The sequence below is a fragment of the Wyeomyia smithii genome, chromosome 2 (assembly GCF_029784165.1).
Source record: "Wyeomyia smithii strain HCP4-BCI-WySm-NY-G18 chromosome 2, ASM2978416v1, whole genome shotgun sequence".
In the NCBI taxonomy this organism is placed as follows: Eukaryota; Metazoa; Arthropoda; class Insecta; order Diptera; family Culicidae; genus Wyeomyia; species Wyeomyia smithii.
Genome location: NC_073695.1, coordinates 73,472,902 through 73,544,990, shown reverse-complemented (window position 1 = coordinate 73,544,990; position 72,089 = coordinate 73,472,902). Strand labels below are relative to the sequence as shown.

General features: G+C 39.6%; 3 protein-coding genes across 3 annotated transcripts in view; all 3 read left to right on the top strand.

Annotated features, from left to right (window-relative positions):
* The window catches only part of LOC129724642 (uncharacterized), an 18,670-nt gene extending 10,946 nt beyond the window's left edge, over positions 1-7,724 (top strand). The window contains exons 2-3 of the mRNA XM_055679711.1: positions 6,331-6,582; positions 6,637-7,724. Of these exons, the coding sequence (XP_055535686.1) occupies positions 6,331-6,582; positions 6,637-7,509 (1,125 nt within the window). The 3' untranslated portion in view covers positions 7,510-7,724. The remainder of the gene's footprint in view (positions 1-6,330; positions 6,583-6,636) is intronic.
* Positions 7,725-35,522: 27,798 nt separating this feature from the next.
* On the top strand, positions 35,523-36,218 carry LOC129719684 (clavesin-2-like). The gene has a single exon (XM_055671075.1). The coding sequence runs from the start codon at positions 35,685-35,687 to the stop codon at positions 36,216-36,218; it is 534 nt and encodes a 177-aa protein (XP_055527050.1). The 5' UTR covers positions 35,523-35,684.
* Positions 36,219-49,264: 13,046 nt separating this feature from the next.
* Positions 49,265-50,077, top strand: LOC129719683 (clavesin-1-like). Its single transcript, XM_055671074.1, has one exon. The coding sequence runs from the start codon at positions 49,334-49,336 to the stop codon at positions 50,075-50,077; it is 744 nt and encodes a 247-aa protein (XP_055527049.1). The 5' UTR covers positions 49,265-49,333.
* The last annotated feature ends 22,012 nt before the right edge of the window (positions 50,078-72,089 follow it).

Sequence of the window (72,089 nt, the reverse complement as noted above, 5' to 3'; positions counted from 1 at the left end):
TTATATTAGTAAATTTAGTTTTTTGAACTTAATTTTTACTAGTTGAATTTTTCAAAAAGAAAAAAAACCGTCATTGTAAATAAGCATTAAGGTATACGAAGCACACGTTCGGATTTTTGAATTATGATTTTACGCAAATTTTGGAATTACGCGGGTCGGGAAGCAAAAGCATCTTAGTGTTCATTGGGTAGAAGACTTAGTCAAAAAAAATCATACGCCCTCCGAAGGATCCGGTATGAACGTTGAAAAAAAAACAATTTTAAATACTGGTCGTAGAGCATCTCGGGTTATTTCTAAATCCTACCTTGGTGGTTTATTTTACGCGGGTATTTGAATTGCCGCGGTTTATTAGTCGTGATACAAAATAAAAAAAATTACGAATATGTAGCACAAAAAGACATCTTTAGCCCATAAGATCATATCTATGCAAAACTTTGGCCAAATGAAAAATAACATTAAAAAAAAAATTAAATATTAGACATTTTTTATGGAAGTGCACTTTCGAAAAGAAACTGCATTCGTAAACACGAGTGTCAACGAGGAATGCCACCTTTAAGAGCTATTTGTAGAGGTTTTACGGGGTAATTTTTCTGTTTAAAAAAAAAACAATTTTTAAATACCTTTTTCTAGGAATATTGTTACTACAGAATAATTGTTTAAAACTAGTGTCATGTAGGTAGCGTGAAATTGACGTTTTTAAAGTGTCGAGTCAAACGGCGTGCATAACAACTTGACATAACTAACTCTCTTTTTGTGGAATATCATTTTGTAGTTCTTTGTAAGAGCGTATTGTACGCTTGTGCCAGAGCGTCCATTTTTCGACGGTTTTCAGTTGGAAAATTTGATTTCTCGGGAAATAAGAAAAATTGCAAAGAATATTAGAAAGCAGTAATTTACTCGAGAATGAGAAACAGAACGAAGCACCCGGCTGAGTCGAAGTATGTAGGCAATGGAATTTATTCCGTCCGTGTTATTGTTATCCGTGCTTGGAAAGCGAGGCAATAGTGAGGAAAGTGTATGGGAAGGCTCGACCTTGGAACTTTTCACCTATTTTCACCATTAAGAAGTAAAGCAACTATGTTAAACATTATATCGAACAATTACCACAAATTTAGGGGAGCTGCGTAGCCGCAAGGTTACAGAGTCCGCTTTAACAAGCGGATAATCGTGGGTTCGAGTCTTAGTAGAATCAGGCCATTCGATGTCAGAAAGGGACTTTAAGCATAGGTTTATTCTCAGGCTCCCCAATAGTTACTCTTCCTTTACGCTGAAATCTACAATACCTTTGCGTGACATCCTCCTAACAAAAATAGGTCCCTCTTATCAATAAAACTGGCCCGAAGGACGCACGACGAAACTTCTCCAGGGAATTATAATTGATGATATTTGGCAGGAGGGAACGAGGTATAGGAGAATAGTAGGCGTGTAAAAGGAAAGGTAGCACATTACACACAGGCATTGATAAAAAAATATTAATAAGCATGCCACTTCTCACTAGCGGTATTGCTAATGATAGACGTGCGGGATACAGCAGACACCCGGGCATATCTCACAATAGATCAACGATTCTGGTCGCAGTGAGGAAGTCCATACAGGAAAATAATACCACACATTTTATCTATCCACTGACATATAAATGACTAAGATGCATTGAGTCTTTCACTTGCTATAATCGTTTGGAATCGGATGCAACATTTGCCAGTTTCATTTTCAATTTTACTAAATGTACTCTAGTATAGAAAACAAAGACGCAGTCCTACGTCAAACAAAATCGAGAGAATACCAGATCTCGATGTTTCATGTATTTATAAGACATACCTCACCAAATGTAAAGTGCTTTTCCTTAGGACAAAGGTTGTAGCATTCAACTGCTAACGTTAAATTACTTGATAAAATTAATATTTTATTAATTTGAACGATCTCTGTATTTTATTTTTTCGAAGCGGGTCAAATTCGCCATCAGAAGATAAACAAAACGCTTGCAGTGTAACCAATTTCACTCCGGTTTTTGTTATCGTTTATCTAACAACGTTTTCTAATTTTGTTATATCTTATGTCCAGAAAACGTTGAAACTATGCGAATACAATTTTAATATTCAAGCGAAAGAAACAATTCACATTTTAGTTGATTATTGTTTTTTGTCATCAATTTATAATCAAATAAATCTGCCACCGATAAAAACGATTGTCGATCTAGTTGCACTGCGCAGACACACCACATTTGCGCATGCGCTGGTTAACAGTTGTCATAGCAGTTCATTCCATCGACTTGCTTTCATGCAGTTATGTAATAATTCATAAAGTATCGGTACTTGTTCTAGTAGCCTTAATTTTTTGCGCTTTTCTGGTGATATCATGGAAAAGGTAACGTCGACTATTCTGTAACAACGCGTGTTACTTGGGACGATTTTCTGCCATAATGCGCCGTTGAATTTCTCTGCTGGTATTGTTGTCGGCAGTTACCAGTGAGCCCAGATACACGAGCTCATCGACCACCAGCTTGAACTCGAAGTGGGAGGTTAGCATTGTCTTCTCGTAAACGCCTTCCTTTCTTGTACTTCGTCTTCGATGCATTGATGACCAGTCCAATCCATTGGGCTTCGACCTTTAGTCCGCTGTACGTATCCGTCATCTTCACAAAGGTCCGAACCACAATGTCGATATCATCGGCGAAGCCAAACAGTTGAACCGACTTTGGGAATATCGTGCCACTCGTGTTTATCCCCGCTCTTCTAATGACACCTTCCAGAGCTATGGTAAACAGCAGGCGCGAGAGACCATCACCTTGTCTTAAACCTCTTCGGGTTTCGAAGGGGCTCGAGAGTGTCCCTGATACTCGAACTACACACATAACTCGATCCATTGTCGCTTTGACCAACCGCGTTCGTTTGTCCGGAAATCCGTATTCGTGCATATTTTGCTATAGCTGGTCTCGATCGATTGTGTCGTAAGCCGATTTTAAATCGATGCAAAAGTGGTGTGTGGGTACGTAGTATTCGCAGCATTTCTGCATAACCTGCCGAACCGCGAATATTTGATGCGTGGTGGCGCGGGTACCCATGAATCCCGCCTGGTAGTGCCCCACGAACTGCTTCGCAAATGGTGATAGTCGATGGCAGAGTATTTGGGAGAGTACCTTGTAGGCGGCGTTCAGCAGAGTGATTGCCCGGTAATTGCAGCACTCCAGCTTGCCACCCTCCATCCAGTCCTTCGGTACTCGCTCTTTCTCCCAAATCTTGACAATGACCCAGTGCACGGCTCCAACCAGTGTTTCTCCACCGTATTTCAACAGCTCGCTGGGAAGTAGGTCAACTCCAGCAGCTTCATTGTTTTTACCGTCCTGCTCTACTGCATCGCCGTTCAGATGCTCGTCGATGTGCTGCTTCCACCTTCCGATCATTGATAGATTAATTTCTTTTGAAGGGACTTTAATCCCAAACAGTCAATCGTCCCTACCTTTCGATCACCTCACACTCGTCCGTAAGGAGGTTGCCGTCCAAGCTCCTGCACATATCAGCTTGCGGCACTTAGCCTTTACGGGAGTTGTTCAGTTTCTCGTAGAACTTCCGAGTGTCGTTAGCTTGACACAGCTCTTCCATCGCTACGCGATCCTGGTCCTCTTACTGGCGCTTTTTCTTCGGAGGACTGAGTTTTGGCTGCTCCGTACCTGTCGGTATCGTTCCACGTTCGCTTTCGTACGGTGTTGCAACATTCTCGCCCGTGCTGCGTTCTTCTCCTCGATTAACTGTTTGCATTCGCCGTCAAACCAGTCATTTCTATGATTCGGAGCCCTTGTACCTAGTAGCGCTACAGCAGTGCTTCCTATGGCGAATCGGATGCTCCTCCAGCCATCTTCAAGAGTAGCTGCGCCAAGCTACTTTTCCGTGGGTAACGCTGCCTCCAGCTGCTGCGCGTATTCCTGTGCAACCCCGGCGTTCGCAGTTGCTCAATGCACACAGCTACTCGGTAGTGGCCCGAATCTTTATTCGCATTGCGGTAAGTGCGAACGTTGATAATGTCGGAGAAGGACCTGTCGTCGATGAGAACGTGGTCGATTTGATTCTATGTTTATTGGTCGCGTGATATTCAGGTGGATTTGTGGATATCTTTGCGGGGGAAGAAAGTACTTTGAACTACCATACCACGGGAGGCTGCAAAGTTTACGCACCGATGGCCGTTATCATTGGACACGGCGTGCAGGCCAGCCATGTCCAAAACACCAAGGCACCAGTGGCGATCGTATAACACTGCCACTTCGGTGTTTCAAGTTTCGCCCTTCGTGCCGTCTTTCTAACACTAACACTGAGTGGTGGTAACTAGACACGTTGTATCGTGTTGCTATCCAAAAACCGCACCAGTGCAGCACGGTTCAGTGTTTATACCATGGCTGGTGCAGGCTATCGGGCTCGATTACCGGTCTGTACATTGCCTGTCGTCCTACCTTAGCATTCATGTCCCCAATAACGACTTTCACGTCCCGTCGCGGGCAGCTATCGTAGACCTGCTCCAGCTACGCGTAGAACGCTTCTTTCTCGTCGTCAGGTCTTCCTTCATGTGGGCAGTGCTTTTCCATACCCTCTGTCCTGTCCAACAAAGTTCCTGCAGCGCTACGACTTTGAAGTTGCGTGGATGTAGCTCATCGTAGATAATCCTATCACATCCTGAAAAGCAGAGCGATTTGCAGTTCCATGTCCCAAGTTTATAATCGTAGTCCTTATTTCGTTGCCTAGGCCCACGCCGATTGTTCGATCCGTATAATCTCTTACGTTGTTTGGTTTACCGGGGCGGCTCGTTAGGCCAAAATTCATTCAAATTCTTTCATTCGAATGACATTTAAAAAAAAAACTGACATTTTTCACGCTGGACCGGACATCCGGAACGGAAGCGCGCGGATCGTTAGTTTCAGCTTTGACATGAATCAGTCGGGCACATCAAAACATTGAATAATTTATCCTTTTTGACATATGAGCTTAAGCATTTTGATTGTACGAACCTAAACACGGTTCTTTTGAAATTTTATAAACTACTTAAGTGCAAGGTGCAATTGTTTTTTGAACAAACAAAAATTATTAGATATCGATAAAATTAAAAAAAAATGTACGTTTTTCTTCTGGACTTTTCCTTTGTTATCTAGTATCAATCACATACATGAGAAAATTTCATGGGGGGGAGGGGGTGACGAAAATGCATGGGGAGCCAAGGCTCAGGGTAGCTACGGGCCTGGATCGGGTTCGAGCGCTGCCACGTTATGTGTTTGAAAGTTAACATTAAATTGTAACAAAGAAAAAAAATATTTTGAAGCGTAAATTTTTTCACTACATTGTTGCTCTGCCTTATGCGATATAAATTATTAGAAGGTGCGTTTGCAATTAAAAACTTTCATAAAGATTATGCTACTGCAACCTACCTGCTTTTAGGTAAAGACAGGAATTGCAAGTAAATCATCGTTATAGTTAGTTGCTCACAGCGTAGTATAATATATATTAATGTCGCACCAAGCATTATCAGAGGTGAATGCTGTACTCAAGTGCTAGTGAATTGAAAGTGTTGTCATCATCATTTTCAATTTTAAAACTATTGATAACAGTGGTTTGAACTACAGCAAATACAATTTTCTTGGTTGATTTACCATGTTTGCCTATAACAACTTTACTACGATTATTCCGGGGGCAAAAAAGTGCACATGTACCCTACTGGCAGGGTCAGTCTAGGCTCGTTGCCAAAGAGAAGGCAACAGCAGCATTCAATATTCTTGCAGAGAAGTGCGAAATAGATCCCGTTTTTGTCGTGCAGTGGAATGAAGAATACCAACCGCAATAATGACAGAGCGCGTTAGTAATGCTAGCAACTGCCAGCCTCTTTTTGGCACCAACAGCACATACTCGGCCTCGAGAAGGGCACCATGAAACCGAATGGCATCGGGTTGATATCGATGCTGACGTTATTAAATTTATTACTGTAGCAATTATTATATAAATTGTTTAAGGATACGTTCCAGAAACAAAAGTCATTTAAGCATAAATTATTTCGCTACCCTTGACGTTTATTTCATTTTTTTGATCTCTATAAAACAAAAACTGGTAATCTGTAAAATCACCAAAACGAAACCAGGAGCACGCGATAATATATCGTAGCCAAACTGGATTGACTGATTGACTGCGCTCGAGATCATTTTAACATAATAAACGGTTGCTATTCTCTGCCAGCTTCTCAGTAGCTTAATCATACGTCATAACGGATTTTTGCATTAGTAATTTCACGAGAACCAGTTCACAGATCACTAGTTGTCAATCACGAGGATTAAAATTCATCTCTATGTTTATTTTATAGACTGCCGCACCTGTGCTTCTGCTGGCCGGCCGGATTCAGTTGGTTAACCTCAGCCCGGAGGAAGCGCAGAAATACATCACACAGCAGAGCTTGGATTTGCGCTATGCCAAGAAGCTCGGTGAACACCCGTTGGGTTACTTCAGAAACATTCCGGATCCGTCAGCGGCTAAATTTTACTACCAGGGACGAGCGATAGACAATCCCGTAGATTATGTGGAGGAAGGGTATGAAGCGTCTCAATTTCATGGACAGGTTAGTGAATACAGGGTGTGTCACAAACTTTTCTATAATTTGCATTGCTTTTAGGACGGACTAGGCCGAGCTATGTTCGGTTATACTGATTACAACCAGGCACGTTTGGAGGCACGTAGTGCGAATGGAGAGGTTCGAGGTTCATACCAGTACATTGACCCCTTCGGTCAGGAAGTTGTAGTGCAGTACTGGTCCGATAGTTTGGGTTTCCACCAGATCGACAACCGACCCGAAGTGGTGCTAGAGCCAGTGACGGAAACTCCGGAGGTTAGAGAAGCTCGAATCGCCCATTTGAAAGCTTGGGAGGAGGCCGCCAATTTGGCGCGTTCCGCTCGTCCGGTATCTAGTGTTGTTCGTCCTATTAACAACGGCGTTGAGGATGATGAGGACGAAGTGGTTGGTGCTCTCTCCAATCAGCACCAGAGTCTGGTTCGCTATCCTAGTCTACCGTATGATAAACACATTTCAGCAGAGTCTTCACCAGCATCCTCTAATGATGCGGTAGTGGTGGAAGCGCAGCGCAATCTCAAGAAACGTCAAAACCCAGAGAGCAGTGTGGGATCAAATCAAGACGAGGAGGAACCACAGTACGACCCAAAGGGATTCTTTTACAGCTTCGAATACCCGGTGTTCAATATCGTACCAGCCGATGAAGCCAAGGCACGTTCACAAAGTCCGAAAATAAAACGCTCCATTCCGGAGGTCGAAAGCAAGGAAGAAAGTACACCTACAGTTACTGTGGCTGCTGAGGTCGAAACTCCGGTTGAATTACCGGAACCGGCCATTAAGAGTCCGAAGCCTGAGGAATCAGCCAAAGCAGAAGACACCAGAGTGTCGTTCAAAGCTGTTCAAACTGGAGAACAGCTGGTAGCGGCAGTGCATGACGTTCAGGTATCACCCAAGCAGAAAGTTGACGTTGCGCAGTGATTTAAACTACTAAACATTTGTGATAAACGTGATCGGAGCAGTATGAATGACAGAAAAACACAACGGATCTCCTGCTGACAAAACTTCTGCTAAACGCTTCAAAAAAAAAACTGAATTTGATTGTAAAAATACCATTCATGTACAATTACAGAGAGTAAAATGACAGTGACATAAAATACTCAAGAAATAAAATAAGCGATTCTTTTGTCTACTAACTTACCTTTATTACTATGTCTGCTAACTCATGCAAAGGAGAAATTGCTTAGTTATGCTCTCTGGTCTTGTTTCAACTTGGTGTTTATCTTGACCAAATGACAATCTTGAATTAAAATAAAAAACCTAAATTAATCCACCTAGCGGTCAGACCAAGCCTTTCTCATTCAAACTTATTATTTGTAAAAATAGATTTACATAAACGCTTCAATCCAATAAATGTGTATTCACTTTTTGGGTTCTAAAATAATGATGTTGTAATAGAAGTACAAAATATGAAATTCAACGTAATGTAAATGCTCAAGAAATAGCGAAATAAAAGAAATGGCTCTTAATTGCGAACAATTCAATCACGAGCAATACCGGGAACATTCAAATGGTACGATACCACATTTAAATTATATTGTGGCCACATATATTGATCAAAGCAGGTATAGTTTTAAATAGCTTTTGAATTTCTTTTCTTTCCATAACTTTTGAACCACATATCAAATTGTTATGAAGTTTGTTATTTGTAAGTTTGAGAGATGACTCGTTCGTATGACACTAGTTATGTTCAAATAAGTCGTGTAATCTTTGAGTTAATAAAATTTCGTTGTTTTATTAACAATTTAATACATAACGGTGGCTTAAGTTCGATTATAATCAAATGAAATGGGAACGTATAGGGCAGCCAAACTTTGAAACCACGTGTAAAATCATAATTCATCAGTTAACCCTTAACTAGCCCGTTCATCTGATAAAACTATTGATCAAATCGGTTGTGTACTTTCTGAGATAATGAAGTTTCGTGAATTTTACAATTCGGTACATTACAGACGAAGTCACAGTTCGATTACAGTAAAATTCAATGGGGTGTTATGAATCAGCTGGACCTTTCATTTGACACTAATTTCGTGAAAATCGGTTCAGCCATCTATGAGAATAGTGAGTGAGTTTATGTATTCTTCGGAATATGTTTCTTTTCACAGCTAGATTTCACATTTTTAAACATAACAGGCAAAGTCTGATTGCAAAAAAATCAATAGAGTCTTGTGGAGAAACTAGACCTTTCATTTGACACTGATTTTGTGGAAATTGGTCCAGCCATCTCTGAGAAACATGAGTGAAACTAAACAGTCTTCACGTTCAATCTATATAAAATTAAAAAGTTAAGGGTTTTTAAGATAGATGGTTCATTTGATACCAATTTTATTGAAATCGGTTGTGTGCTTTCTGAGATATTGATGTTTCGTGATTTTTATTTTTTTAAACATAACCTCTAACATAAAAATCCAATTACAATGATATTTCATAGGGTCTTATGGGGCAACTAGAACTTTCATTTGCATATAGTTTCATGAAAATCGGTCCAGCCATCTCTGAGAAAAGTGAGTGAAAATAAAAATCTGCACATACACACTTACACACACACACTTACACACACACGCACACACACACACACACACACACACACACACACACACACACACACACACACACACATACATACATACAGAACATGCTCAGCTCAGCTCGTCGAACTGAGTCGAGTGATATATGCCATTTCGCCCTTTGGAGCACTTGCTATACCTTTCTAGGAGAAAGGCAAAAAGTTAAAAAAGTTATTAATTAGAAGTTAAATATTCGTGCTGAAGAAATAGCGAAATAAACGAAATAACTTTGAATTTGAAAAGCACAATACCAAATTTAAATTTTGTTGAGGCCATATGTTTTGATCAAAGCACTTACAGTTTTAGATAGTCTTTGAATTTCGTTTATTTTCATAACTTTTGAACCACATATCAAATTGCTATGAAATTTCTAACTTGTGAGTTTGAGAGACAACCCGGGGGAACCTATAGGAAAGCCAAACTTTTCATTTGACACTAAGATGGTTGAATTTAGTCCAGCCATTTTTGGGAAAACGAGTGAATTTGAAAAGTCGCCGGAACATGTTTCTTTTCACAATTTTTGAACCACGTGTTTAATCACTATAAAATTCATCAATTACCCTTTAACTAGCCCGTTCATTTGATACCAATATTGTTCGAATCGGTTGCGTACTTTCTTAGATAATGAAGTTTCGTGATTTTCATATTTTGATACATTACAGACAAAGTAACAGACCGATTACATTGAAATTCAAAAGAGTGTTATGAGGCAGCTAGACCTTTCATTTGAAACTAATTTCGTGGAAATCGGTTCAGCCATCTCTGAGAAAAGTGAGTGAGATTAATCACTCTCCAGAACACGTTTCTTTGAATAACTTCTAAACCACACGTTCAATCTTCATAAAATTCAAAAGTTAAGGGTTTTTTAAGTAGCTCGTTCATTTAAAACCAATTTCGTTAAAATCGGTTGAGTAGTTTCGGAGATAATGATGTTTCGTGATTTGCACATTTTTAAACATAACCTCTAAACTAAAAATCCGATTACAATGAAATTCAATAGGGTCTTATGGGGCAACTAGACCTCTCATTTGCAATTAATTTCATGACGATCGGTCCAGCCATCTCTGAGAAAATCGAGTGAGATTGGGAGAGCGTTACACACACACACACACACACATACACACACACATACACACACATACACACACACACACACACATACATAAAATGCTCAGCTCGTCAAACTAAGTCGATTGATATACGAGATTCGACCCTTTGGAGCACTTTTATACCTTTGGTTTTTCCAGTGATTGCTATACCTTTCTAGGAGAAAGGCAAAACCATTCATATTTCACATCACTGAAGCGTAGGTATGGATGCGAATTTGCAACAATATATGTTAATATATGCTACTTCGCAACACAAACGATTGCCTAGTTGAAGTAAACATAATACAATTCCGCTTCTTCAGAGCGACTTCACTATGCTTCTGTGCTTATTGACAGAGGGTTATGTTTCCGAAAGTATCATTTCATAGCAACTGTTGATAACAAAGATAAAAGCTGAGATGTACCTATCGTCCTAACCAAATTTTCGTTTAAGAAGTCATAGGTTTCGAAACAAATGAAAATTTCACAATAAGATTGACTAAGATTTTTTTATTATACCGCTAAGTAATTTAAATTACTATACATCTGGTTTACTTTATACTCAAATTTATCAGCAGTTTCATTAAGCCAACATCATCGCAAACAGCGGGTCAAAACCTGTAAGATGCTTATTTCTTTTCCTTTTGAAAACTTTTTTCTCAAAACCATGTTTTGCATTACTAGTTTTACTTTTTTTGGCACTTTGTTTCACTTTCTTTTTGCCTTTTTTACTACCTACCAGTCGGTTCCGCCGTTTATACTCGATGTCGACATCCTGACTGGATGCTGTGTCCACATTCGCTGACCAGATGTGGGTCAGCACTAGTAGTATCGGCCAGAAATGTAGTATAGCACACTGCCGTTGTATCGTTCCGCTTCCTGTCGTGAGCTTCTCTCGGAATTTGCTAGTTTGCACATCGATCGTTTGGCTTATAAACACCGCATTGGTGGGGAATTTCCCACATTCAATCACAGTTGGACCTCCCTCTTTGCAGTCGAAGCATGTGCCCGCGAAATGCAAGCAATAATTTTTAATTCCATCGAAAGCTGATCACCACGAACGTTGCTCCGAATTATGGGCTTTCGCCAGCTGGTAGTTATTTGAGCTTACCGCAACGGAGATCGCATCGATTTTATTCCTAAGTGGAAAGTTTATTGTTTTTGAAGGGTACCGTTTGTTGTAACAGCGATTGAATCGATAACGGGGTTTTGGATTTCTTTTTGCTCTAGAACGATCCAAATGTTTCCATTTGAAGATGATAACATTCTTCGAAAACATTAACAGTACGCCCTTACATAGAGTTAAATAACCTATATCCCGCCAGATTAATTCAATTTATGCGAAAATTTGAAGGATTTTCAGAAAACCTGAATATTCTTTGTGGGTTTTTTGGTCGGCAAAAGCATTGACAGTGATATTTTTGATATATTGCTGTATACCTCAAGAGCAGATTTCTTCAGAGTTTTTTGTTGCTGTCTGTGATAATTTGAGGTCTAGTGCCGAAAATTTATGCAAACATGAAATATCCTGTTTGTCTTTTTAGACACTTTAGAGTTTATTGACTTAAATTCAGACCAACAACATTAGAGAGAACTGGTCACCAAAAATTCGGAGCAGGATTTTCTTGAAACTTTAAACGAATGAACTAACAGGTACATATGGACTATGTTTCGGCAAAATTATCTTATTCAATTTCTTCTTCATCGCTGAAAGCCCGCCTCTTTCCCTTAAGAGCCCTTATTACATTTTGTGCAATGGTGGAGCCGACCTTATTGGTCACTTTCATCCATTCTTTCTTCAACTCCAACTCGTTTTCAAAAACCTTAGACGATTTACGAAGTTTGGCCAACATTATGGCCCAAAATCTTTCCTTCGGACGAATCTCTGGTGAATTTGGGGGGTCTGGCGGTTGTTGGTACAAAAACAACGTTTTTGTGTTATGTACCAATCCAACGTTGATCGAGCGTAATGACATGATGCCATGTCCGGCCAAAATAATATCTCGCCTCCGTGAGACCGCAGGAAGAGCAACAGATGCTTCTGGAGCCATTCTATGGGGTAAAGTTCGCTGTTGATGCTACCCGTTGTGATGTACGGCTCACTCAGTTTACCGCCTTGGGCTTGTCAGAGCAAGTATTTTTTGGCGAATTTGTCCACTTTCGATTTGACAACGTAGAACTCCAGCCCCGGTATCTGCTTTGCGTCTGCCTTGATGTAGGTTTCGCCGTCCATGACCACACACATCGGTTTCGTTAACCACTCTCGATACAGCTTCTACAGCAGGAATTCGGTACCTTCCGGACCTTGAATACACGAAGTTAGTTGGTTAGTTGAATGAACTTGGCGGAAAGCTTTGCCTTCAGAGACGTGTCGCGAATCAAAAAAGTTCGAATTACACTTGAAATAATCCAATACCTTCCGGGCCTTTACAGGGTCAGCTGTCTTCGATTTTTCCACTTCCATCCCATCGCTCAGTCGTCTGGGTCTCCTCAAACGATTTTACTACTCGAGACACAGTTGTAAGGATGATTCTCAGTTGTCTTCCGATACTTCTCATGATCGCAGTCGGGTTTTCCATGAACCAATAATTACGAAATTATGCGTATGTTAAAAATACACACCAAACTAGTTAGAGGCCTTCTATATTCCACGTGGACGGGGGAAAGGGGGATACGTGGAATGTGGATGGCTCCATATACCCAGCTTTTCATAAATTTTTACTCACGGACAAAAAAGTTACATACGGATAAAAAGGGGTATTTATTCGAGTACTGGGCTACTGGCTTTATTCTAGCAGTAACAGAATCAGAATAATTTCAATTAGTTATATCATACCAAAAAACACTGAAGATGCTAAATTTGAGAGCAGCCAAAAGTTAGCAACGGGAATGCTAGTTTGTAATTGGTTAGATTATTAGTATTTCAATTAAAATTAGTTGTATTTCGATTCTATTTTTTGGTATTTCACTATTGTAAAAAGTATGAGGGTTAGTATCTATGTGCATAAACGCAGGCTCGACGTAGGACTTCGCAAATATTCATCAAAGTCTTTGCAAGTCAATACGAAAAGACTGCTGCCGTTTAAGCCGCAGTCCCAGTAGATAACGTGGTACAACGTGTTATACTGTTGCGTGGTTGAGAGTGCTACACTCCATCTGCCCACATATGCTGGTTACCAATACGAAATGAGATATTCATTGTTCGTACATTTTTATTATAAACTAGCTGACCCCGCAAACTTCGTCCCGCCTATTTTTGTGTTCAATTTAATAATTTTCAACATTACAAATTTATTGATTTCATGCGATTTGTTTATATCGTTGGAAATTATTGGTTTTATCGGAATGACAACACCTTCGACTTTTGCCTTTAGTACATCACCTCTATTCCGGAAATACTCATATTGGGTGGTATTCAGTTATTTAGTTGTTTTCCCGAAACTGAAAGTGGTCATCTTCGAATTCAAGATGGTGTCCAGGGTCAATGCTTGGCTTCTATACATTATTTCGATTACGGAAATATTCATATGTAGTAGTATTCGGCTGTTTCCCAGAAGTTGCCATCTTACAATTCAAAATGGTATCTGAGATCAATTTTTAGCTCCATACATCATTCTGGTTAAATAAACACTCATGTTGGGTGGTATTTGGTCATTTTAGGCTTTTTTCAGAAACCGGAAGTCACCATCCTGGATTTTAAAATGGCATTTGGAGACAATTTCTAGCCCCTGAGCGTCATTCTGGTTCAAGAAACACTCATAATAGGTGTTATTTAGTCATTTTCGGCTGTTTTCCAGAAACCGGAAGTCACCATCTTGTAATTCAAAATGGTGTCTGTGGTCGATTCTAGCTCTTGTGTATCATTCTGGTATCAAAGTATCTCATATTGGATGGAAATCGACCATTTTTGGGTGTTATTCAGAAAGCAGAAGTCGCCATCTTGGATTTCAAAATGGTATTTGGAGACGATTTGTGGCCTCTGAGCATCATTCTTGTTGAAGAAACACCTATATTGGGTGGTATTTGGTCATTTTCGGCAGTTTCACATTCACCGGAAGTCGTCATCTTACAATTCATAATGTTATCTGAGGTCGATTGGTGGCTTCAGTGCATCATAACAATCCCGGGAATACCCATATTGAGTGTTATTTCGTCATTTGCTACTGTTGTTTAGGAACCGGAAGTCGCCATATTGGATTTAAAAATGGTATTTGGAGACAATTTCTGGCCTCTGAGCATTATTCTGGTTAGAGAAACCTAATTGGGTGTTTTTGGGTCATTTTAGGCAGTTTTCCAGTAACCGGAAGTCGCCATTTTTCAACTCAAAATGTTATCGGAGGTCGATTTGTGGTTTCAGTACATCATCACGATTTCGGAAATACCCATATTGGGTGGTATTTGGTTATATCCCGCTGTTTTTTAGAAACCGGAAGTCGCCATCTTGGATTTTAAAATAAAACCTCACATAAGAGAGAGGGGTGACGAACCATTATAGACATATTTGTTACCTCTAAAACATTTGCATGCCGAATTTGGTTCTATTTGATGGATTGGTTCTCGAGATATGCGAAATTTGTGTTTCTTTTGTATGGGACCCCTCTCTTTTAAAAGAGGGAGGGGTGTGAAACTATTATGGATATATTTGATACCCCTAAAAACATCCACCTGCCAAATTTGGCTCCATTTACTTGGTTAGCTCTTGAGATGTGCAGAAATTTCTGTTTCGATTGTATGGAACTCCTTCCTTTTAGTAGAGGAAGGGGTGTCAACACATTATGGATATATTTGTTACCCATGCAAACATCAACCTGCCAAATTTGGTTCCATTTGCTTGGTTAGTTTTCGAGATGTACATGAATTTGTGTTTCATTTGTATGGGACCCCTCCCTTCCAGAAGAGGGAGGGGTCTCGAACTATCTTAGTCACCTTTCTCGGCCCCTAAAACCCCTATTAACAAAATTTCACGTCGATCGGTTCAGTAGTTTCCAAGCCTATATGGAACAGACAGACAGACAGACAGAGCTGCATTTTTATATGTTTAGATAGCTGAAACGACAAATTTTGTTCTGCCCATTTTTTCCTCATTCAAAAAACATCTAAAGACTGACTTCGCGATATGTTTATAGTCTGCAAATGTATGATGAATCGGATGTAGGATATGTTCAAACTTGAAAGACATTTGAAATGATTGGTTTTACCGACAGTCACCATCTTAGAATTCAAAATGGCGTTCAAGGTCAATTTTTGGCTACTGTGCTCCATCCGATTACGGAAGTACTCATATTAAATGAAATTTGGTCATTTTCGGCTGCTTTCAGAAACCGGAAATCATCTTGGATTTCAGAAGACTGGAATGTAGAGTCAACTCCTGGTCTTTGGTCACTATTCTAGGTCCGGAGATAACGATATTGAGCTACATTAAGCCATTTTTGGCTGTTTTCCAGAAACCAAAATTTTCATCTTCGATTTAAGAATAGTGTCTGGGGTAGTTTTAGGCTTCTGTGCTGTCTTACGGAAAAATTGGTTAAAATATTTGTTGCATTTGTTTGGGAGCCCCTCCCCCTCTTTCGAAGTAGGGAAGGGTGTCAAACCATCATAGGCACATTTCTTGTCTTCAAAAACTTCCACTAGGGTGATAATGACTGTATGGAAAAAAACTTCATCATCGATGGCGGAAGGATTTCGATATAGAGTTTGAAGGATTTGCTTCGAGTACTACCGGACTTGTCGAGGATCTTCCGGATAATACGAAGGAAATGCGGAAGCGTGATGACTGGTGGACTCGTTCAGGGCCGGCGGTTCATGTGGGTAGTATGGGTAGTAGTACCCACTCGGAAAATACCCATGTGGGTGCTTACCCACACGGAACTATCGGACAAACCCAAAAAAATGTAATGTTGCGAGCGATAGATTTTTTGATGGATATCGTCGAGCGAAAGGTTTTAAATCTACATATTTATGTACAGTTGTAAAGTTTCTCAGGGGAAAGGATTATTTTTTTGATTGTATCATTTATGATAGAGTTCTAAATTTCATTCACGATAGAGTTTCTTAATTCCGGGCAGTAGATCCTATTGCGACACTTCATTTAAGTACCACATCTACTATAGCAGCGGCGTGAAAGCAGAAAGAGAAGTCGGTTCTATGAGCTCCTGGAAAAGACATACAATGAGTGCTCAGGACACGATATAAAGATTGTCATCGGAGATGCAAATGCACAAGTCGGGCAGGAAGACTTCTTCCGCCCCATAACTGGTAGGGTAAGCTTCCACTCTACTACGAACGACAATGGCCTGAGGCTTGTTAATTTCGCTGCAGCCAGGGGGATGGCTATCTGTAGCACTTATTTTGCAAGCCGGAACATACGTCAGCACACCTGGATGCACCCGAATGGAGAGCTTTGCTCTCAAATTGACCACGTTCTGATTGATGGACGGCACTTTTCAGATGTTGCAGACGTGAGATCGTTCAGAGGACCGAACGTTGACTCGGATCACTATCTCGTTGTAGCCAAAATCTGCGCCCGGCTGTCCAACGTGTTAAAATACAAGGCAACGAGGAGGATGCAGTTGAACATCCAGCGGCTATCAACTGAAGGAGTGGCTGCAGAGTACTCGCAGAAGGATGATGAACGGATTGAGGAAAGAGTTTAAGGGAACCTGGATGAACAGTGGAGACACATCCACAGTTCGATCAGCACTACAGCGCGAGAAGTGTTGGGTACAACTGCGACAGCTGCGTCCAATGAGTGGTTTGTCGCTGAGTGCCAGCGAGTGACGGAGGAGAAGAACGGCTGTGACTCGTCAGAGCGTGGGTAGATATCGAGATGCTAGAGCCGCTGGAAAGAGACTCCATCGCCGGAAGAAACGACAGCTTTGGGAGCGTATTCTTGCGGAGGCGGAAGGTTGCTTCTCCAGGCACGATGCGAGGAGCTTCTACAAGTAGGTCAACGGAATCAGGAATCGAAACGTGTCAGCCCCTGTCATGTGCAACGATAGGGAGGGGAACCTGATAACCGATAAAACAGAGGTGGCCAGGCGTTGGAAGGAACACTTCAGTGTGCTGTTGAACGGTGTGGGAAACAGTGGAGTCGAAAGAAGCAGGATGACTATTGAGAATAATGGTCAAGCTGTGGATCGTGCCATCCACATGCTGAGAGTGTGGTCTGATGAAGAATTGCCCTTGGACTGGTTGGAGAGTCTCATATGCCCGATCTACAAAAAAGGTCATCGCCTAGACTGTAGCAAAAATCGGGGCATAACTCTTTTTAATACCGTGTACAAAATTCTTTCCCGCATCCTGTTCCACAGACTGAGGCCGTTGCAGGAGACCTTTGTTGGTGAGTACCAATGCGGTTTTCGAGGGGGACGCTCCACGACGGACTAAATGTTTACCTCGCGACAAATCCTCGATAAATTTCGAGAATTCAACTTGCAGACGCACCATCTGTTCATTGACTTCAGAAAATCGATTCCGGAAACTTCAAGAACTACTCTTGTGCATTTTTAGGTTGGTCAAAAATATAAGACTTTCACGACTGTAAGTGAAACCTTATCAGAAGTCCGATTAAGCTAAAATTTTGGATGGAGACTTTTTTCGAGAAGACAAAATTATTTAGCTCTAACGGTTGCATTAAAAAACTGCTTAAAAATCCCGTATTTTCATGGGTTTACCTTTACACGCACTGACGAAACAACCCATGCAGCATTTATCATAGTAACCCATGAGTCAGCAGAAAAATAACTCGAACTCTAACCGTAATGGCGAAAACAGTGAAGCTACTACGCTCTGAAGTGTACACGATCAAAGAACGTTACCCCACCGCGTCGAATGCGGACATCGTACGGAAAAGGGACACCGGTTACGCTTGTTTCGGTATCTACAACATCTTGGCACTGTTAGACTACAATCAGTTCACCGAAAAAAAGACCTGTTCCGGCCGGCCGACGACCCTGAGCGACAAGAAGCTCCAAAGAATGCTGAAGAAGGATACTGAGGGAAAAGTGGCTACATCGCTGAGTACGCTTGATCAAAATGTCGGTGCAACCGGCCAAACAGTGGAAATGACAGGGTAACTCTTATTTTTTTTTATATTGATACAGAAAATATCACAGGGAATGGTTGGTGCCTATTCATGCCGTCTGTGCTAGGAATACTCGCATGTGATTGGTTCATTGTTAAATTAATTAAATGTGATTGGTTCATTGTTAAATTTGTCCTCGACTTTTTATCGATTTTTACCGCTTTGCAATGATAACTAGTGTATTACAAAATTGTTCAAAATTTTATCTATCCACCAACATATTGGTTATTGTTATTTATCATGTGGTTATGCTGTTATTATCGTTTGAAATCTGACGCAACATTTGCCAGTTTTATTTCCAATTTTACAGAATGCATACCAGTATACAAAACAAAGACGTAGTCCCATGTCAACAGCACATTGCATATCAAAATTTCAAAACGAGCTGCATAACATAACCCTCATTTCTATGACTTTTACTGTTAATTATCCACACATCTAAAAATACCTACAAAATTGTTGAAAAGCCAGTTCTATTTGGAGTAAAATTTTTTTTATTTATTAAATAACGACTATAATTATAAATATATTAGCTGAGGACACTCATAAATTTCACATCACAAATTTGCTATTCACCGTTATTTTTTTATCGTTTGCAAACAAAAATTGAAAAAAATATTTAAAAAAATCCTTTACACTTGAGGGAAAAGCCATTTATCATTTTTGCGTGGTATAAAATTAGCTCGTTAACCGTCGTAAAATAAAAACACCGAAACACGCAACATAATAATCGATCAGGTCATTATCTCAACATGTGAACGACTCCCAATTGGTGAATTAATAAAAAGACGCGTACAGTTCAGCATTCTACGCTACCGCGTTTGAGCTGATGCTCATCTATAATATCGTGTGCCAAAACACCACCGAAAATGACGAATGGAAAGTGAAACCATTTTGCAGGTGGTGAAAATTGCTCAGCGCCGCTTAGTCGAAAACGAAGCTTCCGCTCATCCGGTCTGCATGAGCAGTACCACCATCTTCCTCCATCTATTCATTCATTCGCTATGCTGTAATGCAGCATGATGAGTTATGGCGCGTATGAGTGCTACTGCTGCTGCTGCTGCTGATGCTATCCGGACCGCGCAGACAGTGCAAAGCAGCTGACCAGTCGGAAATGCTGCACCCAATCGTGAATGGTTGCGGTGAGATTTATCATGAAGCATTTATATTGGTATGTTGAAAAGAAAAAAAGAACCTATATACCACGACACTTCCATTGTTTTCATTTTTTTTTTCGGCAGTCCTCAACTCCCCATGTCGGTGACAGTAAGGTGTGATTATGATTAATTCAACAGACGCGGTGTCGACTGGCAATCTGTTGTCACTTTTTACTCTGAACCGTTATGGAACATGCAGTGAAGTCCGCTCTGATTGTATACATTGCTGCATGTTGATGAGAGCAATTGTTTGCGATAGTGAAAAGAAATTGTAGATTTAGCATTATTTTGCACGAATAATCCCTGCGTATTATCTAATAAGTTAATAGTAGCGGAATGAAGCGTACTGTTGATTGCACAGATAGTTATTTTAATTTGCTTTGCTATATAAAATTTTTCTGCCACAGTGCCGCTAACATAACATGCGAAACAAAAAGCACAATCAACAGAGTCAAAAGTTTACTCACTTTCGTAATACGCGGAAAGCAAATAAAAAAACCAGGCTGAACTAACAATAAAACTGATGCCAAATTAATATTAATTACCCCTGCTGGACACGATAAAATTCTTATTTCAATCACTCAAACTCGCAGAGGCCGGTTTAGTTCGCAGAACTTGATTGCCCAGGTCACGCCTGGCCGCGTTCGTTGCATCAATGGCGCCACCCGACATCCAGCCGCTTTAATTGCTTTCCAAAGCATAACATTTTGACGCACATCTCTTTCACCTTGTTTTTTCAACGCTTCTTTCACCCCATGTGCTTCACAGTGTCATAGCAGAGGCCGCTGGTCCGAAAGTGCACCAGAAGAAAAACAGCATCTGGCTGTGAAAAATGTAGCTTTCCTTCCCACTGCTGACCACTTTTGCCAAACATGTTTGGGGTGGTGGGTGGACGGTCTGTGGCTTTTGTTTTGTTACTTCTGTTTTTTCGACAATCGTACCTATAAAGTAATGTCCGACGGACTGGCTCTGGTTTAGTCCAATTGTTGTTGCAGCAGTGAATTCCGATTCCGTCCGTCCGTGGAAAGTGATATACGAATATTTTTGCGGAGAACGCTAGAAAGCGAAAGAACAATGCGCTGGAGTGTGGGAATCGGAACGGTCCTAGTGCTGTTGGTGGTTTGTTTTTGGGCATCCGATGTGCGCGGAGCACCAGCGAATGGATTTTGGAGTGATGACAGCATCGAGAAACGAAGCTTCAGCTATTACGATCTTCAAAAGCAAGTTGACACATTTGGTAATGATCTGAAGAAGATGCTCACAAATTTGATGGGCGCAACGCAAGTGGTCTACTGGAAAGATCCCTCTAGGAAACCACCCAGAAGAAAGCACGGAGTGCATTCCACGAGTGTCACAGATCCGGTCCGGCGTCAGTACGCATCCGGCAAGCGGAAGAAAAAGGCCATTCCCTCGGCTTTTTCCGATTTCATCGCAATCGATTCATGGGCATTTTTCCGGTAAAAAAAAAAATTCTCATTGATTTGTGTGTGCGTGTGTGTCTGGCAGAAGCACAACCAGCCGTTGAAGAGTTTTGAAGCGCCTAACTATATGCAAATTTTGAGAAAGCTGCTATCGCTAGACGGTGTGTCATTGTAACGAACATTTGTGAATAATTTATGTTATGCGAAATAGTCATGGCTAAAGATGAATCAATCTTCAGTACAACGTTAGTGTTTAGGGTCCGTAACCGATCTGGCTGATTTTTGGCGAATGATACAAAAAATAGTGCAGCAAATATCGGTTAATATCGGCAGTTAATGGTAGTGACTATTAAGATCTAAGTGGTACGCTCTTCCCAGTGTTTTCATTGGAGCTTGTGCAAAACTGATGAACAACAATTACTGCTACGCCACTTCCATAATCAGCAGTGAGTAAATTAGCTGGTGGAATAAAAACCGAACCACTCGGAAAGAGCAGAGTGAACTGGCGGAAAGATATCTCGCAACACTTGTTACGCAAATTTTGCATTAATTTTAATCACACTGTGTACAGTTTTTGCAATAAAAACAAACGTAATCTAACAACAATGGAAGACGATGCTGTGCGAGTTTTTGGTTTCGCTCTCTCTATTGTGAATGCCCTGTAATCTTTTGCTATTTATTAGTAGAGTCGTTAGTATTGAGAATCGGCAATGAGCTTTTTTTATACGCTTTCTGAATAACCATTATTCTGACCTGGCTTTTCCGTAGTTTGTTGTCCACAAAACCTCCGTTCAATTTATACCCATACGTCTTCAAAAAATTTTAAAAATTGTTATGGCTACGCTATGATAGGAATTTCCAGAAACTGTTTTCAGAAGGTTTTTGTTGTTCTTGAAATGAGAGTAGCGTTTTATTACTTTAAGTATTTTCATTGATTGAAATCATTGCAAACTAGAAGTGGAATGATGAGCGGGGGCCTAGTGTGGTTGGTAACGTCTCCGCCAACCACGCTCGACGCCTGGGTTCGTATCCCACCGCCGACATAGGTGTCGATGGTTGTGAGGTGGCGTGATCCACTCGCAACCAACCCAACTGGTCTAGATTCAATCCTAGCCGACACCGGGTGATTTTCTGAGGCGAAAAATCTCTGGGATCACGCCTTCCATCGCATGAGGAAGTAGAGCCGTTGGCGCCGGTCCGTTAATAAACGGGTCGTGAGTTAGGGTCCTGGGTGTGGAGTCGCCTCCCTGGGCGTCGGTGATTGGCCACAACAGTGGCGGAAATAGACCGACGGAAAATAAATACATTTTGTTTATCGACCTATTATTTTGGGCAAATAAACATTCATTGAAAGCAAAGCCTTGGTGCTACATTACGATTCGGAACTCGACCTTCTGTTTATTTATACACAGACTTCGCAGCCAACTGTTTAGTGTACAGGACAATTGCGGAGCTAGCGCTACGATCCTACTGACACTAACAGTTTCTCCCGAGTTGAGACTCGAACCCACGACGACTGGCTTGTTAGGCCAGCATCGTACCTCAAGGCCATCTGGGAGAAATCGCTACCTTAATTAATAATATGTGGTTGCCCTTGGTTTTAGTTTTTAAAAAGCTGGTAATAGAGGAGGGGGAGGGGGTTGATTCTCGTTTTATTATTATCTCTAGTGGCGTTCTCAGCCAATTTCCATTTTGCGGCAAATTAAGAATTTGACGAAATGAAAGGGACTTTCACTTAACTCTGCCTCCTTTTCTACGTTTAGACATTGCAGCTTACAAACTCAATTGAACGGAATAGCGATGTGACGACGAACAAAACTGTTATCTGTTTTATGAAAAAAACCCGGGTGGTTGTCTCAAATCCCTACGAAGAGGACTAATTCAACAAGCAGGTGGCATGGCGTAGGTGATAGAATGAGGTAATTCGAAAAAGAAGATAGACTGCGCTGTACACTGATTGTAGGCATATAGGCGAACTTTGAGTGCGAGGTACATTAGTTATTCGTCAATTGTACAACCGTAAACAAGTATTTCGAAGTTTGCTGTTGCCAGCAGAGCTTGTCAAGCACGCTATTTCCGACGCTAAAGCTAAACAAAGCAGTTCTACGTTTATTCCAAGCGATTTAAAAAAAACTGGCGCTGAATGTCCTTGAAACAGATATTTTATACTTTCAAATGCGATCATATTTAAATACCGAGCTAGTGAGAATTATGTGAATTATAAAACTGTGATTGGGACCATTTAGTAAGATTGAGCCGCCAGATTCATGCAACGGCACGACTCGGAAAAAAGTTTGATTATTAAGTTTAAAGAAATGCTGCCAGAAATAACAAGAAAACCAGAATTATCCTGCGTAATATGGAAATAATTATTCGCAATGACTAGAAAATTAACAGACTTGCCGGATGCCACTACTGTGGCAACACCAATGGCGCTACTTAGCGTCCCGAAGTAATTTATTTGAAGTTGTTAAAACTGAATTCTGCTTTGAAATAGTTGAAGAGGTTGTTTATAAGACACGACCGCAGAGTTAACGTAGAATACGACAGCCTGTCTTATGAAAATGTATTTCTTGGGATAGGTTTGGGAATACACTCAATTGGGGTTAATTAATTTAATAGTCTCTTTGCTCCAGATGACGTTTACCTCTGTAGTCGGCACCACGGTTTCACTTACTGCCGTATCCAAAACAAGAATGAAATTGAATTGTTTTGACGCTGTCTTTTATCAAGTTGCACTAAGATATCTTAATTTAGGCAGTGGCTACGAAGAGGCTATACACAAGGGCAAATAGTGCATTCCCCGTCTATAGTATAACAGTTCAAATAACAATTTAGCGTAGATAATTTTACAACTGTTTGCTGCAATTAGTAAGACTTGTGCGAAAAATTATATGATTCAGGCTCACTGGCTCAAAAATTCTCCAGATATACTTTGAGGTTAATTGTGTTTGTCAATGCCATGTATCGACAACTGAATAATTTTTATTCAACATGGCAAATTTTTTATTTAGTTTTGAATGATTTACAGTGATGAATAAATTCTACATGAGGTGATTTATTAACAATTATATATGAAAATTACAATCGCTATACTGCTAGCCACACACGCTATATAGCCAAACACCTTATATAGCTAGGGAAACACGCTACACGCTACAGACGTTATGTGCACACACCCTTTATATACATACGCAGGATGATGGTGGCTTCTCAAACTACCTGGCGGTGCGAGTCTCTATCAGTTTCGGGTTGTATTCACCCAACGATATCTGAATTGGATTACCGCTGGTGGGGTCCAACTCAGATCGATGGGAAGCCGAACTGAAAGAGGTAGGAACTGCAGCTAACCACTACCACCGCCGCTGTTGCCCGCTGCTGATCCACTTCGCCTACTGCCATCGGTGTTGATGTCCGCTGTTGCTGCTTGCTGCCAGTAAACTAATTTGCTAAAGGAGAAACAGTCCCTTATATATCTCAAAGAGTGCATTCCCGGCTAACTAGGTACTCCATTCTGTCGTCCTCTTTAGGGAACGGCAGCAAGCGACCAATCAAAAGTCGACATTTGCGTTTCGACAATGTTCAACAATTTTCAATATTACAATAGTTTGAAGAATCAGATTACAATTTTCTGCATTCGGACGGGAGCTTAAATGATTTTTCAATCGATTGCTGCAAAAATGACAGAAATCGGTTGGAAACTGACTGAGTTTAAAACGTTTGAAATTGGACAATTTTTGTGACGCTCTCGATGTTTTCGGTTTTGAAATTGGGTCCCTGTAATTGTTACCGTAAGACGTATTCTACGTCAAAAAGAAATTGTTTCGAAAAAAACGTCTTTTATCACAATTAGCACCGTTTTGATAAGTGGCAGAAAAAAAGCTACTTCAATTGTATCATTTTGAGAGGCTAAATAGGACCTTTGGTGTGTCCCAATAATGATAGCGGTAAGCGCCATTGCGGATTGACATTTACCGATGACAAGGGATGATTCTAGTTCTATTATTATTTCTTTACACACTGCCTGCAAGCAAGCAAACAACACATATTACAAGCAAGGGACTGGCACGGTAGTCTTCTGGTGTAACAAACTTGTATTTTTATATCATTCATCAGAAAACCACTTTATTCTCTACCAAAATTAACTTCACTTCATCTTAGAACAAACTAAATATACTAACTATCACATATAAGTTTAAATAATATGCATAACATGCATGCATGAAATTATCCGAAAAGCAAACAATAATAACAGTGAATATTCGGCTGTTTTGCCCGCACCAGCACAAAAAAGGGTAAACTGGCCATTGTTCGGGTGCCAGTGCCAGTGATGTTGGTAACGCGTCAAATGTATGGTAGCTGACAGCGATGCCATTCCCGTGATTACAAGTGAACACACGATACCAATACCTGGTAACAGTGGTAAATCGCGATTTCGCGGAAGACGCGAATTCCGCGAAATCCAGCATTAGCCGCGAAATTAACAAAAATCCGCGAAAACCAGCAACACGGACAAAGCTAAAGATTAATGGGCACCTCGATGGCAACGGTAGGTTTTTTCCTATGCAACCAAAACGATGGCTCTCTTACAACAAGATTTTGTCAGGGTTGAATTGTTGTCGGACGGTTCGGTTACTAGACTCTCTTCCGGTAAAGATTTTTGGCGATTGGGGACCTGCATGATAGAATTCCAGAGTGTGCAAAATCGGAGTTGCAAGATGTTTTGCATTTTTAAAAATACGAGATTGATATTATAATTTGGGTAAGTACTCGGAACGCGGACCATTTTTTGAACTTTTCCGGTTGGCAAATAAATATTTATCGATTCCCGGAAACTCTATAGATGCGGAATGCAGCCGCAGCGTGAGTCAGAATAACTTGAATAATGCGTGCCTGTCGACACCAAACTATTAGAGATGGTTGGGTTTCGGGTTTTCAAACCCGACGGGTTCGGGTTTGAAAATTTTTGAAAGTGTCGGGTACGGGTCGGGTTCGGACTTTGTGAGAAAAATATTTTCGGGTTCGGGTTTGAAAATGTCGGGTTCAGGTCGGGTTTGGGTATGAAAACCCGAAACCCGACTGTAAAATCTATGAAATTTCGTGTTCGGGTCGGGTTCGGGTTTCAAAGAAATAAAATTTTCGGGTTCGGGTCGGGCTCGGGCTTCGACCGAAAAAAAATTCGGGTTCGAGTCGGGTACGGGTTTGAAAAACATCAAACCCGACCATCTCTACAAACTATGATTGAAGACAATTTAACACAGTAGTCCGTACTACAAATGAATCATGAATATACGATTAAATTACCGTATATTAAATTAAATAAATTAATAATAATTTTATTGTTTATTGTTGCACTTTATTTGAGGTTTTCAAAAGAAAAGGTTGCCGAGAAATTACCGTAAATTTTGAATATTTTCTATTTTGCCACCCGCGAATTTTCAACTTTTTTTGCCGCGAATTACCACTGTCTCTACCAATATCCATACACTAACTATTGTCAGTGCCCGAAGTATTTTGAAGTTAGAAGGTATGATCCACCGTACAGTATGTCACTAACACCAATGAAATAGTTTCTCCAAGCCGTCAAATTTTCTATGGAAACTATTTTTTGCTCTTATTACAATACATACATCATGACCCTTTAATCATACCTTCTAACTTCAAAATACTTCGGTCAGTGCCCAAATGGCTGCAAGCGAACCATTAACATGTCTGGATATGATCAGTAATGCTACAGACATGCCTGTATGATGGTGCTTCTCACACAGGCGGATGATTCGAATTTAGCACTGTGGAAGATGATCAAGCATCCAGGACTCCCTGCAGCCTTCGTGTCAGAGATCGGATGACGCGACCCTTAAACATGATCGCGGTATCATCTGCGAATAGGGACAACACCCACCCCAGTAAGAGGTGGGGTGTCCGAGGTGTAAATATTATAAAAAGTGGGCCCAACATGCTACCTTGGGGTACTCCTACGTCAATGTTGAGTTGTACTGAGCAGAAATTGTGCAAGGAAGCCCTAATAGCGAGATAGTTTTTGATGATCTAATAAGATACATTGAAAAACTGTGTCGTTGCAGCTTGTACATCGTGTCACACATTGTCAAAAACCTGTTCATTATTCAAGAGTGCCATTGTTGTCGTCCTGATCACCGACTTGTTCCGCTGGATGACGTTAGTAGCTCAATTGAGTTGACGGATGGTGGACCTACCCTTGCGAAATCCGAATTGTTTCTCAAGAAGTAAACCATTCTCATCTATGAATGTAAGCAATCCACAGTGGATTGTCTTTTCAAACAGTTTGAAGAGGACAGAGAGTGAACTGATGAGGCGGTAGTTCTTATAAATAGATGGATCATCCCCCGGCTTGGGGATGTGTCATCAAGGCCGGAGACCTTCATATTCCTTGATCTCCTCGCTAGATCGCTGAACTGATCCACCGTTATTTTTGCCTTCTTCGGGACCAAATTATCTGAATGGTTGACCATGGCAACTCCCACTGAAATAGCCAGCTCGAGAGCGTTGAAAGGGTTGATGTTTCGCCCCAAACTGTGCGACCACACGAACTGCTGCCCTAGGGCGTTTACCAACGGTTGGTATATAACATAAAATAAAAGATACCTTAGCCGGAAGAAACATGCGAAGAGACGGGTTTTGGTCTCTTTTTGAACACCTTGGTTAGAAACCAGAAGGGTCTTGAGTTTGGAGAGATCTGGCGGAGCTTCTGTCCAAACCCGTGGTTCCAAAGCAAAGCCTTGGTGCTACATTCCGATTCGGAACTTGACCTCCTGTTTACTATACACAGACTTCGCAACCAACCGTTAAGTGTACAGGGCAATTGCGGGGCTAGCGCTACGATCCTACTGACATCAACAGTCTCTCCCGAGTCAAGACTCGAACCTACGACGACTGGCTTGTTAGGCCAGCATCGTACCTCAAGACCAGCTGGGGAGGCCAAACCCGTGGTTCCATGGATCGTTAATTCACTACTGAATAACTTTGGAAATCCGGTTGCTCATGGTCTTTTTGGATCGGACATCAGTTGGTACTGGTGCGATAGATATTACGCAACCTGATGATGTTTTTAGTGGTGCTGTACAGGGACCGCTGTGTTACGGCCGATGGCAAATGCATGCTGGAGGGTGTCCAACGCTAGGTCGATCTCTGCTGGAGAGCGGTCGATGTTGATCAAGACCAAGATGGTAGCTTTGCCGAGGATGGCTGGCCACCGTCTCAGCAATGGTACCCAAATTATGTGATCCGCCGATAGCTCCTCGAACACGACTGGAACCTCGGAGATGGCCATGTTGGTCAGAAAGATGTCTAGGACAGAGTAGATCCCGGACCTCGAGATTCTGAAAGGGTACTCCTGTCAAGATGTTTATGCGCGATTGCAAGGTTCCCCGCCATAATGATGGCATTCCGATTTTGTCTCCGATATTCAGGTCCCTTGCAATGATGTACTTCACCTGCCATCGAGTCAGCTTGTCCGCTGCCGTCTCGGGGGCCACCCCCGTTTGCTCTGGACTGTACGCTGCAATGATTGGATCGAGCGAGGTTTCGGCTTTAACCCCAATAGTCCTGAGTCCTAAGTAGGAAACTAGGTAGTAGTCGATGCTTAGCGTTGCACCTCACCACAATTCCATCCCCTACACCGATCCTATCTAGCCGTACCAACTGAAAGCACATAAGGAATACGTTAACTGCTGGCTTCAGATGAGCCTCCGTTATGCCGCCAATATCGACTTCCTTTTCGCCAAGGAAATCGAGGCGCTCAACATGTTTGTTTCTGAGAAAACATGTGTTCCAGTTTGCGATAACAAAGGGCTTATGTTCCATTTGAGGACACTGGATTTCGAATGCAGCGGAGAGGTTTTTGAGATGATTTTGATTAGCTTCTCCATAGATATTGAAGGGTCGTCTTCAGAAGAATTAGCAAAGGTCTCATTGATAAGACCAGCGTAAGACAATCCGGGGGTCCGGGGCTTGGTTGAGCAGCAGCGGCGTGCTACGTTTCAGCTGATTGCCGGGTCAGATCGGAGGGAACTGATTTAATGTGGTAGCCAAGGGTGGCTTTTGATGACGTTCTTTCTGATTTGCTGTTGACGCTGCCTCGCAGATGCAAATAAAGAATCCCCAGGTGTTTCACAGTTCGATAAGAATCCATTCACTGAAGGAGGAGAAAGGGCGTCTTTCCTCATTTTGGTGAAGGGGATAATAACTGTTTTAGCGGGATTTATGTTCAGCCCCTACTGAGTGCACCAACTCAATGTAGTGTCTAGTGCCGTCTGAAGGCGACTCGACATTGTTGCATAACATTTTCCGCGAATAGTATGAACAATATCATCGGCATAGACAACGATCTCATAGCCAAGTTGGGTTAGCTTGTTTATTAACGCATCGACCACCAGGGACCAAAGCAAGGGGGAGAGGACTCTCCCTTGTGGGCACCCTTTCGTCGCGTGACTGTGGTCGAAGCATCTCCCAATGTAACTGTGATTTTCCTGCTCGAGAGCATATCCTGAATTCAGTTCATTGTAGTGTTGTCAACTTTTCTATTCAGAAGAACTGTATTGATTGAAGCATAGGATATATCGCCGTCTCTTGATACTTCAGCGACTTCTCGATAAGAGTAACTATGCCATGAAGAGCAGTTTCCGTCGATTTACCAACTTGGTAAGCGTGCTGATCTTTATGTAGTGATGGGTTCTTGAGGAACTCATTGCGTAGATAGTTATCTGCAATTTTGCCCATCAACTTCAGGAGTGTAGAAATTAAGCTTATAGGCCTGAAGGTTTTAGGCAATGTTTTCTATTTTTCCCTACCTTCGATATGAAGATCACCTTGACTTTCCACCAGCTATCTGGGATATAACCCAGGATGAAATTTGCCCGGAACAGATGTATCAGTTCGGGCATTATGACACCATCTGATTTTTGTAAAAAGATGGGTAGAATGCCATCTGGTCCAGGAGACTTCATTGGTTGAAAGAAGCTAAATGTCCTATTGATTGAAGCCTCCGTGTACAGCCTTCGAGAGAGCAGAATCGAGTCGTTGGGTGCTGTATCCTTGTCCTCGGACGCTGTCGCTCCGGTGTTTGCTGTTCGTTTATGCAAGTTGACCCAGGGAAGTGCGTGTTCATAAGAACCTGCAGTGATTCCCTAGGTGTGGCGGTAAGACGTCCTCTCTTTTCAACTACCCCAGACGATTGGTGTGATCTATGTACTGACATCGCTTTATGGAGTCGTGAGGCTTCGGGCAACGTTTGAATGCCCTCGCAGAACTTGATCCAACAAATTCTGTTTTGCCTTGCGTAACTCAGCGTTGTACTTAGTGCGAGCGACGTTCTGTACTCATTCCAATTGGATGTGCATTTTGCCCTGTTGAACAAACGCCTGGCCTCATGGCGGAGGTTTTCGAGAGTTTCGTTCCACCAAGGCACAAACTTTTACTTTAAAGGAATGTTCAAGATCACGTGCAGCCGTATCAAGTTCAGCGGAAGTGCGTATGTCGGTTGAGCAAGGTGACCGGGAGTTGATTGAGTGATCCTAAATAACCCAGCCAACAATTTGGTCCGTATATTTCAGTTGTTGTTGAGATATAATCACCCTTGTACAATCTGATAAAGTTGTATATAACGTTCTATATGAGCTTATAAGTACCAAAGTGGAGGCAATATACGTACCAGAATGGTTCGCGCAGTTAAAGATATACAAGTTTTTATTCCATTTTTTACAATTCGATAACAATTACCTTTTGCATAAAATCTAAGGTTTGAACAACTCTGTTTGATACTCAGTACAATTTTCTATTGCCATAATTCAAGCATACATACAATTCCGTTTCACCCGTATTACGATTCTTTTACGATGCTTTACGAACTAAAACGCAGCAGAATGTAACCTGTACTGCGAATAAATTTTGCATTATATGCAACCTAAATTTTCTAAATAATGAAAAAAACATAAAATTGAGCAACAATACCATTAACTTTGTACATTCTTTGGTATGTATAATTAGTTAATTAATCAATTCAGGTTGGATGCGGCATTTTTCTTTATTATATTTTACAATGCTGTGTTCAGCCTCGAACCCCCACAACGTTCCGCTTACTGCTCTTATACCCTAACCTCAGAGTCATTTTACGATGCTGCGTGTCAACAAATTTTATCTAGTACCGTTGAACGCCTCAATCGTATGACCCTGTAAATCGTATATAATGTCACTTCTTGTCTTCAATGTTGACCCAAATCTATTTATAGACTCTGATGTCAATATGTAACTCAATATTGCCTCATATGCGAAGGAATAATAACATGCGATCTGCATTGACCTTTTTTTCAACTGTTCAAGCTATTGCAATCAACAAACATTAAATATCTCTCAAGGTGTTGCCCATGTTTATGTGAAACCCGACTATATGTGCTATTTTTTGGGTGATTTTCCTTTTAGTCAAAACTGCGTTCATGATTTATACCCAATTCTTTAAATCTTTTAGGAACTAGATTTTAAAAACCAGAGTTGCCGAAAGGGACATTTTAATTTAAATTAACCCTCTAGTGCCCAATGCCGCCATTTGGCGGGCTTCAGTCAAAGTTCTGAAAAGCTTTAATAAATACTTAAAAAGTGTTTATAATGGTTTATAATGATTTTATCGAAGTCCGTTTAGAAATTAATTTGGGCACTAGAGGGATAAATTTGACATAAAAATGGTATCATTCTTTACTATTCCATGATTTCGTGTTTTATAATAGACGATTATAACTGTCACGAAAAAGTAAATTGTATAAAATTCATTATGTAATCCTCTTACAACTGTTATAGGAGTTTTCAAGGAATATGAATATCAACGTGAATCACATAAATTAGAAATCCTACAATTTTGCACTGCAATTAAGTTTAGCACTGTAGACAACTCTACTGCGATGAAATCTGATTTCTTGTGTGCATTTATACGAGGAATAATATGCAGTCATATATCACGGACTGTACGGCCCATATATGATGAAAGATAACTTGAACTGGTTATAACATAAACTTTATACAATTTCGATTGAAACTGGGTGTTTATACGATTTGTATTGCCATTTTTATACGATTTCTGGTTATCTGGGGCAGGCATGGGGAAACCACAGCACTCCAAAGCGCATGTGGCCCATCTGCTAACAAACACACCACGCAGGGCATTTCGTATTACCCATCGTTGCGAGCTCAAGACAAAACACTGGAGAACCATTTGTAAACACGTCAACCGAGGATTTTTAACTTCGGCACATGAGGCAACCGAGGGCTTGCAGTTTCGGGGAACACACCAAGCATTAGTCGCCACGAAGAGATTGACAATGGAGACATTGAGAACACTCGGGTTTGTGTTTGCCGAATCTTTCGAAGGGCTGTTTTATCTAGAACACTGCGGGTTTTTCGTTTTGTATACGCACTGAAGGGCAATCTAAATACCCTCCGTGGCATCGCTTGAAACACACACGCGGGTGGTTTGGTGGGTTTAGACATGCCTGATCTGGGGACTGCATTTCAATGGACGATGAGGCATATGTAAACACGGATTTCGCGCTGCTCCCAGGACAAAAATTCTATATGTCCAAGCCCAAGGGTTATTTCACCAAGTGGTTTGAATTCGTGTTCGCTGACGAGTTCGCTCGGAAGCTCGGATGGTGTGGCAGGGTATCTACAGCTGTGGCAAAAAAAAAAAGTTTTCAGCACCAGATCAACCTACATACAAGTTTACAGTTCCACTGTGCAAAGGATGATGGGCGGTATAAAACGAAAAGAGCGTGAATTCATCCGAAACTCAAACTAAATTTTTTTCTGTATTTTTCCTTTGAAGGTCAATAAATATGCAGCAAAATGATACCTCAAGATTTTTTCCGAGTGTTTTTTGACGAAGATATGTCCCATTGTGCGACCAAACATTAAATGGATCAAGCTTTATTGACTAAGTGTCATACGAACAAAACAAAACAATGAACCATATTAGCGCGGCTAGAGGTGGGGCATAGCACCCGGAACTGTAGTGTAGGTAGCAGAAAACTTCGAATATTTACGCAAATGATTCAATTCTCATCGTTTCTTTCTTGATACAGCTGCTTATTTATTTTATTTGAGATGTATAAGTGCAAATACCAGGTAATAAACCTCATAAACTACAGTCGAATCTCTCTATTGCGACAATTTATATAGCGATAAATCTTTTTATAGCGACATTCTCAATGGTCCCTTCTGCTTCACATTCATTAAAATTATTCCTTTTATTGCGACATTTCTCTGTCGTCCCTTGAGATGTCGCCATAAAACGATTCGACTGTAGTATAATAAACCTTACGGGAATGCTGCCAGACTTTAGATTTGAAGAAGCTAAAATTTTTATGCTAGTGACAACCGTCAAACTTGCATAGAAGTTTGGTCCCATGAATCGCAAGGGATTCCCAATATCCTCATATCTGATATTTTGCATGTTTCCGAATTAATCGACTGGGGCGTTTACCACGGGGGCGTTTTATACCTGTTTCCCCTGCACCTGGTATGAAAAATCTGCTTTTATTTACGGGTGTCCTAGAGTCCAGAGACTTACTTAAAAAAAATTGTTACAAAAGTACAATTTTTATAAGAACGAGTAGTTATTTATATGTATTCTATCAGATTTTGGCTGGCACGAATTTAGAAATTCGAGCGCTGAATTTGAATGTTTTCTCATTAAGCTGGTTTTCTGCAATAATTCTCAAATATTACAACACTAATGTAGGCAATACTTTCAGCATGAGAAAATGTGTAATTTCTCTCATTATGAATGTGACGATATTAGTAAAAAGTCTGCGATTTTATTTGTGCAATTTGTTCAGAGAAAAATATTATCCAATCGTATTTCTAATTACATTTATTTAAGAATTTCACCATTGATTACATTGGCCAACACAGGTGCACTCCAAAAGCTCGAACCGGAATATGGGAATATCATCGCTATTTAACCATTCCTGTGAATGTGAAAAACCTAAATGAGTTTTCTTCTTAAAAATAACGTTAAAGCGACGAACCCGGCGAGCAATTTCTATACGACACTCTCACGTAAGTTGACGCGTTTTGGTAACGGCTATGGACACCAAAATTCATAGGAATGGTTGAATAGCTATAATCTTTCGTTTTTTCCGGTTTGAGCCTCTGGAATGTACTTTTTTTCTTTGTGTCGATCAGTGTTATCATTATTCTGGTGACCAGGCTTGTTATTCTCCTCAATATGTAAAAAGAGCGGGGTTTAAATACACCGCACACTTCTTCTTCAGTATGAGCTCTGCATTGAGTATTTTTTTCATCATATATCTTTCTTGTAGTTTGTGCTGTGCTTCTGTCGCTCGTAGAAAATTAACACACTTGCTGCTCACAGAAGTACACCGCGGTGCGCACTGCTGAGATAATAGAACAGAGACAATTTAAATTTTCTCGTAGAACAATGTGATACGGAGTGTATGAGTGAGGTTGTTTTGATTTTCAATATAAAATATACTAGATTTACTCGAAATATTTGGCGTAATTTATCATGAATGACTTTTTTCACATAATAAAATATGTAAAGTGTACTTCCAAATATATACTGGTTTAAGTGAAGCCACACTAAACAAATGAAAACGACATCAAAAAACAAAAACAGACGAACACCTGTTTTTTTTTTTCATTTCAAGATGCAAAACAAACTCGATTAAAAGCGCAGCCTGGTATCCTACCAAAAGGCTTCACTCATTCTCAAGGGAATGTTAAAGCACTGCAGTGAAATCCGTTCTGTAGTTATTGTGCGTAATGTCCTTTCGTGTTAAAAAACTCTCATCAGGAAAGATATTTCAGATTCCACCACGATGTTTTTTTGCAAGCTTCTCAGATACATACGATTCGCTGCTCTTTTCAAGCAAGTACGTCGATTTGCTCACCAGTGTGAAAGCGGTTGTTCTCGCAGTGGAAGATATATTCTTACGCGCTAGTTGTTCTCTGAGGAGACACGACATACATGTTTGTGATATAGCAAAACCGGGATTTGAACATACAACGACTGGCTTATTACACCAGCATCGTACTCCGAGCCTCACTCGGGAAAGACTCAGTCTATCAAACACCTAAAACTAACTATTTGAAATAACCCAACTGCGAGGTCATCACGAATGCGATCCTCAGCTTTCTTTTCAAGATAATCTTGATAACTTGTATGATATGATGTGATTAAAATATGCAGTGAATTAGTGATTGTTCTGAGCTTCGATGACTAACGAATAATAAAACACATGCAGTTAACTTCGACAGCTCCATAGGGTGACTAGTAGAAGGTGCTAATAAATAATGGGTATTGGAAGATTGAATAGGATTATTAGCAGTTCGCATTTTTCAGTTCTGGGGTTGTTCGTATGCTGAGCAGGCATGATCGATAGAACAACCCTGTTATGTTAATGTTTATCAAAGTGAAAATTACAGATCAGAATATTTAAGAATAATCAACCTGTTAGAGCGCTATGAATTCGCACACGACTGAATAATCAGAATGCATTAGTCTTGTGAGTACGCAGGCAATGCAAGCCTTATGCACAGATGTGCCATTGCAGCAACGAGACAAAGTTAAATCAACGTTGTAATAGCATATTGGAAGGTCGCTCGAGGAAACACTGCAATCCATCAGACTAAGCTATATTTGAACATATTTTAGAGAGGTTCTCTCAGTTGCCGGCTGCATTTGATAATTACAGGGTTGCGTTGAATTAGAAAACAGTTTTTCCAGTGTTGTGATGGAATCTTCTGATATTTTGAGTGTGGACAAAAGTCCGGACAGTTACGATGAGTATAAATTTCCGCTTGACGAGCACTACCGAAAGATGGCTCAAGAAGGTCTCGGCGAAACGGACGAAATTTGTCAACAGTCGTTAACGCAGATGCGCGAATGGATCGCTAAACATCCCTTCATTGGCAAATGCCGAACGGATTCCCTGTTTCTGTTGCGTTTTCTTCGCATGAGGAAGTTTTCCGTTCCGAAAGCCCAGGAAACACTTGAACGCTATCTGGCAATGAGACAAGCTTTTCCGCACTGGTTCCAGAAGTTGGATCCACTGGATGCAGATATGCAAGAACTGCTTGAAGATAATCAATTCCAAATTTTAGGCCAGGACTCGAAACGACGGACGGTGAGTTTGATTAAGTTGAAATCTTTCAACGTGGAAAAGTTTACTTCGGCACATCAATCACGTCATATGCAGCTTCTGTTAGAGACTTTATTTGACGACGAGCGGACACAGATTGGAGGATACGTGGTAATGGCTCTCTAGCGGAATTGGCGATGTCCTGCCTGAGCCAAAAATTACGGGAGCGAATTTTCGTAAGTTAGAGCACTAAAAAAGTCGGTTTAGATAGCATATTTTTTTTTTGTGTGGACCCCACTGCGACCAGTAGTTGTTTGATCTTTTGTGGCATTGTCCGGACGTTTTTGCTGTTTGCACATTTCTGTTTTTTTTACCATTTTGCAGTGCTACTTATTGAGAAGTAACCTGCTCCGTGTTATAGTGCTTTTTGTCTTCTCCTTCAGACTTAGTAACCTACTACCTTCCTTATCGACCTTATCATATCCTCCTGCAGGCTATCACTCTAAAAGCATCTAACGTGCTATAGTCTATGATATTATAGAAGCTTTAGATCAGTGGTTATTAAGTCTGGAGGGAAGTTATAGTACTTTTTGTCTTCTCATCCAGATTTAGTAACCAACTTTCTTCCTTATCGATTCTATCATATCCTCCCGCAAGCTATCACTCTAAAAGCATATAACGTGCTATAGTCTATGATATTATCGAAGCTTTAGACGAGAGGTTATCAAATCTGGAGAGAAGATTTTGTGTGGAAGAGCCTGAGAATAAACCCATACTTAAAGTCCTTTTTGCGAACGAATGGTTTGGTTCTACTAAGATTCGAACCTATCACCATTCGCTTGTCAAAGCGGACTCTGTAACCTTGCGGCTACGAAGCTCGACTAGATAGCATAACTCATTACATTTGTTTTTTTTTGCGGTCGAAGCATAAAAGCTTTGTTGTTTTAAATATCAAAATCAAAATCTCGAGTTGATACGATCTTCAAGAACTGATTTTTTCTAAACATCCATTTACTTTTGATTTAAAAAAATGATTTTTTTTTTCAAATATACTATGGAATAGTAATGCGAGGTTAAAGAAAAAGAAGTAATAAATGTTCAAGTGAATATAAATTAAAATTAAAAGCTATACTGAACGTAAAACAAAAATGGAATTGGAGGAACGAAAAGTTTGAGATATCAAAAACAGCTGATATAACTTTAAAAAGTTGAATTTAGTTAGAAACTAATCAAAACGCATAACAGTTTCGCCACCGAATCACAGAAAACGTAGGCTTAAAGCCTCAAAAAAAACTAGTTGAACTAAGTGGCAATAGAAGCAAAAGTATCTGTACTACTAAAATAAATTGAAAGTCTGGTTTGGTTGTATACGATTGAGTAACATGCAAAGAACATCTCTAAACTTCGTATTTTCAGTTGCAGTGATGTCGGATATGGGCTAGAGAAAATACGAACAAAATTAAAAAGAGGGTAGTTATTAAATAAACAAAATCAGAAACACTGATAAACTAAATCGACTGAAAAAAATCGTCAACGCTTTAGAACGCACAACATAAACTTTGAAAAGCCGAAAATGTCGAAAGTTACTGTTCAAAAATGAACTATGAACACTGTAGCACATATAATAGCGGTTTAAATAATTAAAATCGGTGAGCAACTTGCTTAACATTTAAAAATAATATTTAAAAAATTAAGTTGAAAAAGGAGATAACCAATTCAGACGAATCTAAATAAATCCTAAGCCGTTGGCCTACATATAAATCATTTAGCGTCAATAACTCGGAACTGAAAATTGAAATCACTTATGTTTAACAAGCGACGAACCTAACTTTACTAATAAGCGAGTTCTGCAGACTAAAATTGACACTCACTACCAATACCCCTTTTCTTCACTTCCAGTGCCATAAATCCATGAGTGAAGCGAAAAAACACCTGGAGGAATCGTTGTTAACCACCGACTACGAGGGAGGCGCTCAGGATCCTCAAGAGCTGAAACGGAAATATATCAACCGCGCCCGGGGTATGCGAAATCAACTGCTGCATTTGGATCGAATGGAAATTGACGCCTCGCGGTACAAATCTCTGTGGCATCAAAGCTCTGATGACAGCATCGAGTCCGGAGTGGCCGGCAGCTTTAGACTGTTGAGCGTAGATTAGATTAGTGGCAAATAGCTTGCCTTCATAAAAGAAGATGCGGGGTGTTTTTTTCTTTGTTTGCTATTGTTCAGTCGACTCGGGACAGCCATCTTTAATTTATTCTACTCCAAGGCTTCGTAATATGTTTGTTTATATTATTCTTTTTGCTTCACCCTGAAGCTGGTTGGATGATAACTGTGAATTTCATTGTCAGTAGGCCGCTATAATCGGATGCAACGCTCTGGTGGTGAAAGAAACCAAAACAAGATTATGTTGCGAGATTAGGAACGTCATTCAAAACGATCACGAAATTTTGAGAAAAATTCATCCAAATACTATGTTTTATTGGATAGCAAAACTACATACCTGAAAGAAAACTGAAAGATGCGTTACGTTACGGTTATTCACTTAACAAAGTTGACAAAGTTCATGTCATGCTGTTAGGTTCTGCGGAGTAAAGCCAGTGGGTGAACATCACTTCATCATGGTTATATAAATTCACCGTTTCTCACATCGCTGCTGCTGCTCTGCAGCCGATTGTTTGTATCCGAAAGAGTATTTCGTCGCATGCTGCCCTGCCGAACAGTGAAAATTAACTGCTCTGCAGCAAGATTATCTAATTAATTCGGCTTACTGGATAAGGCAATCTATTCAGGTAGCTATCGCTTTTGAATTAATTTGATTTCTGAGTTTAAAGCGATTCCATCGATGTGATTGTTGTGAAATAAGCACCGGTAGACGTCTACTAGCAACACAGTATTACATACACTGGAGATAATTTGTTTTCGATAACTAGACAAAGTCGTTGAAATAATAAGTAGCAATAAATTGAATCAATAATAGATCAGTTCAGCTGTAAGTATACTAAACAAGGTGACAACGATTTTATTTTAGAATAATAACAATTCCAGTTCCCAATTTACCTGTATTGGCTCAATATAGATTCTAAAGAGATGACATGCGAATTTTTTTTAAAACGAAAATGTTTGTTGGTGTCAAAGGAACACGTCTGAGAAAAAATAAAGCTAAAAATTGTGCTTTAATTTACAAATGTGTAAGAATTGAAAAAACATGACTTTTAATGCTCAAGTCGCCTCTTAACCGATGTATCGAAAGTAGAAAAGTAAATCGAATCCTGTGATGTGTAACTAATAACGAAACTACGAAAATATCCGAAATGTAAAATTTTATGCTCGACTGTGACTTTCTCTGCAAGACAATATTTGCAAATAATGAAGAAACAACGAACATTTCATTGAAAAAAAAAAAAAACACATGTCATCGCGGTTAAATGCGCAAGGACAAATTGCGCAATCAGTCAAACTTGTATGCAAGTGTAATATTTTCAGCCAAAAAAACGTGTAAAAATTTGAAAATCCTAATTAAATCATAATACATGCTGAAACCTTCAATTTTACTTCCGTTCAATGATGTTGCCTGAAGCAGCAGCAACAGGTAAAATACACAGCAGAATTTATTTTGTATGACGAAAACATAAAAAAACTCGCATTTTCTCACAACGGCCGGCCTAGCGAAAAATTGTGAGTATGAGGGAATGTTGGTCTACTGGTGAGTCACCATTCCTGAAAATATCATTTTTGGGAATTCCCTTATAGTGGAGTAGTAGTCGACTAAGTGACCTACACAAGTATATAAATACTACTACTCCACTATAAGGAAATTCCCAAAAATGATATTTTCAGGAATGGTGACTCACCAGTAGACCAACATTCCCTCATACTCACAATTTTTCGCTAGACCGGCCGTTCTTGGGAAATTTGATTTTTTTAATAATTTGCCTACTCTACTTGTAACCTACACACTCAATGTTTGTGGTCGCTACCAGAAATTTCTTAAATAAATTCTTCAAATGAAAGTGAAATTGGTTTTCTTAACAGTTTTCTGATGTATTAGAGATCGTTTTCAATTAACAGAAATTTTAAATTTATTTTCACTACGTAACTTGAAAGCTGACTTGCATGCAAGTCCTTGCGCGATTTGTCCTTGCGCATTTAACCCGGGTACACATGTCATCGCTACGAATTTTGATGTAGAGGTGAATTGAACACAAAAAGTCAAAAATTTGCATGTATTATATGCATAAATTTCTTAAAGAGTGTTTTAAGGTGTTTTTGTAAACAGAAAATCATTTTCAAACATACGTAGTTTTGTAAATAATGTCTCAACTTTCAGCAATTTCCTGATAATTAACAAACATTTTCATGAAAAACAATCATATATCACAGATTCGAGTTTTGATTTAGAGGCAAATTGAAATTAAACAGTCATGATTTTGCATGTTTTAAGTAGTTTTGTGAATAATATTCTGAATATCAACGAACATTTAATTCAAAAAAAAAAAAAAAAATAGGCAAAAAAAGCATGGCTTTCCATTTTCCACATGGTTTTGTGATAAATGTTTCAATTTTAAATAATCAGATACCTATCATATTTTCTCAAATATCTTTTCTAAACATCATCGAACATTTTATTTTGCAAAAAAATTACAGATCATAGCTTTCAATTTTGATTTTGAGATAAATTCAGCACTAATATTCATGATTTTGCATGTTTTGTGAATAATATCCTGAGTTTTAGTAATCAGATACCTGTTATTTTTTCTCAGTTGTCTTGCCTGAACATCAACGAACATTTTAGTGGAAAAAGAATCACATGTCATCGCTTTGAACTTTGATTTTGGGGCAACATATAATGATTTTATATATATAATAAAAAGTCATAATTTTGCATGTTTTACGTAGTTTTGAAAATAAAATCTCAAGTTTTAGTAATCAGATACCTATTATTTTTCCTCGAATGTCTTTCCTGAACATCAACAAACATTTTCGTATAAAAAACCTGAACGACACCGCTTATTTTTTCGGTTTAAAATGATGATAATTGCTGTACACCTTAAAGACGAAGGGAATAATATCAATAAGATCAAGCGTTACGGAATTCCATTTTTATATAGTAGATTCTTTTTACAACAAATCAGCGCCATCTCTAAATATGTTTACAATTAACATACTACTTTAATTAAACCAGCAGTTATGTACTAACTTTCTAGATGAAGGAAATTAAAAAAAAATACGTTTGTTTAAATTTGAAATTTTTATTTCGATTCATTTTTATTGTAACTGCCAAGATTATTTTTCGGCTCGAATAAAGCTTTACTCGAATATATTTTTCGACTAAAGTTATATTATTTTTTATACTTCGAATTTTGCCATCACAGAAACTCTTTTAAAACCAAAATTTTTTCCGCGATGGATATTTTCGTCACGGCGACCAATATATTGATATACTGTGATATCCACTACCTATGAAAAACTAGGAGTAATAATCTTTATTTTGATCCCAAGACACCAAAAATAGATCATTTGGTTCAAAAGTTAAAAAAATGTAGCGAATAAAACCATTTTTTTTGGTCACCTTTTTTAGAAGCTGGTCGTCCTAACCGAGGGAATGTGCTATGAGTTATAACATCGAGTACAACATAGACAGTCAAGTCTGATGTTTTTGCTCTTTTCTGTTTTCTTGTTTGTGTTTGCTATATATACAAAAAATCTCGTCGCTCATTCATTCCTAAATTATAAAGAGTTTTTTACATAGATTACATCACTTTTTTGAATAATAACCAGATCCACTGTGTTTATTTAGGAAGCGTAAGGGCTAAGCCCCAACCGAAACAGCAAAATAATGAAAACAATCCGACCGACATTGACGTTTTTGTATCAGGTTTGACGTTTTCGTATTTCGATGTTATACTTTGTCAAATGTACAGCGAGGGATAGGAAAAGACATTCCCTCGGTCCTAACGAGCCAACGAAAAATACGGGTTTGATTATTTTCAACAAAAAACAATCCCTCAATTTTGAGCACAATTGAAGCTCTTTGGGTGACCACTTTCGATATAGGGTGACCATAAAAGACGGCTTTGTATTTCTTACATTACTATTTATTCCATAACTCTGGGATATGGTTTACAAATCCATCGGTTCAAATCTCCTATTTTGCGCTTCACTCCATCCATAGATTTTATTCAGTCTCCTCGGAAATCTTGCTGAAAACTCTGGTCCAGATTTGATGAAAATGTTTGTCATCTTTGACATCCTGCTTTCTTCCGGAAAGCGTCCGCCTCACCGGTGCTCGAAAGCTTTAGATTGGGCTCATCCGTAGACAAGTGGGGTTGTGGGGGTGGGGGAAAGTATTGCCGGCAGCGACGCCAAATTGGAATACATGATGCCAACTCAGGCCAAAACAAAGGAATAACATCATGGCTCTTAAAGAAAGGCAGCAATCTTTTTTGTACAAATTTCTTCTGGTAAATTTCTTGTTGTAAATTTGTTGATTCTGCCTGTGATGATAAAAGATGAGCTTTTTCTGTTACAAACTGCTTGCCAAATAAAATTTTTCTTGGAGAATTTAGCCATTTTTTGTCCTGAAATATTTCTCGGTATTATCTATGGCCATTGCAAAGCTGTTTGAAGTCTTCCACGACGTATGTTTCACCGTCCATTGCGTTGCATGGAAGTTTTGTGGTTTTGGACAAATTTGGCTTTCTTGTGAGTTCACGTATCGAGAGGTGAGGATTTTCGGTACGACTGTACAAAACTCGTTCGCACACAACTTTATCGTTCGTCGACTATTTGGGCACCGTTTACACGGTGACAAAAAAGTCCGGTCACACTTTTTTGAGGTCGTCTGTAGCCTACACGTTGCATCTCTCTGGTGCCATCTATATGTCAAATGAAAGGGTGAACTTTGCTGCCCAAAGTGGCAGAGTTTCGTTTCTGTGCAGTTTGTTTACATTGAGTTGTGAGCCATGGCAGAGTTAAGAGCAGCTGTTATCGCTGAATATGTGAAAGTGTACATACCCGGACACATATTCAAACACCTAAGACCGCTCGTAATTAACCGGAAATTTGTGTACCGGACCATAAATCGGTACCTAGAGACCGGAGGCACCGAGGACAAGGCACGATCTGGACGACCAAGGTCTGTAAGAACTCCAAGGCTGAAAAAGATTATAAATAATAATTATTATAAATACAAGACCGCATTCGTCGGAATCCCGCCCAATCTGCACGGAAGCTGGCCAGGAACCTTAAAATGAACCGAGAATCAATCCGCCTGCTTCTGCGCAAGGATTTAAAAGTTACACCGTACAAAAAAACAGGTGGTTCATGGGGTTACCAAAGCTACAAAGGACAAGAGGTACCAACGGTCGCGGGAGTTTCTCGGTTGGCGCGCAGATGACGAGATTATTTTTTCGAACGAGAAGCTGTTCGTTTTGGAGCAAACAGTCAATCGTCAAAATGATCGAGTTAGGAGTGTGAGCCTCCAGCAAGCTCCTGCGGACAAGCTGAACGTTTCCCGGTTCCAAAATAAGACGTCAGTGATGGTTTGGGGAGCCATTTGCGAGAGAGGTAAACTGCCTCTTATTTTTATCGATAAAGGGGTCAAAATCAACGCAGCGTACTACCTGGACACGGTTTTGAATAAAAATGTTCTGCCTCAAGCTGAACTATTGTTTGAAGACGATTACTACTGCTTCCAGCAAGATCCAGCAAGATCCAGCCCATTCAGGCGTGGTGTGAGGAAAACTTGACCGATTTCATTTCGAAGAATGAATGGCCTCCGTCATCTCCGGATCTGAATGCACTGGATTATTTCGTGTGGGGATACATGATGTTGAAGCTGAGCGCGAAATGTGCAATTCGGCTAATATCCATACGATGTGAATTATATCGTGCTCGTTGGTAATAAAAATGGTTTTAAATTTAATAAAACAACATGGAAGCACAAGTGAGGATGAAAAGGACGACGAGACAATTGTTACGTGCAACAATATAGCAATGTAACAAAAATATCTTTAATTCATAATAATCTCACAATCCACTTTCCTATTTTTTGTCATCAAATCCAAAATGAAAACTGAATCTTCTCTTTATTAATATTACTTCTAATCAAAGAGCGGAACAGCATTTTTTCAAACGTAAAGATTTATGACAGAAGAAAACAGTCACACGTTTTGATCATTGGGTTTCGCAGCGCAACAAATAAATTCTTGTAGCATCAAATATTCTTCGTGAAAAAGTCAAATTTGATGCAAGGGCCTTACGATCGCTTACCTGTCGCCAGTAACCACTAGGCTACAACACACTTTCGAATGTTAGACGAAACACAGTACAGTAATAATACACTGGTTCGTGAACATGCCACAGGTTGAAACATACTGGATATTAGCCAACTTCTCAATTATTTTGGATATTAGCCAAAATTGTTTCGCATTTGTTGCCTTCCCAGATGCATTTTTTGACAATCGGCTTCCGTAGGGACCTTGTTTAGGGTGTGTACCATCACGAGAAACTGTTTTCTCGATTCTGGTAAAAATGGCATATTAGCCAATTTTTGAATTATGGGCAGCATCGTAGCATGCGACAAGTCGCTCAACATTTTTTTTCATAATCAGTCAAATAGTCGCGATTCGAGAATACGTTTTCGGGAATGAATTTAGTTTGGAATATAATAGCTTTCATGGCCCTTTTTCATCCTCCACCTGCACTTCTTCCGTACAAAAATCACAAGTGCGCTTTAGTTGTCTACGAGCATGGACCAAGCTTAGTGGCCTAAGAGGGCTACAGTATGATCAAAATTTTGTAGATTGCCATCGCGCCGCGACGAATTTATTTGAGCAGAGCGTTCTCCGGAATCTAAAAAAAAACAAGATTTCCCGCCATAGGACCTTGACGAATTTCTTTGCTAATGTCGCTCTCGGTAATCACCAGTTAGCCTGTTTTATTTCATTCTCGCTTATTTTCCGTTGGTCTAGTTCTGCCACTGTTTGTTGTGCCAATAACCAACGCCCGGGGAGGCGACTCCACCCAGGACCCTAACTCACAACCCGTTGATTAACGGACCGGCGAACAGTGGGACCAAACTGAAAAAGACGGACAAAAGTCCTTTTCGACGTTTTAGCATATAGGTGTCTTCAGAGAAGTTTTCTAATACGCGATTTCAATATATTTTAAGATATTCGTTGAAAATGTTATTAAGGGGATATTCAGTCAAAATGAAAGCAAAATGAATGAAATTTAGGTCTTCGGCAAAGTTGTAGAACTATAAAATTTATAGATTTTTCTCGAAGACGTTAAGTGTCTATATTGTAAAACCATTGAGATATAGCTAAATTTTCTGTCAACACCCCCTTAAAATCAATTTATTGAGTTTCTTGAGTTTGAAACGCATTTAATAGAGTTGACATATTCTACAAAGTTGTTGATATCATCAAGATACACAACTTTTCTTAAAACTTCAATATCGTATATCGAATGGTTTGCTAAGAAAATTAGTTTTGAGCCTAAATTTTACTCATTGTCTAATTAATATTTCTCAATGAGTGGCACTTTGTGGCAGCCAAAATTCGTACCTTTTAATCAGTCGTTGTGTACACTAGAAGTGTACGAAAAATCATGGCCGGGTATGATCGGGTATTATGGTTTTCCCAGCAATCTTTTCGATCATTGGTATGATTTTCTGATTGGTATGAACATTTCTGATGACCTTGTATACGGATTTCACACTAACTCGACCAGATGTTGGCAGCAACCTCTCAGTAATTATTGTAACTTTGTAAGTATGAAAGCCTGCCTAAACAAAGCAATTTCGCAAACTTTTTTTCGATAATTTATTCAGACTGACTTTTGAAAAGGTCTGAACATTTTATGTCTTTTGTATGATAAGATATTTATATCAAAATAATGAAGAGGAATAGCGAAAAGTTTCGAGGGATGGTTTTTAGGAAACTGTCTGAATTTTCATTTCAAATTATTGGAAAAATTAAATTTGGAAATCGTACACTAAAAGAAGATATTCTCAAAAACAAAAATTGATTTGAGAAGAAAAAGGCCATTTTAGATTTCTCAACGCATCGTTTTTATACAGACATTTTAAAAAAGGCACTTTAAGAAAAAAAAAACTTTTGCGAATAATTTTTTCGTGTCCTTGGAATGTTTTCAGTGCTTAAATTTTTAAATTTTCAATTAAAAATAAAAAAAGCAAGTCCAGGCAATTCCCTATAAGTTATCTCTTGACAAGTTTTCTCTATATCTTACAAGTAATTAAATATATCCATTATAAAAAAGGTTAAAATTTTCATACTTTTGTAGAGTTAGTTAGTATATCCACAAAGTTTCATGGAATTCTGAGAGATTGCTGCCAACATCTCGAGTTAGTGTGAAATCCGTATACAAGGTCATCAGAAATGTGATTGGTATGATCGAAAAGATTACTGGGAAAACCAAAATACCCGATCATACCCGGCCATGATTTTTCGTACACTTCTAGTGTACACAACGACTGATTAAAAGATGCTAATTTTGGCTGCCACAAAGTGCCACTCATTGATATATATTAATTGAACAATGAGTAACATTTAGGCCCAAAACTAATTTTCTTAGCAAACCATTCGATATACGATATTGAAGTCTTGAGAAAAGTTGTGTATATCTATTAAATGCGATTCAAACTCAAGAAACTCAATAAATTGATTTGAAAGGGGTGTTGAAAAAAAATTTAACTATATCTCAATGGTTTTACAATATAGACACTTAGTGTCTTCGAGAAAAATTCATAAATTTTATAGTTCTACAACTTTGCCGAAGACTTAAATTTTATATCTTGCAACTAGATGTTGTTGCTTATATTTTGATTGAATACCCCCTTAATAACATTTCAACGAATATCTTAAAATATTTAAAATCGCATATTAGAAAACTTCTCTGAAGACACCTATACGCTAAAACGTCGAAAAAGACTTTTGTCCGTCTTTTTTCAGTTTGGTCCCACTGTGCGGCGCCAACGGCGTGATCCCAGTGATTTTTCGCCTCAGTTGGGTTGGTTGTGAGTGGATCACGCCACCCCACAACCATCGACAGTTATGTCGGCGGTGGGATTCAAACCCGGGTCACCAGTGTGGTTGGTGGAGACGTTACCAACTACGTTAATCCGTCGCTCATTAGTTAGTCCAGGTTCAATCACTTGTCGACTACCTCGATTTCATCACCGCTATGCTGAATCCGTGGTCGGATATTAACACGGTTTTCTCTGGGGTCGATTGTAGGGTTCTGTGCATCATCCTGACTACGGGAATATCCATATTGAGTGGTATTCAATAATTTTGGGATATTTTCCAGAGCAAAAGTCGTCATCTTGGATTTAAAAAAGGCATGCCGATTTAATTTCTGGCGTTTCTGTTTTTTTACCACTTGATGTTTCTTTTGTTTGCTACTTCTTCGAATGGTGAATCCTCATTGAATTCAAAAGAGGCCGATTTCGAGTCACCACTTCGAATTTTCAAAAGCACAAGACTCGGAAACACTCATTGCGTTCCCTTTGAAAATTCTATTTTATGTTCGCTTCACCACAGGAAACATAAAATAGAATTTTCAAAAGGAACGCATTAACTATTTCCGAGTCTTGTGCTTTCGAAAATTCGTGACTCGAAGTCGGCCATTTTTGGATTCAATGAAGTTTCACTTTAACAAACAGATAACTTTTAATCTGCCTGGTTTAAAAGTCACGTCCACTGTCAAACGTGATTTTGCAGTGTTTTCAACACTATAAAATTAGTTTTATTTACAAGCCGAAGATGGATTGATTGTGCAATCGAAAAGCAGTGTTGCCGATCAGCTGACCACTAAAAGCTGTATGGTCTGAAATTACCATAAAAAATGAGTTTCATCATTGGAACATGATTATTTTGACATCAAGAATCCTCAACTTTACCTCATTAGTCGGAGTTGGTTTTTCGTAATTTTTTTGCGACGCAGATAAATGATCTTTTTGTTTCAAGGTAATTTTGGATAATTTGGAACCAGTAAAATTTATCGAAAAAAAAAAACAGAACATACACTGAAATTATATTTTAGTTTATTCCACGAAAACGTATATTTTATATACAAAACCTTTTGTTGTTTTCTGTAACGAAACCAATGCGTAATATATATGAAGGTACTTTCGTCTTTCGTCATAACTGTCAAAATTGTTACAGATTACTATTCGTATACGAAACGAAAGGTTCAAGAAATGAACGCAATTAATCGTACAAACAAACGCTGCATAATGTAAATAGTACGAAAAATTAGTAAGCTTACGCAATAACATATACATTATACGAAATCAAAAATAACAGAACACAAAAATTTCGTTCAAGTAAATACTCGTGCTTCCGTTTTTTTGTTCGTTGTTATCCACGTTCGTATGAAAGTACATTCGTGAATTGTACAAATTATGCGTAAAGTTGCAATTCTATTCGATAAACTGCAGTACGAATGTTCTATACATCCAGCAAAAGTGCTGTACAATCTACGAATTCTATGTTTACGAAATGTGCGTGCAGAAAATAACGAAAAAATATTTTCAGTGTACCTTCAAAAACACAGAAATATGAATTTATTAAAATAAAAAATTCCAAACTGTAAGTTTACAAAGCTACACAGCGAGATCAAGTAACCTCCAAAGATTAACAATTTTAAAACAGCCACCCTGTGCTGTTCCTGAAGCACGCTTATCGGCAGTTTATAAAATATTATTTTTCCTCTCGAAGACCTTGCTCTAAGCTCTAGAAACATCGACCATAGTTGTTAGCGGTATTATTATTAAGCTTACGTAATTGCCGAGGATGCAAGAATCGCTACTTGTTCTATGATTATATTATTACTATGTTGCTATGTTACTATACATGTTGTAATTATCCTAAACTAATGAGGAAACTGAGGCAATTTTTGTCGTATTTTATTCATATTATTTTTTTTCCCTAAATGTTCGATACTAACTACCGCCATGATTTGATACAAGTGAGATGAGAAAATATCGTTGCGTGCTAGAGAGCAAATACGGTTAGCGTAAACTATCTCCTAACGTTAATTGTCTGATCATAATCACTCTCCCATTGCGTCAAACGGAAATGCACTTGTTTCACCTCATAATCGTTTAGAGAAACGTTCAACTAACCGCCAATAGAAGCGAAACCTCCAAGCTGTATAGAATTGGCCATGATTATTTATCATTCCGTTCCCTGCAAACTGAGGCGACTGATAAATTATTCAAGAACAGAGTGGCGTTAGTAAGGCGTAAAACTTCTAAACGAACGGTTCGAAATGTCTTCCGTGCCGGGTGTGGAAAAGCGACCTTCCGTATATGAACAGTACGTTACGACACTGGAACCAAAGTATCGGGAAAATGCGCGTCTGGAGCTGCACGAGGACGATAACACCCGGGGGCCGGCCTTGGCCCAGATGCGTGAGTTCATTGCGAAACATCCGCAAATTATTCGCTGTCGAACCGATTCCGTGTTTTTGCTGCGGTTTCTACGCTCGCAGAAGTTTAATGTTTTGGCTGCCCAAAGGATGCTCGAAAAATGGCTCGAAGCCGGTCACCTTGGTTACGAATTTTTCGTAGAAATCGATCCGTATCGGTTGGAACCATTAATTGACAGAAATATCGTTGTTCCACTGGGTGCTGATAACCAGGGACGGCTGGTACTGGTAACTCGATTTGGTCGGTTTGATAGCAAGACCACCTCACCAGAGGAGCAAACCCGATTGATCAGTCTCTCGTTGGAAACTTATCTGGATACGGAGATTTACCAAGTTACCGGTCTGGTTATCATATTTGACTTTCAAGACGCAACTATGGCCCATTTTGGAATCTGGACGATTCCCAAACTAAAGGTAATCATCAATGCACTGAATGACATTCTAGCATTCAGGATCAAGGAGATACATTCAGTGCAGCTACCCAAGTTTGCCGCAATGATCGCTGATTTCTGTATAGCGGGTCTGTCGGAAAAATTACAGCGTAGGATCAAGGCAAGTGTCTTCACTTTTATAAATTTTTACTAATTATAAGCACAATAAACCTATCAAGGTGTAGCGAATCGTCTATTTCTGGGTTAAGGTTAGTTCCTCGTTTTGTATTAACTTGTTCATAAAAAGCACGGAACAGTCATTCATCTCCAGCGGAAGTCTGTCATCTCAACCATAACTGTGTGACTATTAATGTCTTCGTACCTAGCTGCAAGACCTTGCAATAAAACAGATAAACAGCTTTCTTGATGGTGTGTGCTTATATTTCCCATCAGGCGACGTTGGTCCAATAATGTAAGTATAAACCTTGAACTAGAGAGCAATTTTGCGTACGAAAGTGCGGTTGAAGGTAATCATCGCCGGGTTTTAGTGGCCAGGGTTGCTCGCTCTGCCTGAGCAAATCTGAGTGTTGGAAGAACAAACAAATGGCTCCTTTGTAGTTTCGCCTGTTTCCATCAATGATTGTTGTTTGTTGTTGTTCGTATTGCTTGGTAAAAACATTTGGTGACAGAAATCAGTCAGTTATTTAGTATGGTACAATTGTAATACAACTGGTTTATTATTCCGATATGAGTTTTAATATTTATATCTTATATTAGATTTTGATCAAAAGCGACAATTTCAGTGACGAGAATATAAACCCTGAATAACTAGCAGTATTACGAATAAATGTTCGATATGTTTAAAGAAGAAAAATCTTTGAAGTTACATCAATCGAAAAAAAAACAATTAAAATTGCAGCCGTTACTGGAAAAACACCTTTCAAAATAAATACAAACTGTTTGAAATACATTTAGAAGGATTGAAATTGTATACCTTGATTGGGAGATTGATTATTGTAATAGTTAGTCAAATCAGTTTTATAATTTGAAGTGCTAACAGTGGATAGGGGAATCGGCTAAAATTGATTTTCCGTCCACAGCTGCAAATTCTTTACCAGATCATTGGTGGTGGGGTGAAGCTGATCACCTGAAAATTTGTGTAAAAAAGTTCTAATCAAAAGACACTGATCTTTCAACACTAGTTAATGTGTCCTGAAATACAACTTTTACAAGATTCGCGCATATGACAAAGTTAACCTTTGAATGCCCGGGGTAATTCTATTTATTTTCGAAGAATTTTTCTAACTCCATCAAAACTCAATCGAATTCGGCCGAACAAGTTTCGAAATGCCGAGCAATTATTGAATTGACTTGAAGTAAACTGAGAGCGATTTTTTTTATTCCACGGGGTTAGTGCCAAATTTCGGGTGGAATAAAAAAAACGATTTCGAACTACGATCTAAAGCCTTGCGTTGGTGTGCGTGAGACCATGTGCGATGTAAACATAATGCTGTATTGCTGTCAAAATACTTTTCCCGTATATTTTTCAACTACCGGACTATGTCACCGGACTTTTGCTCGTTCTCGATGGCTTACTGAAAATTGTGATGGAAGCACTTTTGAACTCGAAACCGGAATCCAAATCTAAATCCGATTCCATTAATTCCATAACAAACACATTTGCTGCTGCAATTATTTCTCGTTTGCGTTTCATGATTTCACGGCACAGAGAGACATTTTTCTTTTGTTTTCAGCATCACCCGCGTGTTTTGACCGTTTTGACAGATACGATGTAATAGTATTGGTGAACCCACTCGCAAAACTGACAAAAGTTACAGTGCGAACCTGTCTGTTTTGCAGGCGCTTCCAGGTCAATTCTGGGTCAAATTCAAGCGAATGAAAAAGGGTTTTGACAGCAGTTCGGGTGACTCCAGGTCAAAACGAGGTGAGCTGATGGAATAAAGAAATTCACTATGAAATAAGAGTAAATTACGTTAAATTGAGGAGCTGAGTAAAGGTAAGACAACTTAAGAAGTGTCTCTTTTCCTCTATAAATAAAACAACTGTTCATTTCAATCACTATCCGACCATGTTGAATTTTGTAATCCGATGTATTTTCAGTTCCGTTTTTTTTTCATTCATGAGTGGCTTAAATGACGATTTGCGCCCATTTCCTGCCTGTCTCACTGAAAAATAATTACAAGACTGAAATATCTGAACATCTGCTCTGGTGGTTTTTTTTTGTTTTAAGATTAATCGAATTATCGAAAGTTATTTTGAATATTTCCATGGCAAAATAAAGAACGCATTCTTTATATCATCATCAGTTTACTATTTCTCAGCTCAGATAATTTATTTTTTATTGTGTCCTACTCCTCGTCAGTCCAATAAGATTCCTATTGCTGCAGAGAAACGTCGAAACAATGTGTTTGGTTATTTGTTTATCATTATTAGTGCGCGGTACAATCGGATAAGATGGGGAAAAAGCAAATTTCCGTAGATATTCGTGAACTTATAGTTAATAACCGTCAGGAAGGTCTTCCTTATAGAGAAATTGCTCGAAAATACGATTTAAGTGAAGCAGGAGCACGAAAAATATGTAAAAAGCATGGAGAAATGGGAAGCGTAGCCGATCGGACCAGTAGAGGAAGGAAGCGGAAAACTACAACTAGCGATGATCGCCGAATTTCTCGAGAAGTGGCAAAAAATCCTTTCGCTACCAGCCGAGTGATTCGTGAAAATGCTGATTTAAATATCTCTGAACGAACTGTGCACAGAAGACTACAGGAAATGGGTTATAAGAGTGGATTTGCCCAACGACGACCTTTGATTCGAAAGGTTAACAGGTTTGTTTACTTCGTATTCAGCATACATTTTTGGTTGAGGTTTATTTCTGCAGGATCAAACGCCTCAAATTCGCTCAAAAATACATCGACAAACCGATAGAGCTCTGGAAACAGGTTATCTGGAGCGATTATCATTATTAGTGCGATTATCATTATTATCTGGAGGCCACAAACAACGAGCCTACTGCTATCGGTGTTGATGTCCGATGCTGCTGCCTGCTGCTAGTAAACTGATTTGCTTGAGGAGAAACAGTCTCTTATATAGCCCAAAGAGTGCATTCCCGGCTAACTAGGTACTCCATTCTGTCGTCCTATTTAGGGAATGGCAGCAAGCGACCAATCAAAAATCGACATTTGCGTTTCGACATTGTTCAACAATTTTTAATATTACAATAGTTTGAACAATCAGATTACAATTTTCTGCATTTGGACGGGTGCTTAAATGATTTTCCAATCGATTGCTGCAAAAATGACAGAAATCGGTTGGAAACTGACTGGGTTTAAAACGTTTGAAATTGGACAACTTTTGTGACGCTCTCGATGTTTTCGGTTTTGAAATTGGATCCCTGTATTGAAATTGGATCCCTGTATTGAAATTGGGTCCCTGTAATTGTTGCCGTAAGACGTTTTCTACGTCAAAAAAATTTCGAAAACCGAAATTTCACGTACCATACCCATTACGGACTTGAGACTTTTGTTTGCCGGATGCGCTAGTATTAGGTGGCGGAGCGTCATCCGATCGTTGCCGCTTAACAGCGGCTTGATCTGGTAGGTCAGGCTGGCCGGAGGGTCAAAGGGCGAGCGCTCTGGCTTCATCCCTAGAGTGGCCTTCATTCAGGTATGCCGTGTACCTGCGCTTTTGTGCATTGGAAAGACGCTTCGCTCTCTCCTTGCGGGGAGTAGGCAGATTAAAAGGTACGTCTGCGTCTATCCCTTTTGGGGAATCGAGGATCATGGAGAGAGCTGATGGGCAGCCTTGAAGCGACTCGCTGTCAAGGTCAAACCCTACCTCCATGTCCTGATCGAGTAGTGTTCGTTCAACCACTTTCTCCGTCTCCTTCTGACTATTGTTGTTTTCAAAAATGCTCGTTTCATTTGTGCTGTCAATGTGAATCTCACGAGGAGCTAGGGAAATATAGGTCCGCTGCGTCAGAGTCCCGCTTAACTAGCGAACCTATACTTTAGAGAAATGACAAGACACTCACCGTTAAGGCAACTGTCAACATCAAAACGGGCGAGTTGTATCATTTTGCATTGCCGTTATTCGTTTTGATGTTGACAGTTGCCTTAACGGTGAGTGTCTTGTCATTTCTCTAATGTATAGGTTCGCTACGCTTAACGGAGTAAAGGCAGAAATACAGTGACGCCTTGGATTCGGGATTTCCGTGCATTCGTTTTATGCAATAGCCATGGATAATAGATATTACAACCATCCTCTTTTACAGGAGCTTTGGACCCTCAGCTTTGCTTCTCAATAATTTATGTTCATTCGTACGAGCACTAAATCGATCCACCACAGGCGGAGCTAACAGACGTAATTCTACGTCAAAATCCAAATACGCTTATGAATTCAAACCGAGTTCTGAGTTTGCTTACAAAATGTTGAAATCTGTCACTATAACAATAAGGCCATGGAATCGTTTCACGACGACTTTTAACACGATTGATCTAAAGTTGTTTAGCAATAATTTTCCAAAAACATAAAAACATGATGCAATCAAATATTACCTAATCTCGCATGCGAAGAGAAAATTTTTTGAAGTAGAATACATCTCTCTGGAAGTTCGGCTACATAGGGATGTGAAATGAAAATCTAAAAATGAAAAAAGTGAAAAATATGTCCGATTTCAAACGCTAATAAATCGGTTAGTGTTCTGTGGATTTCCTTCGTTCTTGCAGCAATAGATTGGAAAATCTTCTAAGATTCTTCCCAAAAGAAGATAATTGTAATTGTATTATTCACACTATTGTATTATTGTAAATAGTCAAGCCTTGTCAAAACGAAAAATTTGACCTCTAATTGGTCGTTATATGATTGCTTCCAAAGCACGGTCGACAGAATCATATACTTTGCAATTTAAAATATGCTATTTGGCTTATATAAGAGCCTAATTCAGCCGAAACCGCTCCTAATAGTTCTAGACAGCGACAACAGCAGTCATCCCTTAGCAGCAGCTAAGGGATGCACTGCTACTGCAGTGCAGTGGATACCAGCGATAGCGGATAGCGACCACAGCTGTGGCATAGCAATGGATAGCGCACTAGTTGCAGCGGATCTCAGCATCGATAGAAGCTGGGCCAGCTGATGCAGGGGCAGCGGATACCAATGGCAGTGTGTAGCGGCCACAACTGTGGCATGGTTACGGATAGCGTAGCAGTTGCAGCGGGTATATCTGACCATGAAGCATTTATGCAATAATTGAATGAAAATTGCAATTGCAGCAATCGGCCTTTTACAAGGCTACTAAATGTTTTTGGAAGAACATAATGAATGATTATTAATAAACTGCAACTGAGGTTTGATGCTGCTGCAAATGCACAGAAGTGTGATGATTATTACGATTTGTTGATACTGTGCTTAAAAAGCAGTATATACGAAACAAATCCGATTTCCAACAGAAAAGTACGGCACGTTCTGCTCACGATGCTGAGTCTGTTTTAGAAAATTCACAACACTTTATTAACAAGGGTGTAACGTCTTGAAGAAGACGGTTATAGTTTGACATCACAGCAGAATTTCGACCTTCATACTCATGTCTACCATTGGCAATATCAAACACGGATGCAGATCCATGCGACACGGGGACGGGAACATTTTCTTCTTCCAAACCGCGCAACACGACACAATAAATGTTATTTTGTTGCCTTAATGAGAGCTCTGTTGGTCCGGCTCGACAGAATGTCCACAAGAAATCGTTTTTGTACATCCGTGTTACGAAACTGAGAAAATCTGTAGGAACTGAAAATATAGGCGGGGCTTGAATGAATGAGATGTATTTTTCGTACATTAGTATTACGACATGCGAAATAAAATTTTTCAAACGTTGTAGAATGCTATAACTGGAAATAATTAGGTCACACCTATTTTTCCAGTTCCATCATTTCACAAGGTTCGAAAATTTTACGTTCGTTTATTTACTAGGAAAAAAAAGACTGACACGCAAGCAGCCGGGTTATCTTTCTTGTAAAAGTATTCTACTTCAACCTTGCAGTCGTAGCTTTGCACACAACCCTCCTGTGATTTTAAGATAAATAACATTAGTATTACTGAAACTAAGAGTATAACAAAATTCTACAGGATCACGCGATGCAATGCTCTAGATAATCAACTACTGTGAGCTGAGCTCGAACGATTGGCTTTTGTACTGAAAAACCATTTTAGGAATCAATACTATAATACAATCATACTGGGCACTCGCACCCGTGGTACCTGGATGTTGAGTTTTCATAGCTTGTGAACTATTTTGAACGCGGAACGCAAGTCTCAACTAAAAGCCATAAATTTTGCGTATATCGGGAATATCGTGAGAAAAGAACCGATCTAATTTTAAAATCTCTAAAATTTTGTTTATGAAACCGACCGTTATGAGAAAGTTTTTCGTTTGAAAACGCAATTCCCAAATATGTGTTGGAAAAATGGAAAACTTTGCAGAAAAAAGAAACTCAAATCAGAACGATTCGCTGACTCCATTTTCACTGTTCTGGATCAAAGTAGAAGTTTCATTTAGAATTCTCACTAATTACATTATTATTTTTCGCACGGAAAAAGCTTTTTCACTCAGCCTTTCGTAGAACTAAAACGCGCAAAATACCTAGTTGGCATCATTCTCCTCCTTTCCTAGCCCTAAGTATTTCTTTTGAATATTTTGAATAAAGTTTAGGAAGCTTCAGCAATCCTTCATACATTACCTTTACTTTTAGGATAAGATTTTTGTAATACGGTCATCACCATTTTCTTATTATTGATTGGAAATTATGGAAAAAAATTAAAGTCCCTAAAGCAGTACTTTATAGTGAGATTCTTAGCAGTTGACATCATATGGTCATATAAAAACAAAGTCTCGAGATGCGAACGTTAGAAAACGCTATAATTCTAATACAACTGGTAAAATAGCCAACAATTAATTTCAGCTCCTAATTCTCAAGCCAACCAAACCAAATGTTCAACTATTAACAAAACAGAAGCAATTCTCATGCAGTTCCTAATTTAACCCATGGGCGACCTTATTTCAATCAATAAATTTAATCGTTGAACGCTCAAGTCGATTGGCATAGATCTGCATTTAGGGTTTTTTTTTGTCTCCTATACAACCAAAATGACGAAAATGGACATACTAAATCGCTTTGATAATTTTTTTTTGAATCATAACCATCCAGGAAGGACTACTTTATCGAAACCAAATTTGATTGATCATATCGATGATAACAAACCCAACAAATCCTAAACCCAAACAAACGCTTCGTATCGAATAACATGAGGTCCGATTGTCTCACCGTATCATCCACGCTCATAATCCATGAGCATATCTACTGTGTGGTATCAACTAAGCCAGAGTCGTTGAGTCGATTATGTTGCTCTGATTGCAAGTGCAGCACAGGTAGGCAAATTCACCGCAACTAATCAACCACTCTTGTGGTATCAATTAGCTCGTTATTTGGTTAAACGATATCCGACAGCCTCGCAAGCGGGGCGCCGCCGGTTCCGTGGGAGGCAGGGGAGATCTGACCAAAAGCATTGTTAACCACTACGTACAGCATACTACTGTTGCCGTTACCGCTCAAGCCAGACCGCTTCGGTGGCGTCCACTTTCGTATGCAGCGGTTAGTCTCATTTTACGCGTTCCAAACCTCAGACGTCAGCTACGTGATTCCCGAGAAAGACTCGCCAGCGCGCGACCAAATTAATCGTATAGTCCACGGCTCCTACTACTTTTTTGACTTAGCCAAAGTGTCAGTCGAGCGCTAAAACGTGAAAACAAAATCGAAAAAACCGGACTTTTCTGCTATGCATTCGAGCGATTATTGAAAGTTACGTAAATCAACTCGCTCATTGCAACAGAAAAAAAGGATTAAAACTCGAGCAGTTTCCGACTATGGTCGGATATAGTTGAGCACTGATTTTGGTGAAATCAAAATCCCACCTGTCCAATCGGCCAAGCTGGTTTATGACCAACAAAGCTTCGTCAGTTACACGAACTCACAAGGGCCTGCAAATGAACCATGATCGGCTGCAAGTGGACTATCCTGGGCTTTACAATCATAGCGTTGTTTCTTGCTATAGTGACAGTTCATTGTGGTTCCTTCGAGTCAGGATCAACTAATAACAGGGCTCTGATGAAGAGCCAACGACAAGGATTGCTTCCGATCGAGATCAACGTACCGGATTTGATCAACGGTATCCTGTCAGCGTTTCGCTTCCTGTGGAGTCGTTTCCAGTCCATTTTCGGACTTCCCAGTACGACCGAGATCATTGGCGCTAAGGATCCTCCTCTGCCGTTCAAACCGTCCCCAGCACTGCAAGCCGTCCCAATGGCACCGGAAGACGATATCGTCAAGTTACCGGTCAAAATGGTATCGATCGAGGTCGATGACCCCGTTCGGGATCCGTTGAAATACCAAAGCACTCGCATCCGACCAATAGTTCCGACCACTAAGAAACAAAAGAAAAGGAAGAAAAGTGAACTAGACATTGTCTGGAAGCTGATTGCCATGGAAGATGGATGGCTTTAGAACGCAAGTGTGAAATGTGAGAAAAGACTGTGTAAATATTCGGTAGAAAGTAAGAATTATTATTTATTGACCTAATTTATACGTTGCTAAGTGGAAATAAAAAGATGCCAGTGTTCGGAAATAATTCGGTGAAACAAATGTATGATTTTTACTGAGTGAAAGAAAAAATGGACTGGTGAAATACTTGATTGTTTGTAGGTTAGAAAGCTCGAATTGTTTAATTACGAACTTTATTTTGAAAACCCCCCGTTTTCAATCATCGAGCTTCGCAGACATTATTTTGCAAAATATTTTATTTTAATAAGTAAAATGGTAATATGTTTTGAAATAGTAAACTTTTTCAAATTTAAAGGCGTCCGGAATGGTTCGAATAAATTTGTAATCGGAATCTGTAAAACATTTCAATCCCCAGCTTTTTATAGTTCACTAGAGTTATAGTATCCGTAATGGTAATCCAAAAAGTGATTGGAACAGAATTTTTAATTGTCTCGTTACCCAACTAGTCAACTCTCGACTTATTGATTAAATGGTAGCATTGAAATGTGAAAGGGATTGAATGTCAAGTTTAAGACTGTATATAGTGCCTTCACAATCAATTACCAGCAAAGTAAATCAAGTGAAATGATGTTTAATTCACTGCTCTGTTTTTATTCCACAGAGAAGCTGTGTATAGTTATCACATTGCTAAAACTGGCGGTAATTGATCATCATTTTCTTTATTGACCTTCCTTACTTTTGTTGCACGCAAACAATAATAATAGAGAATAAATTTTAGTTTTTCGTCGGCCATAACAGCGACTTCAGTGTCATAACCCAAAGCGTACATAATTTTGTAGAGTTCAAAGCTTTATATAATGCTGTAATAAATTGTTAATGTAAGCTTCATAAAACTGTACTTCATTAGTGTTTATTCATTGCTTTAGTAGTTTTAGTTTCTACGCATACTTTTTTTCTCTTTTATGTCATGTGAAACTACTCGACCACAGATTTTCAGCTGCAGAACGATAATAAGAATACCGTGGATTCAAATTGGTGAATATTATTGCAGAACTATTCCAAAAGTGAAAAAAGAATGCATAAATTCAAGTTGAAAAACGATTGTATCGTGAAATTTATCACGGTTTTCGGTTGATCAACACGCTACCATCTATTATGTTCAACGTGTCGGCCTTTGGGCTTGGTCTTCTTTAAGGGATTCAAAATTGTATCGTTTTTCGTTCGGCATACAAAGCTTTACGAGCTTAGCTTTGTCATAGCTATCAACAGATTCTCTTCTAGGATTCCATTTTGGTTCGTGTTATTACCCCTTATAATGACACCAAGATCGAATCCATGTTTTTGCTCAATAGTAATATTTCAAAAAATCATAGCCAAAGTTGGATGGTGCGACACCACATTGATGTTGTGAGAAGTTAGCAAAACTTGATTAATTTTAAAACCAGTATAGCGAATGTATTATGTTCATAACGCATTTAAGGGGTAATAACCACCAAAAGAAATTTTTTCTTGTCATTTTTTTATTGATTTAAATCATGCTAAAACTATCCTAGAATCATAATCTACATGGCCTAAGTACTGATCTAAACTCAAAATTGGTTTAGATCAATTTTTATCGAACAACTTTTTTTTAAGGATGTTTGTTTTCTTTTTCGATTTCGAGGCTTTGTAAACTAGTAGAAGTTAACTACGATCGATATCATGTTTAAAATTAAAAGTATAGAGGTCACTGCATCAAGTATCGACCGAAATAGCGTCTCTACAGCACGTGTTTACTCACTATTTACCTTTGTTTAGTCGATCAGCTGTTCTCGTTGTGTACGTTATTTGTTTGAGTTTTTCTATACTTTTTAACTGTGAGTTATATTCAAAAGTACTTGAATATGGGTGACAAGTTTGAGTTATACGTGAGATCGGACGCCAACTACGTCGAAATCGCTGGGCATCGCATGTCTGATATCGCGAAAGAAGCTAGGCACAGCTTTACATCAGATAAAAAAAAGGAATAAGGGGGAAATAAAGCTCAGGAAGGACAACTTTACGGCGCAGGGATAGCTGACTGAAAGTAAAAAATATTAGGGGCTTTATTATTGCGATTCTTAAGATTTATAGCATTTTAAAACTTTAAACGCGTTTTTCTCAAAACCATGTTTTCAAAATTGGCGGTCAGGGGTGCAGACGGCTTTTTAAAACCCCTCTAAATATAGTTAAGTTTTTGTTAACTACCAACTTATAATGGCTTCAAATGGTTAGTTGACAACTTGGAAGGAGCGTCAAACTTAGCTCCGGTCCTCACAAGTTCCTATCTCACGCCTCCACGAGTCATATGATACAATAGACTACCAGTTGAAACACGGACACAACTGGTTGGCGTTGCCTGGGAAATGTTGTCATCCGACAATAGCTAAGTGAGAATATGCGATGCGATCGTTGGCTCGGTAACCATAACTCGACGCTAGCGGGAATTGCTTCGCCAACCTGAGCGCTAGGTTAAGGGCTAGGTTCTAGGTTCTTCAACTACAGCATCATCAACGTGCACTGTCCACACGAGAGGAAGAGCCGACGATGATAAAGAAGCGTTCTATGCGCAGCTGGAGCAAGTGTATGATAGCTGTCCGCAACGGGACGTTAAGATCGTCATCGGTGATATGAACGCTTAGATAGGACGGTAGGCAATGTACAGACCGGTGATCGGGCCGAATAGCCTGCACGCCACATCAAATGATAACGGCCAACGAGGTGTGAACTTTGCAGCCTCGCGCGGTATGGTAGTCAGAAGTACCTTCTACCCCGCAAAGACATCCACAAAGCCACCTGGAGATCACCTGACTTACAAGTGGAAAACCAAATCGACCACGATCTAATCGACGGTAAATTATTCTCAGCCGTCATCAACCTTCGCACCTACCACAGTGCGAATATTGATTCATTACCTTGTTGCAGTATGCATGCGCTCAAAACTTTCGACGGTGCGAAACACGCGTCAAAGTCGCCCACCGCGACCAAACATCGGGCAACTACGGAACGCCTCGGTTGCACGGGAGTACGCGCAGCAGTTGGAAGCAGTATTACCAACGGAAGAGCAGCTTTGCGCAGCTACTCTTGAAGATGGCTGGAGGGACATTAGTATTGGTGTAGCGGCGCTTGGTACTATGGCTCCGAACAGGAGAAACGACTGGTTTGACAACAGTGCAAACAGTTAGTGGAAGAGAAGAATGCAGCACGAGCGAGAATGCTACAACACCAAACGAGGGGGAACGTGGAGCGCTACCGACGCGCACGGAACAGGCAAAACTCGGTCTTACGGAAGGAAAGCGCCAGGAGTGCGAATGACACACGAAGTTCTACGAGAAACTGAACAGTTCCCGCAAAGGCTATGTGCCACAAGCCGACATGTGCAGGGCAACCTTCTCACGAACAAGTGTGAGGTGATTGACAGGTGGAAGCAGTACTACGATGAGCATCTAATGGCGATGTAGCAGAGGACGACGAAGGAGTGGTAGTAGATCTCGGTGTACGCGCAGATGACGACAGAATTCGGCCGGCTGAAAAACAATGAAGCCGCTGGAGCTGACCATCTCCCCAGCGAGCTGTTAAAACACGGTGGTGAATCACTGGCTAAGGCACTACACTGGGTTATTGCCGAGATTTGGGGAGAGGAGATAGTACCGGAGGAGTGAATGAAGGGTACAGTGTGCCTCACCTACAAAAAAGGCGGACAAGTTGGTTTGGTGCAATTACAGTGCAATCACGCTGCCTACAAGATACTGTCTCAAATTGTACGCCGTCGTCTATCACGGGATCGTCTTTAGCGAGATTGATGGGTGCCCACGCCACCACGGACCAAATATCCGCCGTACGGAGAGTTCTACAGAAATGCCGTGAATATAACGTGCCAAAGACACCAGCAGAGAAATTCGTCGACGCCTTATGGCAGGAAATCTTTGGACTCGGAAGGACGCTCCGCTCGAATAAAATCCACCGCCGCACGAAGTTAACCATCTACAAAACACTGATCAGACCGGTAGTCTTCTACGGCCACGAAACCTGAACCATGCTCGTGGAGGTCCAATGTGCCCTTGGGGTTTTTGAACAGAATGCTGCGTACCATCTGTGGTGGAGTGCAGCTGGAAGATGGATCATGACGGAGACGGATGAACCACGAGTTGCATCAGCTGCTGGGAGAACCACTCATCGTACAAACGGCGAAAGTCGGGAGACTACGGTGGGTTGGGCATGTCGTTAGGATGTCGGACGACTACCCGGTGAAAATGGTTCTTGATAACGACCCGACTGGAACGAGGTGACGGGGCGCGCAGCGAGCAAGGTGGCTCGATTAAGTGGAAGACGACCTGCGGGGCGTCCGCAGACGACATGGCTGGCGAGCTGCAGCCATGGACCGAATGGAATGGAGACGACTTCTTCGAACAGCAAAGGACACTTCGGCCTGGAGCTGACTGGTAAGGTAAGTAAGTAACTTACAATGGGTTTGTGTGTAGGTGGCCGGCCGGCTGCTGGATCTGCCTCGGATGATGACTCGGGGTGCAGGTTTTAGCTGGCGATCTGCTTCGGGTAACTGGTTGGGCTGGTTCTGTCGGGTGAACGGTGGGTGAAATTCACTCGTTCACTCTCGCCGCAGTGCTGCTGCATTGCTTGGCGGTACTCTCGGAGGTGGAACGGCTGCTGCTTTCGGGGTATGCTACGGTGACTGCTGCTTTTGGAAGGCAACGGTGGATGTTCCTTCTACTCGTGCACTACCATGTGGGTTCTTCGTCCAGTTGTTCGTGGTTGCTGCCCATGTGTGGGTGGTTAGTCGTCCCGGTGAAAATTCAGGACAGTTGTCCAATGGATGGTAATACCGCAGTTCTTCCTCTGGCACCGCGTGCTATCCGCTTTTGTCGAGCCAATACCCAATGGGTCTGATTGAGGGAGGGAAATGGCTGGGCATAGAACACTATCGCTGCAGGCTCGATCGGACAATTTCGTAATTAGGATTTACCTGATTGCCGTGAATTTGAATTGCGCTTTAGTAATATGCGCAGTCCTTTCACTTTGAACACTGCCACAGGTTTTAAAAACTTTAATTTAGTCTTCTGTACTTTTTTTTCTTCATCTGAAGTCTTCTTCTCTTTTAATTTTGTCATCCCGTATTTCTTTATCCTCTTTTCTGGCAGATCTATTAGGTGTAAGTGTTTTGTGTGAACCCTGATATTTAGTGTTATGTTGGTACAATTTTCAATTTGACTGTTAGCCGTCGATCATCCTACTAACCTTATTTTAATCTTTTCTCCTAAATCTACTTGATTATTCATTTGACATGCTTCGATTAGACTTCAAAAGATGCATCAAAACGTAAAAATGCAAAGCTTGCTATGTTTTTTCCAAGATCCGCTATTGATTAACATGACATAAAAGAACTTACGTTAAAGTTGTTTTGTTCCATGATTTTATGAGTTTCTGCAAATTTCTGTAAGAAATTTTAAATGCGGTGTGTGCAGAGCCCGTGGAATGTGTTGGAAAAATTGATAGAAACCTAATTATCATAAAATAAAGCTGTAACATATAAAAAATGAAGTTCTGACGTTGTTTTAAAAGTTCAGTGAGAATTTCAGAGGTATAGTGGTACGACAAAAAAGATAGCTCAGTAAGATTCAGAAATAGCTACCTAGTGTCTTCAGCAAAGTTTTTTGTTATATTATTTTGAAAAACTTTTCCAAAAACGGTGATGAAAAGTATTGATTTTTTAGAAAACAAGTGAGATAAAATATACTTATATATATAATTGGTAAAATCGATGACTCAATCATTCTCGCCGAAATTTATCTTTACTCTTCTTCGGCGATGTTTTTGGGAATTTTGGCTTCAACATTACAACTAAGACATTTCAATACCGACTTTCTTCAAAACGATAATTACACGTTGCTTGTTTGAAATTTGAATGTTAGTTTTGTAATCAACCGCGTTCGTAACGTTGCATGGACTGAAGCAGGGGGATGCGCTCTCTAACTTACTATTCAACATCGCCCTTGAAGGTGCAGTACGAAGAGCAAACGTGGGAAAACCGGTACGATCATCGCGAAATCTCACATGCTTCTTGGTTTTGCGGACGACATCGATATCATCGGTATCAACGTACCTTTCAAGAGGGAAGCAGCGAGATTGGGACTTGTCATTAACTCTGCCAAATCGAAGTACATGGTAGCTGGCAGGGAGCGTGGGAGTCCCCGTGGTGTTGGTGCTGAGGTGGAGATAGATGGGGAACGATTTGAAGTGGTTGACGAATTCGTTTATCTTGGTACGCTTGTGACATGTGACAACGATATGAGCCGTGAAGTGAAACGACAAGTTGCAGCTGCGAACAGGGCTTTCTACGGACTGCGTAACCAGCTAAGGTCCCGTAGTTTGCAAACTCGCACAAAACTAGCACTGTATCGGACGCTGATACGAATCACGAGTTGTACCAGGAATACAAACATGCTGATAATGGGCAGGCTTTAATGGGCTGGACATGTAGCCGGAGTGCCTGACGAAAGAGCCGCCAAAACTATCTTCAGTAGAGAACCAGTAAGAGGCTGTCGACTCCGTGGTAGGCCTCGCACGCGGTGGATGTGCGCGGTGGAAGAAGATGCACGATCTGCTTGTGTACGAGGATACTGGAGAACGGCTGCCCAAGACAGAAGAAGCTTCGTTCGGCCCTAGACCGGTGAACGGTCCGTTAGTTAACAAAGTAAAGTAAAGTATTTTTTTTCCTGTGTGGACTCATCAGATCAGATCAGATTAGATCTATTGTGATATTGCCCAGGTGTTTTTCTGTACTCCGCACTTCATATTATTGGCAGTAGTACTATTGAAGTAAGTGATACGCTTATCATTCATATCCGTGCGTGTGTGTGAGATTTACCTTTCCGTTTCAAGCTTACTACTCTACTTAGTCCATCCTAACCTTCCATACTTAGTCCATTCTAAGAATATTTATATCTATATAATTTTATTATAACAGGGACTTATTTTTGTTAGAAGGAGAGTCAACAGAGGTACTGTAGAATTCAGATTAAAGGAAGGTTACTTGGTGGGAAGCCTGAGAATAAACCCAGAATAAACACAGTAAAGAAACGCAGTAGAACAATTAGCTTAACAAAAATGCTTATATTTGGAGTAAAATTATATAGGGTATTGGCTCTATTATCGTCAGGTTTTCCCAATTAGCCTCCCGGACGATGAAACGAAGTCATAGAGAACCAATCTCTTGCGGGAATATGCTCTACATTATGAAGAACCATCATGCAAGAAATTGAGGGGGGACCCTACTCTGGAAAGTTGAAGAATAACGGTAAATAAGGTAAAGCTTTCGGGTGTTTCGGCTAAGGTATATTTAAAGATGTTTTTTATATGTTGTGAGTGCAAAAAAGTGAGTATCACGCTGCAAATATAGTGAGTATCACGCTCACGGCAGCGTTTTTCTCGAAACCATGTTTTTTTTCTAATGGGACATTTTTCTCAGCATCTATTGAACCGATTTAGCTAAAATTTTGTTTTAGAGTGTAAAATGGATTATTTAACTTGTTACATAGCCGTTTATTGGTACCTGAATTTTTAATTTTTTTATGATTTTTCGAATGGTGATTTTTCATGGAAAAAAATGTTTATTTAATCTAAGAAAAGTATCCAGAAAAAATATATACCGGAAGTCGACTGCAAACTAATAGAGAATGGCAATTTAAAACATAACACCGGTTCAGTCTCAAGAACTGATTGAATACCCTAGTTATTGATTCTACTAATAACTAAAGGACAAACTTCCTTTCTGATGGTAAACTTTTAAGAAACAGATGTGTTTCCGTTAAATTTTGTAGCTCAAAATCGTGTCCGGATTTAAAACATTCAAGAACATTGATGCTTTGTGAAAGAATCAATCCACCCTATTCACTGCTTAATGCTTACCAATCCTGCACGCTAAATATAGAGCCTAACTCACACTAAAACTCTTTCCATTTCATCCACTCGTTATCGGTATACTGTAATCGATGATCGAAGCGATTTATTTCGCGCTACATCATAATCGCCTCTGGTTCCGCGTTGCTGATCATCGGAACAGCACAACAAGAAACACCGTTACAAGTGTAATTCATCGTACACTGTTTACAAACAGAGTGCACATTTTCCAATCGAGCAAGCACCGAAACGCATATACATAAATGCTAATGAATGCTCTGCTGTCGCCCCATGCGTCCGAGTGTTGGGTCTTCATTAGCCATTTGTTATCCAGAGCGAAGAAAAAAATGCATTTTTGCTAATTAATCATCGAAAGTAAGTCAAATATTTTGTTTTGAGAGACAACTTCCGTATACGTTATTGAGGCTTGTACGTTGTGCAAGTAATAGGATCCCACATAAAATAGATAACAAGAGCTGTTAGTGTAGTACCCAAGCGTGGAAACTCATCGCATCGCAAATACCGCGAAGGTTAATGCCATCGTCGTAATATTGAAGGTTTTGCATATGCGTTTGGTCAAGCACCTGATTTGTTTTATCGTTTCCCCTCGATGCGGTAAATTTAAAGTTTCTTTCGTAAAAATACAAATTTCATTAAAATTGTCATACAGAAGCCCCTTGTTAACCAGCGACTTCTAGTTCCAGCATCCTGCTGTAAAAGCAGTCGACACCTGTAGTAATGCAATGCAAAACCAAAACTTTCTACAAGCAATTGACATCACGAAACCAAAATTCCCGCTGTATGTCTGTCTCCTTTAGTTTGTGCGGTTCGGAAAGTTCATCCACATTTGCATTCAACAGAATCGCAAGATCAATCGAAAATATAAAACGAGCTAAAAATGTGCCGCGCAGCGGTGAAATGGCACGCACAATGCAAATATTAACACATGATCTTCACGTTCGGTCTGCATTTTTCATTAACGACGGAAAGTTGTAAAATTTTGTGCCGGAGGAAGAGATAAAAACAAACGTTTCACTGATTGAACAGGGCCATGAATTTAGTTCATGACTATTGAGCATAATGCGGTATGTCAAAAGAATAGCTGAAAATATTTAGATCAGAAAATCACTTCATCAGCCGCTCGTTAGATGAATTGATCTTGACCTAGGCCCGAGATTTGGATGGTTTCTTGTTGGTGGTCTCTCTTAGCTACTGGTGGTATAGCTGAAACACCTCGATGGGCATTCATGGTCATTACCTCTTCAGCCGACCACACCTCGAAACCGTGATGGATCCTAATCGAAATAATATTGGCTCCCGCAAAAATCTCTCCTCATCGTATTTAGGTATTTGAGCATCTTCACGGCTCGTTCAAGCATTCTTCGTTTGTAATCGACCGAGGAGGTGAGGTGAGATATTTGTTTAGCCTAAAAAAGCGCAGAATGAGAGCTTTGAACATAAGAAGAGAAAAACAAACAAACCCACACGTTCGCCAACGAAAGACGGCAGCGGTGTTCGCCGGAAGGTACGGCATACGGTAACTATCGTTCGATAATTCATGACCAGTTCCCTTGATGAGGTATGACTTTTACAGTGTAATGCTTCGCGGGCTAAATATGCTGCGGTGCGGATGTTGTGTTTATATGCAGTACAATTTGGCGGCTGGGGGTTTTTGGCAAATGCAGTGAATTATCAAATTTTTCTCAGGTTATAAACTATATTAATTTTGACCTTTTAAAATTCGTTTGACGCTTTAATGTGTTTATAAAACTCGTCGTTGATTTTAAACTTTACCAGACATGCACTTTTCATAGTGGACCGAATCCTTATAGTGGACCACCCGCCTGAAACTCTGGGTTCATTATCATTCGTTCACACGCACACTCGGTTCTAGCCTGGCTCCGGCCATCATCTCGAGAAACCACATATGACAATCAGTGCATAAAATGTACGAGGTACCCAGGCATGTTGATCAAAAAAAAAAATAAAAAAAAAAACAGGACGGGTCGGGTACGGGTTGGGTACCGGCAATTTCGGCGTTTTTTTCTATCGGGTACGGGTCGGGTACGGGTAGTTAGAATAAATATTTTTCGGGTTCGGGTCGGGTACGGGTATTTTAAACAAACCAGACTTCGGATTCGGGTCGGGTACGGGTTTGAAAATTTTCGATGAGTCGGGTACGGGTCGGATACGGGTAACAAATTTCCCATACCCGACCATCTTTAGTCGTCAGTATACAAAAAAGGCGTTTGTTGAATAAAAATAATCCAAACGACATTTACAGTTTTTATATATAAGGATGCACTCGTGCGCGGTAGATTACAGTTAAGGAGGCGGGGGTGGTTGGTATTGGTCTTGAATGATCCAAATCTTGTCCACGTTGTATATCAATGGTTCCCTACTTTCAAGGGCAAGAAACATTTCCTTAAATGAGTTAAAATATAGAAAAAATATCAGATGTCCAAAATGTATGCAAGAATATCTCAGGTGTCCAAAATATATTTTGGACAATGTCCACAATATATTTTGCCTGTCCAAAATATATTTAGAATTCCTTTCGAAAATTATGTTCTATTAGAAACATCTCCTGATAATATTGTGGGGTGTCATGCTCATTTGATTAATGATACTTGTGGTATTGTTTGCGTGCTTTCAGACAGGGATGCCACATATACAGATTTTTTTGTATTTTACAGATTTTTGAACTGAAAAAGCACTTCCACGAGAAATCACTGGGATGTTGGAGAAAGGGCAAGGTACACAGCAGGGTTCGTTTTGGTAAACGATGCGCTGGTTTCGAGTGTCGGGTTCTTTAGAACAAGTATCGCGCGAACAAGTTCATTATATCCGCCACGATATTCATAATGCGATTCGAACTTATTCAGTTTTACAATGTAACACCGCAACAATAAACCGTACGCAAGGATACTGGACCTTTGATCAAATTGGGACAACTTGAAATGATATGATATCTCCTCGTAAGGTGATCCTCTTTACACCGAAATCTATTGCGCGTTGTTGATCTATCTGCAGATAATTCGACCTCATGAAAGTATCGACGCGGAGTCACTAGGGGTTCGATCAACCGGACATTTTATACCTAACAGATCGACCAACGACGTTTCTCGTACATACTTTGTCTGCTTAAAAAAAACAATAACTGACTGACAAGGACTGTCTAACGAATTTCGCACGCTTGAAAAAAAAAACTTTTTGACCGGAAGATTCATTGAAACAAATGACTTAACTTGGTCTGAGCTGTTGAACACCATTAGGCGGGATGGCAATTTCAAGTTTCTATTTCAAGTTTCTATTATAAGGAGATTCTAATATTAAATTAACGAAAACTTAAAAAAATAAATTTAACAAAAACCTGTATGAACATCATGTAGAGAAGAATGAATTTGTTTAAATATGTTCTGCAAGTAATTTTTTTCCATCTAAGATTCTGAGTTTGCTCAATACAGGTTTTTTGGCCCGAGATACAGATATACAGATATTTTCAAAGAAAAATACAGATATAAATGTGGCAACCCTGCTTTCAGATACCTTTTTTATGTTTATTTGATAGAGATATTTACAATTTCATCTGAATGACTCCTTAGCCTATCCAAAATACATAATTTACCCTATGCGAACAGAATTACAAATTTGAACAACTGACTCTAACGAGGACAGACTATTCGACATGACTGACGTCCCGGTTAGAATAAACTCATATATACGTTAGTCGCACCCATAAGTTTCGCATAGATTCCATAGGATTCCTCACATTGGAATCGTAAAGCGTCTGCAACAAGAAATCCTGACGAAAGAATCCTCAAGAATGCTTGGATTTCTTGAGTTAAAATCGTGTTATGAGAATTCTCCGGATACGAAACCTTTGACTTTACCCGTTTTGTGCTCGGAATTCTTATATCTGTTGTGATTTTCATTTGATTTCGATGGCACCAAGAGATCCAGTAACCTATCTACTTCGAAATTAGCGTCAGCGGTGCCCAAGAATTCTCTCATTCCCGGGAATCCGTTATTCCGGAAACTGAAAAATTTCATGAATATTTGGACAAAATCTAACAATTATTGGTTAAAGATACATAAAATTACTTTAACAGGTCATTTGTATGGTTTTGGGTATTTTGATGATATGCCCTCGAAATGGTCCTTCCGGAATAGATTTCACAGTGGCTCCTGGTGGCCATAGAAACAATAAAATAAAACAAGGTTAAATACTATCCAATATTGGTATATTCGGAGCCGGGATGATGCCCCTAGACCGGAAAACGACCTCAGACGCCATTTTGAGTTTTGATAAGATGACTTACAGACTCTGGGAAATATAAATTTCTGGCCGAATACCTCTCAATATGAGTATTTCCGGAATCGGAATAATGCCCAGAGACCGGAAATAGATTCCAGACAACATTTTTGAATTCAAGATGGCGTCTGGGTCGTTTTCCGGTCTCTGTGTATCATCCCGATTCCGGAAATACTCATATCTGGTGATATTCGGCCATTTTAGGCCTTTTTCCAGAAACCGTAAGTCACTATAGAGCAAGATCGCGCCAAATCACCGATGGTCGAATATCGACCATTTTTGATTTGAATGAAACTTTGCACACGTATTTGGCTTAGCAAACTGAGCATTTTCCACAGATGGAGCGATTTTTCACACCCATGAGTTACATTCTAAACAGGCGTATGCCTTTTGGCATAGGTTTTATTCGAAGCATTGTAGCCCAGAAACCGTTGGTTGTATAGAAAAACTGTCTGAGAATGAGTTGTAGGGAATTAAAAATGCACCATAAAAAAAATTACACTGTACAAAAAAAAATTTTTTTGACCAAAAAAAATTAAAAATAAACATTAAATTTCAATTTAAAAAAAAAAGTTGAATTTTTTTCTTATTTTTTTTTAAAGAAACTTGACGTTAATACGCAACTTTTAAAAAAAAAGTCCAGGATGGAGAAATGAAAAATAATTTTTTTATGGTAGATTAATAGAAATTCTAATTTAAACATTTTTCAAAATATTTGTATTCTGATGATCTTTAAAGATGCAGAAAGTCATTTTGAAGCAAAAAGCTCTTGGTGGTAAACATTTTAAAGGCATCGGTTTTCGAGTTATTTTAAATTTAAGCTCAATAAATTATTAATATTTCGGAAAATACACGTATTTTTTAATTTGTCCATGGTTCTCCAGCAAGAACCATACGTTCATTGGAATGCTTGATCAAAAATATACAATTCATTCTTTGACAACAAAACGATTGGGCGAACGGTTCTCAAGAAAAGAGTTAAATGTTCTAAGTGCCATAAATATATATAAGAATCAAATATTTGTTTTCGAGTTTTATTAACTTAGGAACATATTCTTTTATGACATAGATACATTACAGAACTAGTTTCACCTTATATTTTATATACATCATAAGTTTGCTCGAATGTTTTATAAAAATGTTTTATAAAATAATATGTTTGTCGTGCAACACTACCTACTTGTTTACTAATAATAACTGTTTGTAAAGTACGCAACCAATAACTACTGGGTCACCTATAATATCTGTTTTCGTATATAAATACGATTGCACTACTCCAGATGTGCTAGTAACAGTTTGCATTTTGTGAAGATGAATAAAGTGAAAATGGAATCAAGCTTACGCAAATTAAACGAAAACGTTATTGCAAAATTAAAAATATTGAACAGTCAAGCTCATTTTGATAT

Coding starts and splice junctions, on each gene's coding strand:
- LOC129719684 (XM_055671075.1), top strand. CDS start 35,685: ATGGAATCTTCTGATATTTTGAGTGTGGACAAAAGTCCGGACAGTTAC.
- LOC129719683 (XM_055671074.1), top strand. CDS start 49,334: ATGTCTTCCGTGCCGGGTGTGGAAAAGCGACCTTCCGTATATGAACAG.